We start from the raw sequence: 72,089 nt of genomic DNA, 5'->3' as shown, positions 1-72,089 counted from the left end.
CTTGCTGCTCCTGCCTTCCCTCCTCCTAGCCATCCAATGTCCAAGTCCATGTCCCTGCTCCCTTATTACAGCCCTGTGTGGCCGTTGTTCTGCCACTGGCCTTCCCGCCTTCTCTGAACAGTTAGCTTGCTGCCCCATCCACCTCCTCCCTATCCTCTGTTGTCTGAATCCATGGACTAGCCTCCTCCCTTCTGCCATGCATGGTATGATGTGCTGCCACTGCCCTCCATTTAGCATGATGTACCAGTCCACTCCTCCTGTCCTCCATTGCCCAATTCTATGGCCCATCATTGACCTCCTGCTTAGCCTCTGTGCTTAGCTTGCTGCCCCTATTCTCCTTCCCCCTGCCCTCCGATGACTTTGTGCATGCCCCTGCTCCATCCTTTGTGCCCACCATGTTCCATGGACCTGCCACTCCTATCTACTCTGAGTGTTCTGTTGAGCTGCCACTCCCCTCCCACCTGCCTAGCATTGTCAGATGACCGTAACCTGTCCCTGCCACCTCCACCCTGCCTGTCCACATTCCATGCCCCTGTCCCCTTCCTCCTGTCCTCCATGGTCCATTTTACTGCCACACCCTTCTGCCCTCCCTGGTCTGTTGTGCTACAACTGCTCCTCCTGCCTGCCCCCGCGTGGTCTGTTGTGAGGCCCCTTCCCCTGAACCCTCTGTGCCCAGGTCCTGACCCTCCCTTCTATCCTCCATGGTCTTTTGTGCATCTCCCTGCACCCTCCTTCTTGCCCATCATAGCCATTGTGCTGCCACTAACCCTCCCACTTGCCATGCATGGTCTTCTGTGATGCTACGGCCCCTCCCACCTTCTCTGTGTGGTCAGTTAGCTGCCCCTGACCTCCTCCCACCTTCCCTCCATGGTCTGTGTGTATGCCACCATAGTCTCACTGTTGCTCTCCATGGTGTGTCTTGCTTCTAGTGCCCATCCTGCCTGACCTCCATGGTCATCTTGCTGCTCCTGCCCTGCCCCTTTGCCCTCAGCCCTCTGTTTCCATGTGCAGTCCCCTATTCCCTCCCTCCTGGCTTGTCTGTTCCATCATAATGCCCCTGATCCGTCCCTCCTGCCCTTTATGGTCTGTTATGCTGCAGCTTTCTCTCCTGTCTTTCCATTATGGTCAGCTAGCTACCATAGCCTCTTTCCCCTCTGTTGTTCATGTGCATGGTCCTGTCCCCTCCCTATTGCTTTCTATGGATTGTTGTGCTGCACTCCCATCCTGCATGCCCTGTGTGGTGTATTGTGCTGCCGCAAACCCTGATGCCTGCCCTGTAGGTCAGTTTGGTGAACCTCTCCATGTCCCTCCTGTCCTCTGTTATCTGAGTCCATGTCCCTACCCCAATTCCTCCTGCCTTCCATGATCAAATGTACCATACTTGCGAACATTTTGAACTTGGTAAGAGGGAGATTTTGAAAAAAAACTGGGGTATTGATTTCCCCTTTGAGTTACATTGAAAAAGAGGAGATTGTAGACAGGAGACAGATCAAATAAAGCCCATTTGAGCTTAAAACATTCAGCGTTTCCTGGCTGAATCGGGTATGTTGGCATGTATGGTTGTACTACCACTGCCTCTTCCTTCTGCCCACAATGGTCTATTATATTGCCACAGCCTCTCTTGCCAGTCCTGTATTGTTGGTGTGTTGCCCCTGCCCCCCTTTCCACTGCCCTCCATAGTCTGTTGTGCTGCCACTACCCTTCCTGCCTGCCCAGTGTGGTCAAATTGTTGCCTCTGCACCCTCCTACCTGCCGTCAATTTTCAGAGTCTGTGCCCCTGGCCTCTGTCTCTCAACAGTATCCTAATGAACAACTAGATTGCTAACATTCTATATTTATTACAGAAGTTTGGAACGCCTGACGTCATCTTGATGTAATCAAAACTGTAATACCTAGAACATTTCCTTTAGAAATTACATATATGAGAGGGTCTTATATGTATAAAAATTATGGTTAGTGCTCTAAAAAACTAAAATGAGGACATATTTTCTGAGTTTTCAAATAGCGACAAAGCACTTTTAAATTATTTGTTATCTTTATGTTTTTTTATCCAGTTGACCACTTGATTAAATGTTGCACTTAGGGGAGAGGGTGTGGTGTTACTTCCAGAGCTGCAGACCTTGTAACTTTGGAACCAGTTTGGAGTTTCTGCTTCAGCTCAACATTCTGTGATTGTGGTCAAATCACTTAATCTCCCCATGTCTACAACCAAAATGAATTTGATCTTGTGTGATGTAACCAATGCTCATGTAAAGCGGTCCAATACCTGACAAGTCTGCACTATATAAAACTGCAAATACACAAAAAATAACAGTTTTGCACACTTCTGTCATTGGGCTGCATGTGGGCTACATCTGGGTGATACTTGTGCTGCATTTAGGCTCTTTTGTGTCTGGTGGCCATCTTGGGAGATTTATTTGTTATGAAGTTTCCTAATTTCCTCATTTACTGCAGTCTCCTCAGTAGGAAATGCTTTCAGTTTTTTACTTTGATTCCATCAAGAAGGTATTCAGATATGTCACACATTTGCCATAAATTCTGAATGTTAGCACGCTAGTTGCTCATTAGATCACTGTAGTAAAGCTACTGCTCACCACGGAAGTCTGCTGCTTGTATTAAAAGTGCATGTTTCAGTCTGCATATCAGAATTGTTTAATGAAATAGAAGAGGATTTGAGAAGTCACTCAAAATGTGCCCTAATTTTTCTTTCTTCAGCACTAATCATAATTTCTATTGCAAAATGAACCCCCTCATTGTGTTCCTTTTTAAATTAAATGTTTTAAGTGTTACCAGTTTATTCCAATCAAGATGGCTTCAGGTGTGCCATACTTTTGTCATAAGTAAGACAGTAAGCGCTCTAGTTGTTCTTAAGAACACTCTGTGATATTCTGTCATTAGGCTATACTTGGGCTACATCTGGGTGATATTTGGGCTACATTTGGGCTCTTTTGTCTCTGGTGGCCATCTTGGGAGATTTATTTGTTATGAAGTTTCCTAATTTCCTCATTTACTGCAGTCTCCTCAGTGGGAATACTTTCAGTTTTTTATTTTGGTTCCATCAAGAAGGCATTCAGATGTGTCACACATTTGCCATAAATTCTGAATGTTAGCACTCTAGTTGCTCATTAGATCACTGTAGTAAAACTACTGCTCACCAGGGAAGTCTGCTGCTAGTATTCAAAGTGCATGTTTCAGTCTGCATGTCAGAATTTGTTTATGAAATAGAAGAGGATTTGAGAAGTTAAAATGTGCCCTAATTTTTCTTTCTGCAGAACTAATCATAATTTCTATGGCAAAATGAACCCCCTCATTTTGTTCCTTTGTAAATTAAATGTTTTAAGTGTTACCACTTTATTCCAATCAAGATGGCTTCAGGTGTGCCATACGTTTGTCAAAAGTAGGACTGTTAGCGCTCTAGTTGTTCAAACCAACAATACAGGACTGGCAAGAGAGGCTGTGGCAATATAATAGACCATTGTGGGCAGAAGAAAGAGGCAGTGGTAGAACAACCATCCATGCCAACAGACCCGTTTCAGCCAGGAAACGTCCAATGTTTTTAAGCTCAAATGGGCTTTATTTGATCTGTCTCCTGTCTACAATCTCCTCATTTTCAATGTAACTCAAAGGGGAAAATCAATACCCCTGTTTTTTTTCAAAATCTCCCTCTTACCAAGTTCAAAATGTTCGCAAGTATGGTACATTGAACCATGGTAGGCAGGAGGAATTGGGTAGGGGTGGGCGGAATTTGCGTAATCGCGTTACGCAAATCTCCGCGAAACGGTAAAAAATCTCAGCGAACACGCAGAAATTCCGCGAACACGCGGAATTGCTTGTTCGCGATACTTTTTCCTGTTCGCGATCGCTGTTTGCAAGCTCGGGGTGAAATATCTCGCGAACACGCATATTGAGAACGCGAACAAGCCAAAAATTGTTCAATTTCACGTTCTCCGCGGAACGCGAAATTACCCAAATTCCGCAAATTCCGCGAGCGGAACGGATTTTACCGCCCAGGCCTAGAATTGGGGTAGGGACATGGATTCGGATAACAGAGGACAGGAGGGACATGGAGAGGTGCACCAAACTGACCCTACAGGGCAGGCATCAGGGTTTGCAGCAGCACAATACACCACAAAGCGCATGCGGGACGGGAGTGCAGCACAAAAATCCATAGAAAGCAATAGGAAGGGGACAGGACCATGCACATGGACAACAGAGAACAGATGGGAAAGAGGCAATGGTAGCTAGCTGACCATAATGGACAGACAGGAGAGAAAGCTGCAGCATAACAGACCATAAAGGACAGGAGGGACGGATCAGGGGCATTACAATGGAACAGACAAGCCAGGAGGGAGGGAATAGGGGCTCTGCACATGGAAACAGAGGGCTGGGGGCAAGGTGGCAGGGCAGGAGCAGCAAGATGACCATGGAGGTCAGGCAGGATGGGCACTAGAAACAAGACACACCATGGAGAGCAACAATGAGACTATGGTGGCATACACACAGACCATGGAGGGAAGGTGGGAGGGGGTCAGGGGCAGCTAGCTGACCACACAGGGAAGGCGGGAGGGGCCATGGCAGCACAGAAGACCATGCATGGCAAGCGGGAGGGTTAGTGGTAGCACAATGGCTATGATGGGCAAGAAGGAGGGTGCAGGGGCATGCACAAAGGACCATGGAGTATAGAAGGGAGGGTCAGGACCTGGGCACAGACAAGAGAGTTCAGGGGAAGGGGCCTCACAACAGACCGCGCGGGGCAGGCAGGAGGAGCAGTTACAGCACAACAGATCAGGGAGGGCAGAAGGGTGTGGCAGTAAAATGGACCATGGAGGACAGGAGGAAGGGGATAAGGGCATGGCATGTGGACAGGCAGGGTGGAGGTGGCAGGGACAGGTTACAGTCATCTGACAATGCTAGGCAGGTGGGAGGGGAGTGGCAGCTCAACAGAACACTCAGAGTAGATAGGAGTGGCAGGTCCATGGAACATAGTGGGGAAAAAGGATGGAGCAGGGGCATGCACAAAGACATCGGAGGGCAGGGGGAAGGAGAATAGGGGCAGCAAGCTAAGCACAGAGGCTAAGCAGGAGGTCAATGATGGGCCATAGAATTGGGCAATGGAGGGCAGGAGGAGTGGACTGGTACATCATGCTAAATGGAGGGCAGTGGCAGCACATCAGACCATGCATGGCAGGAGGGAGGAGGCTAGTCCATGGATTCAGACAACAGAGGATAGGGAGGAGGTGGATGGGGCAGCAAGCTAACTGTTCAGAGAAGGTGGGTATTAGGAACTTTATTGTTTTTAAAATGTGTACCTGTGCGAACTACTTAAAATATGAACAAGTATGCAGTATAATCTCACTTTTATTCAGGAAGAAGAGGACGTTTGTGACTGTGACTCCGGGCTCACTTGGCAGAAACACCCTCTGACCCTCCACCCACATCGCAAAATGTAATGCCCGTGAAAAGGGTAGGTGGACGCAGTGTTATATAGAACATAGTCCTGGAGCACGATTGAAAATGAAAACTAGATGTAGTATATGGTATAAACTATGCACCAAAAAGTGTGATATAAGATGAACCGGGGCGTGAAATATAATATGCAATACATTGTGCGCAATGACAGATTCATTGGAGAGCGCGAGATAGCACAGGCACTAGCGCGTGCTATGCGATATGTGCCTTCGAGTGTAATATGCACAGGGCAGTGTTGTGTAACATAACTAGTCTCTAAAGTTGTAATATAAAATATGTGCTGGGGAGTGTAACATTGCATATGCACTGTGACAAAGATATGGATCCCAGATTGTAATATGTATGGCATAGCGCTGTGTGTTATAACATACACTTTGAGGAAGGCACGTTAGATGGGGCAATATAACCCGTGCGAAGGCAAGTGTGGCATGACATATTCACGGGGTGGTGTTACAGTGCACATGGGCTAGAGAGTGTCATAGTATACGCACTAGCTGGTGGAATACAACACAGAGGTGTGAGGCAATCGGCAGGCACTGGTGGGTGTAACACAGCATTGGGCTCAGCCAGGAGCACGCTGTGACTCTTAAGTGAGGTTCGTCTCTTTTCCAGAGAGTAAAATAAAAAGTATTACACATCCGGCAGTGGATGTGTTTTTTGTTAACCGTGAGGGGGGTTTCTTGCATAGTTTGGTCGAATTTTTGTCGAATCCCCTTTGAATGGCTTGGTGTGCATGTATATTAAATGTGCCCGTCAATAGCTACCCATGTTTTTATAAATAAACGACAAGGGTGTCTACTTGGAGAGTACCCACCGGCAGGGGCGCCGGGATTATGCACGGTAGGGCATCAGACACATCAGAGCTTCACTAGCGGTGTAAATACATTCCATGTGGATTCATTCTATGCATAGTCGCCTTTTAATGAATATCACGCAAATCGTCATGGTGATAGGTACATACGGTTTGTCCAGCATGTCCTAGGTTTTTCTATAAATATATTTATAAAAAAAATAATAAAAAACAAAGGCCGGCCCCGGGGGATGGGATCCCCGGGGCCATAAGTGGCCTGAGGAGGGGGGCAACGCAGCCCCCTCCTAAAGAATAGGAAAAAAAAGGCCATGACCTGGGGGTTGGGGTCCCCGGGGCCGATTAAGGCCTTGGGAGGGCCAAATTAATTTTTTTCAACAAAATAAATTAGGGTGCAGGCCCTGGGGGATGGGGTCCCCAGGGCCAGTAAATTAGAAAAAGAAGGGGGGGCCACACAGCCCTCCTTCTTAAAAAAATAAAATAAATAAAAGACCGGCATCGCGCTGGAGGCCACGCCCCCTCCTTGCAGCACTCTGCAAACGCGCCCCCTGGCCAGTTGTAAGTTGGAGAATTAATTCCCCTTCAATACTGAGGGTCTCTGAGGGCCAACTAGCCCAACAGGTATCTCCAGTGTGCGCCAGGGAGCTGCGTTGCAGACCGGTGTTCTGAGGCCACGCCCCTTTTTACACCTCTATGCAACGCAGCTCTGTGACGCTTACTGGAGGTACCTAGTGGGCTAGTTTGACCCTAGGAACCCTTAGGATTCAAGGGGACTTAATCTCTCAACTTAGAACGGCCACAGGGCGCGTTTACACAGTGGTGAAGGGAGAGGACGGGGCCTTAGGTGACGTGTGCAAACACACCCTGTGGCGCGTTTTAAGTTGGGGAAATAATTCCCTTTCAATCCTGAGGGACCCTGGGGGCCAACTAGCCCACCAGGTGTTTCCAGTAAGTGCCACTGCTCTGCGTTGCAGAGAGGTGGAGCAGGCCATGCCCCTTTTTACACCTCTCTGCAATGGCGCTTACTGGACATACCTAGTGGGCTATTTTGCCCCTAGGGATCCCCAGGATTCAAGGGAACTTAATCTCCCAACTTAAAAAACGGCCACAGGGCATGTTTACACAGTGGGGAAGGAAGGGGACGGGGCCTTAGGTGACGTGTGCAAACACACCCTGTGGCGCGTTTTAAGTTGGGGAAATAATTCCCTTTCAATCCTGAGGGCCCCTGGGGGCTAACTAGCCCACCAGGTGCTTCCAGTAAGCGCCACTGAGCTGCGTTGCAGAGAGGTGGTCCAAGCCGTGCCACTTTTTACACCTCTCTGCAAAGCAGCTCTGTGGCGCATACTGGAGGTACCTAGTGGGCTAGTTGGACCCTAGGGACCCTCAAGATTCAAATTAACGTAATCTCCCAACTAAAAACGGCCACAGGGCGTGTTTACACAGTGGTGAAGGTAGGGGACGGGGCCTGAGTTAACGTGTGCAAATAAGCCCTGTGGCGCATTTTAAGTTGGGGAAATAATTCCCCTTCAATCCTGAGGGCCCCCGGGGGATAACTAGCCCACCAGGTGCTTCCAGTAAGAGCCACTGAGCTGCGTTGCAGAGAGGTGGTCCGGGCCGTGCCACTTTTTACAACTCTCTGCAACGCAGCTCTGTGGCACATACTGGAGGTACCTAGTGGGCTAGTTGGACCCTAGGGACCCTCAGGATTCAAATGAACTTAATCTCCAAACTACAAATGGCCACAGGGCGTGTTTACACAGTGGTGAAGGGAGGGGACGGGGCCTGAGTTAACGTGTGCAAACAAGCCCTGTGGCGCGTTTTAAGTTGGGGAAATAATTCCCCTTCAATCCTGAGGGACCCTGGGGGCCAACTAGCCCACCAGGTACTTCCAGTAAGCACCACTCCGCTGCGTTGCAGAGAGGTGGTCTAGGCCGTGCCTCTTTTTACATCTCTCTGCAACGCAGCTCTGTGGCACTTACTGGAGGTACCTAGTGGTCTAGTTGGACCCTAGGGACCCTCAGGATTCAAGGGGACATAATCTCACAACTTAAAACGGCCACAGGGCATGTTTACACAGTGGGGAAGTGAGGAGACGGGGCCTGAGGTGACGTGTGCAAACACTCCCTGTGGCGCGTTTTAAGAGGTAGTTTTAATCCCCTGCCCTATTATATACTGGGGGCTTACAGAGGAGGTCATGCTGATCACAGGGGGACCCCAACGCATAGTGTTCCCTAGTCTATGTAGGTGTTTTCACTGTATCCTGAGTGTCTTTTAACATAGCACTGGCTCTAGGACTGGTTAGTCAGTCTCAGTTACCACCAGTATCCGTCTGAAAAAGTTGAGGGTACAGGATGATTTTGCAACAAGGCTTCTTTCTGCTCTTCTGTTTGTTCTTTCTGCATGTTATCCTTCTTCCTGCACTTTTCTTCGTCTTTGAGGACTTCTGTTGCTTCTTTCTGCATTTCTTTTTTTTCTTTCTGTGCGTTTTTCCTTTTTCTTCACATGTCCTATCTCTGTAGGCATAGTTAGAAATTAGCATTTAAAAAACCTTTGAAATTCACTGAAAAAACCATAGGTTTCAGGCACGTTATAGTTAGGAATTAGCATTTAAAAAACCTTAGAAATTCACTTAAAAAACCATAGGTTTCAGGGGCGTTATAGTTAGCTGGACTTCACTCAAACAAAACCATTGAAATTCCCCCGTTATAGTTAGTTCAGCTAACTATAACTCGCGCACCCGCAATGCACTGCTGATGACGTCACATATTACATCACTCATGACATGGTCAGTGACATCACTCATGACATCACTGATGACATCTCAAATGACATCACGAATGACATCACTGTTGACATCATCCTTGTGATAGAGTGGCAGACCTCCTCTTCCCCTAATATAACCTTTGATACACACATTCAAAAATAGAAACTATAATGTTCAAAACAATGGACATACCAATACCAGTTACAACAACCTATTCAGTAATTCTAAGACCCACATACACATCCACTCATTCACCAACAGTCCTATACAGTAACTCATACATGTACTCACTCATCATATGTACTCACACACCTATACATCCTTTTACACAACGCCATTCATCCATCGAGTTACTCACACACATGGTCACTCATGCTAATAAAGAATCAAACATCCATTTACTTGCATATACAGTTATACACACACCACCACAGTTACTTCTACAGAGACTTACACATACTTAGTCTTTTAAACAATCACTTATAGAAACACATACTTATTCATACAGGAACTCTTTCAATCTCTCACTCTCACATATACTCACTTATATACACCAATAGTCACATATACTAGTTTAAAACATATGTAGTTACTCATAAAGACACTATTGAGACAGTCTATCACTCACTAACACACCCATGCACACACTCATCCACCCATACAATCCTGCACACATGCTGTCTTCAACACATACAAGCAGTGAGTCACTCATTCATGCACCTATGCACTACGTAATACCCCCCACCGAGCCATACAGACAGTCAGACACTCATACTGATACTCAAAAAACCAACTAATAACCTATATAGACACTCATGTAGCTACTCACCAACCCATGCAGCCACTTATACACAAAGTGAGAGACTGATACAGATATTTACACATTTAAACATTACTCACTAAGCCATGTATTCACTAAGATACACTTAATCAGTCAGTTATACAATCAATTTTTCAAAAAGAAATCATCCATTTAGACACTTATATACCCATTTATTCTTCCATCGACCTTGAGATATACATATATAAAACATATGTAATTTTCAGAAAAACACACATTCACTGGATGATGTCATCAGTGATGTCATTTGAGATGTCATCAGTGATGTCATGAGTGATGTCACGGACCATGTCATGACTGATGTAATATGTGACGTCATCAGCAGTGCATTGTGGGTGCGCGAGTTATAGTTAGCTGAACTAACTATAACAGGGGAATTTCAATGGTTTTGTACGAGTGAAAAGTCCAGCTAACTATAACGCCCCTGAAACCTATGGTTTTTTCAGTGAATATATATATATATGTTACCTACTGGCGGTTGCCAGTAGCTAGTTATAGTTAGGACCTTTGTTTCATAGGAAAAGCATTTTTTGTATTCCCAATAACTTTAGCGTCGTTTGACAAATCATCGCGAAATTTACAAAACTACTGGGGCACTCCGGTCAGCTCCTGTCTTGAACGTTTTGGGGTGATTCGCCAAGTGGGTGCCGAGATAAAATATGTTTTCTCCATGTTATTTTCCATAGGAACCTTTAGACACGGCTACAGCCCAAACTGCTAAACAGAATTACACCAAATTTTGCTAAAAGGTAGCTCTTGGTATATATATATATTACCTACTGGCAGTTGCCAGTAGGTAGTTATAGTTAGGACCTATTTTCCATAGGAAATCCACAACATTCTATTCCCAATAAGTCTGGCGCCGGTTGACGAATCTTCGCAAAATTTTCCAAACTTTTGGCAAGCTCCGGTCCGCTCCTATCCTGAAAGTTTCGTGGTGATTCGTCAAGCGGGGGCTGAGAAAAAAGGGCGGTCCCAAAACGCTTTTCCCCCATGCAATTTCCCGTAGGACCTGTTGACGCAGCTACAGCCCAAACTGCTGAACGGAATTACACCAAATTTGGCAGAAAGGTAGACCTTGGTTCAGAGCTGTGCCTTTTGCTTAAATGGTGTAAATCCGTTCAGTAGTTCCTGAGAAAGTCAAAAGTAAAATCACATATATATCTGGGCGGAGCCTAACCACACATCTCATCGTGAGATCTGATTGGCTGTCAGCACTTCATCCAAGAAGTGTTGGCAGCCATCTTGGGACCAATATAAATGATAGCACCTCATTAAAAAGCATTGCAGTTAATAGAAGGTTTTAAGACTTTAGTTACATTATAAATCATTTGTTGATGGTACCATACTCATTTTAGGAATTGTGGTATGTTCTAAGGTGATTTTACCATGTGAAAAAGCCTTCTGGGGGATATCATGAATCATGTTTGAGAGAAAACTATTTTCACATGCTTTTCCCACAGAGGTTTGGAAGGTGATCTATAAGCTAAACTGAGACCATATTTTCTGTAAATTCACATTATCTTTCTTAGTCATGTGAGAATGAATTCTGACATTCTCAGTAAAACATGTACATCCAACAAGGGCAGAGACTGTCAGTTGATTCCTTTGTGTTCTACTGGAGCTTCCCAGAGTGTTCCAAAGAACAACTAGAGCGCTAACACTCCTACTTATGATAAATGTATGGCACACCTGAAGCCAGCTTGATTGGAATAAAGTGGTAACTCTTAAAACGTTTAATTTAAAAAGGAACAAAATAAGGGGGTTCATTTTGCCATAGAATGTATGATTAGTGCTGCAGAAAGAAAAATTAGGGCACATTTTGGGAGACTTCTCAAATCCTCTTCTATTTCATTAAAGAATTCTGACATGCAGACTGAAACTTGCACTTTCAATACCAGCAGCAGACTTCCCTGGTGAGCAGTAGCTTTACTACAGTGATCTAATGAGCAACTAGAGTGCTAACATTCTGAATTTATGGCAAATGTGTGACACATCTGAATGCCTTCTTGATGGAACCAAAGTAAAAAACTGACAGTATGCCTACTGAGGAGACTGTAGTAAATGAGGAAATTAGGAAGCTTCATAACAAGTCTCCCAAGATGGCCACCAAAGACAAAAGAGCCCAAATGTAGCACAAATATCACCGAGATGTAGCCCAAGTATAGCCCAATGACAGAAATCCCAGAGTGTTTTAAAGAACAACTAGAGCGCTAACAGTCTTACTTATGACAAAAGTATGGCACACCTGAAGCCATCTTGATTGGAATAAAGTGGTAACACTTAAAACATTTAATTTGCAAAGGAAGAAAATGAGGGGGTTCATTTTGCCATAGAAATTATGATTAGTGCTGCAGACAGAAAAATTAGGGCACATTTTGACTTCTCAAATCCTCTTCTATTTCATTAAAAAGTTCTGACTTGCAGACTGAAACATGCACTTTGAATACCAGCAGCAGACTTCCCTGGTGATCAGTAGCTTTACTACAGTGATCTAATGAGGAACTAGAGTGCTACCATTCAGAATTTATGGCAAATGTGTCACATCTGAATGCCTTCTTGATGGAACCAAAGTAAACAAGCATTGAAAATGCAATAGGTCTCGCCCTCCTTTAAGTTAAAGCAATTCTGTTTGTAATTAGGTGGCTTTTTAGCTTTGCTTTTATTAGTGTTTTTCAAAATTTCATGTACATAACATGCATATACGTATATGTATGCATGCATTTATATTTGTATTTATATAGATATGCAGATTATATATATGTTTATATAGGTATGTGTATATATATACACATACATATATATAAATGCATATGCATATATGTGCATATGTGTGCGTGTAGAGAGAGGTAGAGAGAGGTAGAGAGGTAGAGGTGTAGAGGTAGAGACGTCGAGGTAGAGAGGTAGAGGTAGAGAGTAGTAGAGAGAGAGGTAGAGAGAGGTAGAGAGGTAGAGAGTAGAGGATGAGTAATAGAGAGTAGAGAGTAGAGAGCGTAGTAGAGAGTAGTAGAGTGAGTAGGGGAAAGTAGTATAGAGTAAGAAGTAGAGAGTAGTAGAGAGTGAGTAGTAGAGAGTAGTAAAGAGTAAGTTGTAGAGTGAGTAGTAGAGAGTAGTAGAGAGTGAGTAGTAGAGAGTAGTAGAGAGTGAGTATTCGAGAGTGAGCAGTAGAGAGTAGTAGAGAGTGAGTAGTGGAAACTGAGTAGCAGAGAGAGAGTTGTAGAGAATGAGTAGTAGAATGAGTAGTAGAGAGTAGTAGAGAGAGAGTAGTAGAGAGTGAGTAGTAGAGAGTAGTAGAGAGTGAGTAGTAGAGAGTAGTAGAGAAAGAGTAGTAAAGAGGGAGTAGTAGAGAGTAGTAGAGAGTGAGTAGTAGAGAATGAGTAGTAGAGAGTGAGTAGTAGAGAGTGAGTTGTAGAGAGTAGTAGAGAGTGAGTAGTAGAGAGTAGTACAGAGTGAGTAGTAGAGAGTAGTGGAGTAGTAGAGAGTGAGTAGTAGAGAGTAGTAGAGAGTGAGTAGTAGAGTGAGTAGTAGGGAGTAGTAGAGAGTGAGTAGTAGAGTGAGTAGTAGAGAGCAAGTAGTAGAGCGTGTGTAGTAGAGAGAGAGTAGTAGAGAGTAGTAGAGAGTAGTAGAGTAGTAGAGAGTGAGTAGTAGAGAGTGAGTAGTAGAGAGTAGTAGAGAGTGAGTAGCAGAGAGAGTAGTAGAGAGTAGTAGAGTAGCAGAGAGTGAGTAGTAGAGTGAGTAGAAGAGAGTAGTAGAGAGCGAGTAGTAGAGAGAGTAGTGGAAAGTGAGTAGTAGAGAGTGAGTAGTAGAGAGTGAGAAATAGAGAGAGAGTAGTAGAGAGTAATAGAGTGAGTAGTAGAGAGTGAGTAGTAGAGAGAGAGTAGTAGAGAGTAGTAGAGAGTGAGTAGTAGAGTAGTAGAGAGTGAGTGGTAGAGAGTAGTAGAGAGTAGTAGAGTGAGTAGTAGAGAGTGAGTAGTAGAGAGTGAGTAGTAGAGAGTGAGTAGTTGAGAGTGAGTAGTGGAGAGTGAGTAGTAGATAGTAGTAGAGAGTAGTAGAGTAGTAGAGAGTGAGTAGTAGAGAGTAGTAGAGAGCAGTAGAGTGAGTAGTAGAGAGTAGTAGAGAGTGAGTAGTAGAGAGTGAGTAGTAGAGAGAAATATTAGAGAGAAGTAGTATAGAGTAGTAGCGAGTGAGTAGTATAGAGTGAGTAGTATAATTTAAAAGGAACACAATGAGGAGGTTCATTTTGCCATAGAAATTATGATTAGTGCGGAAAATAGAAAATTAGGGCACATTTTGAGTGACTTCTCAAATCCTCTTCTATTTCATTAAAAAATTCTGACATGCAGACTGAAACATGCACTTTCAATACCAGCAGCAGACTTCCCTGGTGAGCAGTAGTTTTACTACAGTGATCTAATAAGCAACTAGAGTGCTAACATTCCGAATTAATGGCAAATGTGTCACACATCTCAATGCCTTCTTGATGGAATGAAAGTAAAAAACCTGAAAGTATTTCCTACTGAGGAGACTGTTGTAAATGAGGAAATTAGGAAAATTCAAAACAAATAAGTCTCCCAAGATGGCCACCAGAGACAAAAGAGCCCAACTGTAGCACAAATATCACCGAGATGTAGCCCAATTATAGCCCAATGACAGAATGTCCCAGAGTGTTTTAAAGAACTACTAGAGTCTTATGACAAAAGTATGGCACACCTGATGCCATCTTGATTGGAATAAAGTGGTAACACTTAAAACATTTAATTTGTAAAGGAACAAAATGAGGGGGTTCATTGTGCCATAGAAATTATGATTAGTGCTGCAGAAAGAAAGATTAGGGCACATTTTGACTTCTCAAATCCTCTTCCATTTCATTAAAAAATTCTGACATGCAGACTGAAACATGCACTTTGAAAACCAGCAGCAGACTTCCCTGGTGAGCAGTAGCTTTACTACAGTGATCTAATGAGCAACTAGAGTGCTACCATTCAGAATTCATGGAAAATGTGTGACACATCTGAATGCCTTCTTGATGGAATCAAAGTAAACAAGCATTGGAAATGCAATAGGTCTCGCCCTCGTTTAAGTTAAAGCAATTCTGTTTGTAATTAGGTGGCTTTTTAGCTTTGCTTGTATTAGAGTTTTTCAAACTTTCATGTACATACCATGCATATGTATGCATATATGTATATGTATATGTTTGCATGCATTTATATTTACATAGATATGCAGATTATACTTATATGTTTATATATGTATATATATACACATACATATATATAAATGCATATGCATATATATGCATATATATATGTGCATATGTGTGCATGTACAGAGAGGTAGAGAGGTAGAGGTGTATAGGTAGAGGTGTAGAGGTAGAGAGGTAGAGAGGTAGAGAGTAGTAGAGAGAGAGGTAGAGCGAGGTAGAGAGGTAAAGAGCAGAGAGCGAGTAATAGAGAGTAGAGAGTGAGTAGTAGAGAGTAGTAGAGAGTAGTAGAGAAAGTATCAAATAGTGAGTAGTAGAGAGTAGTAGAGTGAGTAGTAGGGAGTGAGTAGTAGAGAGTGAGTAGTGGAGAGTGAGTAGTAGAGAGCGAGTAGTAGAGAGTGAGTAGTAGAGAGTGAATAGTAGAGAGTGAGTAGTAGAGAGAGAGTAGTAGAGAGTGAGTAGTAGAGAGTAGTAGAGTGAGTAGTAGAGAGTGAGTAGTAGAGAGTAGTAGAGAGAGAGTAGTAGAGAGTGAGTAGTAGAGAGAGAGTAGTAGAGAGTGAGTGGTAGAGAGCAGCAGAGAGTAGTAGAGTGAGTTGGAGAGAGTAGTAGAGAGTGAGTAGTAGAGAGTGAATAGTAGAGAGTAGTAGAGAGAGAGAGTAGTAGAGAGTGTAGTAGAGAGTGAGTACTAGAGAGTAGTAGCGAGTGAGTAGTAGAGAGTAGTAGAGAGTGAGTAGTAGAGTAGTAGAGAGTGAGTGGTAGTGAGTAGTAGAAAGTAGTAGAGTGAGTAGTAGAGAGTAAATAGTAGAGAGTAGTAGAGAGTGAGTAGTAGAGTAGTAGAGAGTGAGTGGTAGTGAGTAGTAGAAAGTAGTAGAGTGAGTAGTAGAGAGTAAATAGTAGAGAGTAGTAGAGAGTGAGTAGTAGAGAGAGTAGTAGTAGACAGTGAGTAGTAGAGAGTAGTAGAATGTGAGTAGTAGAGAGTGAGTAGTAGAGAGGGAGTAGTAGAGAGTGAGTAGTAGAGAGTGAGTAGTAGAGTAGTAGAATGTGAGTAGTTGAGAGTGAGTAGTAGAGAGTGAGTAGTAGAGAGTAGTAGAGTAGTAGAGAGTGAGTAGTAGAGAGTAGTAGAGAGTGAGTAGTAGAGAGTGAGTAGTAGAGAGAGAGTAGTAGAGAGTCAGTAGTAGAGTAGTAGAGATTAGTCAGTCAGTGTCAGTCAGTGTCAGTCAGTCAGTCAGTGTCAGTCAATCAGTGTCAGTTAGTGTCAGTCAATCAGTGTCAGTCAGTCAGTGTCAGTCAATCAGTGTCAGTCAGTGTCAGTCAGTGTCAGTCAGTCAGTCAGTCAGTGTCAGTCAATCAGTGTCAGTCAGTGTCAGTCAATCTGTGTCAGTCAGTGTCAATCAGTCAGTGTCAGTCATTCAGTGTCAGTCAGTGTCAGCTAGAGCAGCTCTGCTGACCTGGTTTTCTGGCTCTAAAGCAGCTCTGCTGACTTGGTTCTCTCTCTCTAAAGCAGCTCTGCTGACCTGGTTTCTCTGGCTCTACAGCAGGTCTGCTGACCTGGTTCTCTGGCTCTGGAGCAGCTCTGCTGACCTAGTTCTTATGCTACAGAGCAGCTCTGCTGATCTAGTTCTCTGGCTCTACAACAGCTCTGCTGACCTGGTTCTCTGGCTCTAAAGCATCTCCGCTGACCCAGTTCTATGGCTCTGAAGCAGTTCTGCTGACATGGTTCTCTGGCTCTAGAGCAGCTCTGCTGACCTGGTTCTCTCTCTCTAAAGCAGCTCTACTGACCTGGTTTCTCTGGCTCTGCAGCAGCTCTGCTGACCTGGTTCTCTGGCTCTAGAGCAGCTCTGTTGACCTGGTTCTCTGGCTCTAAAGCAGCTCTGCTGACCTGGTTCTCTGGCTCTAAAGCAGCTCTGCTGACCTGGTTCTATGGCTCTAAAGCAGCTCTGCTGACCTGGTTCTCTGCCTCTAAAGCAGCTCTGCTAACCTGGTTCTCTGGCTCTAAAGCAGCTCTGCTGGCCTGGATCTCTCCCTCTAAAGCAGCTCTGCTGACCTGGTTTCTCTGGCTCTACAGCAGCTCTGCTGACATGGTTCTCTGTCTCTAGAGCTGCTCTGCTGACCTAGTTCTTAGGCTCTAGGGCAGCTCTGATGACCTGGTTCGCTGGCTCTACGATGCACGCACCCGACTTCGCGAAAATATATTTAAAAATAATATAAGTTTATTATAAGTACAAATATATTATTTTGAGAAATATCTTACATAAGCTCTTGCCTTAATATGTATATTAAAGGCACATACATATCATTTTGGAACATACATTTTTTTTGCGGAAGTCGTGCACCCAGCGCGCCCCAGCATGTATATGATGTCACGCGGGACCCGCAACCGCGCAAACATCTCATACCGTAATGCGCATGTGTCGCAAATGCTCGGGAGCAGGAGTCGCAGACTGGTCGCATACCATTCGCGCATATCACGTGATATTAAATTTATATGATGTAACTGAAAAACACGCAGCCGTCGCACACCATACGCGGATCCTTCATGACTTTTCTAAAATGGCGGCTAGAATGCGCGCACCCACCGTGATGTGTACACTTTGAGTGCGCAACTCCGAAAAAAATGTGAATTTAAAAAAAAAAAATAATAATATAAATATATTAAAATAAAAAATGAAAACAAGAAAATTCATCAATATTTCAGTTTTAATAAAAAAAAAAATGTTGTTGCAATTTTCATAAAAATATATAATGTTATTTAATGAATACAATGTTTATAAATAAACAGTTACAAAACTGTAGAAAATCAGTGCAAAAAAATAGATATAACTGCTATCACACTTAAAAGTTAGAATTTAAAAAACCTTTGAAATTCACAGAAAAAACCATAGGTTTCAGGGGTGTTATAGTTAGCTGCCCATTTCACTCATACAAAACCATAGAAATTCCTCTGTTATAGTTAGTTATGCTAACTATAACTCACGCGCCCGCAATGCATTGCTGATGATGTCACATATTACATCATTCATGACATGGTCAGTGACATCACTGATGACATCACTGTTGACATCTCAAATGACATCACTGATGACATCATCCACTTGACAATCTGATACACCTCATCATACACTAGTAGAACCTTTCATCACTCACTGTAAAATACAGAGTACCATATTTGAAACCATTGACATACCAATACCAGTTACTACATACCCACTCACTGATTCCTAAGACTACACACACAACTACCCATTCAACAACAGAATCATCTATACATGCAGTCATTAATTAATAGAACACTATCAAATGCACTTATACACATAAATCGACATTGACACATCAGCAGTCATCTTAGTCGGTTATGCAGTCATCCTACTCACTCATGAAAAAAATGTATCGCACTTAAATTTACTCACTTACACAATTATCCAACAACACCTCATTTATTCAAACACATAGTAACTCATTGTTAATATGTTAAAAAAGCACCATTACAATTATACACTCATTCATATAGTTACTCTCACAATCACTGACTCTTACACATACTTATTTATATATACCAACTCTCACATACAATGCCTTTTATTTTTTTACTTTGTTGAAGATGTACAACTAAAACATATATTCGCTCACCAACACACAAATAAATACACTCAGTCACCCAAACAACTGTTTCCACATGCACTCTTAAACCCATAATCCTAGTCCATCAAACATTCACACATCTATGCATGGTTACACACACCCCATCCAACCACACACAAACTCAGTGTCCCATACAGACAGCTACTAACTCATCCATCTAGACAGTTATATATCCACTCAATCTTCAATACAGATTTGTATATATATATAATTCACAGAAAAAACCATAGGTTTCAGGGGTGTTATAGTTAGCTGCCCATTTCACTCGTACAAAACCATAGAAATTCCTCCGTTATAGTTAGTTCTGCTAACTATAACTCACGCGCCCTCAATGCACTGCTGATGATGTCACATATTGCATCATTCATGACATGGTCAGTGACATCACTGATGACATCACTGATGACATCTTAAATGACATCACTGATGACATCACTGATGACATCATCCACTGAATGTGGTTTAGTTTGAAATTTAAATATGTATTATATATATACCAATCTGTATTGAAGATTGAGTGGATATATAACTGTCTGGATGGAGGATTTAGTAGCTGTCTGACTGTCTTTTTAAGTGAGTAATTAAAAGAGTCTCACGTAATACATGGGTTAGTAACTAAACTATGTGAATGTGTGCAGCACTGTCTCTGTTGTTGTATAACATGCTGCCTCAGTTGGTCACTAACTGCATGAGTGTGTATATTAGTTATTGATTAGTTGGGTGAGTATTTGTATGGGACACTGAGTTTGTGTGTGGTTGGATGGGGTGTGTGTAACTCTATGCATAGATGTGTGAATGGTTGATTGACTAGGTGTATGGGTTTAAGAGTGCATGTGGAAACAGTTGTTTGGGTGACTGAGTGTATTTATTTGTGTGTTGGTGAGCGAATATATGTTTTAGTTGTACATCTTCAACAAAGTAAAAAATAAAAGGCATTGTATGTGAAAGTTGGTGTATATAAATAAGTTTGTGTAAGAGTCAGTGATTGTGAGAGTAACTATATGAATGAGTGTATAATTGTAATGGTGCTTTTTTAACATATTAACGATGAGTTACTATGTGTTTGAATAAATGAGGTGTCGTTGGATAATTGTGTAAGTGAGTAAATTTAATGGCGATACATTTTTTTTATGAGTGAGTAGGATGACTGCATAACCGACTAAGATGACTGCTGATGTGTCAATGTCTATATATGTGTATAAGTGCATTTGATAGTGTTCTATTAATTAATGACTGCATGTATAAATGATTCTGTTGTTGAATGGGTAGTTGTGTGTGTAGACTTAGGAATCAGTGAGTGGGTATGTAGTAACTGGTATTGGTGTGTCAATGGTTTCAAATATGGTACTCTGTATTTTACAGTGAGTGATGAAAGGTTATACAGTGTATGATGTGGTGTATCGGATTGTGAAGTGGATGATGTCATCAGTGATGTCATTTGAGATGTTATCAGTGATGTCATCAGTGATGTCACTGACCATGTCATGAATGATGCAATATGTGACATCATCAGCAGTGCATTGCGGGCGCGTGAGTTATAGTTAGCAGAACTAACTATAACGGAGGAATTTCTATGGTTTTGTACGAGTGAAATGCGCAGCTAACTATAACACCCCTGAAACCTATGGTTTTTTCTGTGAATTTCTAAGGTTTTTTAAATGCTAATTTCTAACTATAACGTCTCTGAAACCTTTGTTTTTTTCAGTGAATTTCAAAGGTTATTTAAATGCTAACTTTTAAGTGTGATAGTAGTTATATCTATTTTTTGTACTGATTTTCTACAGTTTTTTAACTGTTTATTTATAAATATTTTATTCATTAAAAACCATTATATATTTTGCTGAAAATTGCAAAAAAACATTTTTTAATTAAAACTGAAATATTGTTTTAATTTTTGATTTTAATATATTTATATCATTTTCTTTTTTTTTTTAATTCAATTTTTTTTCGCAGTCGCGCACTCAAAGTGTACACATCACGGTGGGTGCGTGCATTCTAGCCGCCATTTTAGAAAAGTCATGAAGGATCCGCGTATGGTGTGCGACGGCTGCGTGTTTTTCAGTTACATCATATACATTTAATATCACGTGATATGCGCGATTGGTATGCGACCAGTCTGCGACTCCTGCTCCCACACATTTGTGACACATGCGCATTATGGTACGAGATGTTTGCGCGCTTGCGGGTCCCGCGTGACATCATATACGTGCTGGGGCGCGCTGGGTGCGCGACTCCCGCAAAAAAAAATTATGTTCCAAAATGATATGTATGTGTCTTTAATATATATATTAAGGCAAGAGATTATGTAAGATATTCATCAAAATAATATATTTGTGCTTATAAGAAACTTATATTATTTTTAAAGATATTTTCGCGAAGTCGGGTGCGTGCGTCGTGAGTGCAGAAAACCAGGTCAGCAGAGCTGCTGTAGAGCCAGAGAACCAGGTCAGCAGAGCTGCTCTAGAGCCTAAGAACTAGGTCAGCAGAGCTGCTCTAGAGTCAGAGAACCAGGTCAGCAGAGCTGCTGTAGAGCCAGAGAAACCAGGTCAGCAGAGCTGCTTTAGAGCCAGAGAACCAGGCCAGCAGAGCTGCTTTAGAGCCAGAGGACCAGGTTAGCAGAGCTGCATTAGAGCCAGAGAACCAGGTCAGCAGAGCTACTCTAGAGCCAGAGAACCAAATCAGCAGAGCTGCTTTAGAGCCATAGAACCAGGTCAGCAGAGCTGCTTTAGAGCCAGAGAACCAGGCCAGTAGAGCTGCTCTAGTGTCTAAGAACCAGGTCAGCAGAGCTGCTCTAGAGCCAGAGAACCAGGTCAGCAGAGCTTCTGCAGAGCCAGAGAAACCAGGTCAGCAGAGCTGCATTAGAGGGAGAGAACCAGGTCAGCAGAGCTTCTATAGAGCCAGAGAACCATGTCAGCAGAACTGCTTCAGAGCCATAGAACTGGGTCAACGGAGCTGCTTTAGAGCCAGAGAACCAGGTCTGCAGAGCTGTTGTAGAGTCAGAGAACTAGATCAGCAGAGCTGCTCTGTAGCATAAGAACTAGGTCAGCAGAGCTGCTCTAGAGCCAGAGAACCAGGTCAGCAGACCTGCTGTAGAGCCAGAGAAACCAGGTCAGTAGAGCTGCTTTATAGAGAGAGAACCAGGTCAGCAGAGCTGCTTTAGAGCCAGAGAACCAGGTCAGCAGAGCTGCTCTGGCTGACACTGACTGACTGACACTGACTGACTGACACTGACTGACACTGATTGACACTGACTGACACTGATTGACTGACACTGACTGACTGACACTGATTGACTGACACTGACTGACACTGATTGACTGGCACTGACAGACTGACTGACACTGACTGACTGACATTGACTGACACTGACTGACACTGACTGACTACTCTCTACTACTCTACTACTGACTCTCTACTACTCTCTACTACTCTCTCTCTCCTACTCACTCTCTACTACTCACTCTCTACTACTATCTACTACTCACTCTCTACTACTCTACTACTCTCTACTACTCACTCTCTACTAGTCACTCTCAACTACTCCCTCTCTACTACTCTACTACTCACTCTCTACTACTCACTCGCTACTACTCTCTAATACTCACTCTCTACTACTCACTCTCTAGTACTCACGCTCTACTACTCTCTACTACTCACTCTCTACTACTCTCTACTATTAACTCTCTACTACTCACTCTCTACTACTCACTCTCTACTACTATCTACTACTCACTCTCTACTACTCTCTACTACTCTCTCTCTCCTACTCACTCTCTACTACTCACTCTCTACTACTATCTACTACTCACTCTCTACTACTCTACTACTCTCTACTACTCACTCTCTACTAGTCACTCTCAACTACTCCCTCTCTACTACTCTACTACTCACTCTCTACTACTCACTCGCTACTACTCTCTAATACTCACTCTCTACTACTCACTCTCTAGTACTCACGCTCTACTACTCTCTACTACTCACTCTCTACTACTCTCTACTATTAACTCTCTACTACTCACTCTCTACTACTCACTCTACTACTTTCTACTACTCTCTACCACTCACTCTCTACTACTCTACTACTCACTCTCTACTACTCTCTACTACTCACTCACTACTACTCTCTACTACTCACTCTCTACTACACTCTCTACTACTCTCTCTATCTACTATTCTCTACTACTACTCTCTACTATTCACTCTCTACTACTCACTCTCTACTACTCTCTACTACTCACTCTACTACTCTCTGCTGCTCTCTAGCACTCACTCTCTACTACTCTACTACTCTCTCTCTACTACTCACTTTCTACTACTCTCTCTCTACTACTCTCTACTACTCACTCTCTACTACTCACTCTACTACTCTCTACTACTCACTCTCTACTACTCTCTCTCTACTACTCACTCTCTACTATTCACTCTCTACTATATACATATATAAACATATAAATATAATCTGCATATCTATATAAATATAAATTCATGCAAACATATACATATACATATATGCATACATATGCATGGTATGTACATGAAAGTTTGAAAAACTCTAATAAAAGCAAAGCTAAAAAGCCACCTAATTACAAACAGAATTGCTTTAACTTAAACGAGGGCGAGACCTATTGCATTTTCAATGCTTGTTTACTTTGGTTCTTTGCTGCTGCTGGTATTCAAAGTGCATGTTTCAGTCTGCATGTCAGAACTTTTTAATGAAATAGAAGAGGATTTGAGAAGTCAAAATGTGCCCTAAGTTTTCTTTCTGCAGCACTAATCATAATTTCTATGGCAAAATGAACCCCCTCATTTTGTTCCTTTGCAAATTCAATGTTTTAAATGTTACCACTTTTTTCCAATCAAGATGGCTTCAGGTGTGCCATACCTTTGTCATAAGTAAGACTGTTAGCGCTCTAGTTGTTCTTTAAAACACTCTGGGATTTCTGTCATTGGGCTATACGTGGGCTACATCTCGGTGATATTTGTGCTACATTTGGGCTCTTTTGTCTCTGGTGGCCATCTTGGGAGACTTGTTATGAAGTTTCCTAATTTCCTCATTTACTGCAGTCTCCTCAGTAGGCATACTGTCAGTTTTTTACTTTGATTCAATGAAGAAGGCATTCAGATGTGTCACACATTTGCCATAAATTCAGAATGTTAGCACTCTAGTTGCTCATTAGATCACTGTAGTAAAGCTACTGCTCACCAGGGAAGTCTGCTGCTGGTATTGAAAGTGCATGTTTCAGTCTGCATGTCAGAATTCTTTAATGAAATAGAAGAGGATTTGAGAAGTCACTCAAAATGTGCCCTAATTTTTCTTTCTGCAGCACTAATCATACATTATATGGCAAAATGAACCCTCTCATTTTGTTCCTTTTTAAATTAAATGTTTTAAATGTTACCACTTTATTCCAATCAAGATGGCTTCAGGTGTGCCATACCTTTGTCATAAGTAAGACTGTTAGCGCTCTAGTTGTTCTTTGGAACACTCTGGGAAGCTGCAGTAGAACACAAAGGAATCAACTGACAGTCGCTGCCCTTGTTGGATGTACATGTTTTACTGAGAATGTCAGACTTCATTCTCACATGACTGAGAAAGATAATGTGAATTTACAGAAAATATGCTCTCAGTTTAGCTTATAGATCACCTTCCAAACCTCTGTGGGAAAAGTATGTGAAAATAGTTTTCTCTTAAACATGATTCATGATATCCCAGCAGAAGGCTTTTTCACATGGTAAAATCACCTTAGAACATACCACAATTCCTAAAATGAGTATGGTACCATCAACAAACGATTTATAATGTAAAAAAAGTCTTAAAACCTTCTATTAACTGCAATGCTTTTTAATGAGGTGCTATCATGTATATTGGTCCCAAGATGGCTGCCAACACTTCTTGGATGAAGTGCTGACAGCCAATCAGATCTCAGGATGAGATGTGTGGTTAGGCTCCGCCCAGATATATATGTGATTTTACTTTTGATTTTCTCAGGAACTACTGAACGGATTTAAACCATATATGCAAAAGGCACATGCCTGACCTGAGGACAACCTCTTTGCCAAATTTCAAGTAATTCTGTTCAGCCGCTCGGGCTGTACCTTCGACTAAAGGTTCTATGGGAAAATGCATGGGCAAAACGCGTTTTGGGACCCCCCTTTTTTCTCAGCCCCCGCTTGAAGAATCACCCCGAGACTTTCAGGGTAGGAGCTGAGCGGAGCGCCCCATTAGTTTTGAAAATTTCACGAAGATAAGTCAACCGGCGCCAAAGTTATTCAAAATAGAATTTTCAGATTTCCTATGGGAACTCGGTTCTAACTATAACTATCTACTGGCGACCGCCAGTAGATAATACATATTTAAATTTCAAACTAAACCACATTCAGTGGATGATGTCATCAGTGATATCACTTATTTTCATTTTAAACTTTTGGCATAGGCGTACCCGCTGACGCTACTTCATGGACCACAATTCTTTGGGGTAACACGCTGGTAGGACTAGCAGAGTGTGGCCAATCGGATTTTTGTTTACATTCAGGCTCCCTTGAGCCGGTGGGGCTGACGAGCCCATGGCTACGCACCTGCACGCCTTGAGTGGTACTTTACCTGAGAATATTTTTTGGCAGCCTACGCAGCAACCCTACACACATACCTACTCCCTGCTGACGAGAGGCAACTACCTCGAAACACGTGTCCAGGGATGGCTAACGCGACACTTATTTTCATTTTAAACTTTTGGCATAGGCGTACCCGCCGACGCTACTTCATGGACCACAATTCTGTGGGGTAACACGCTGGTAGGACTAGCAGAGTGCGGCTAATCGGTTTTTTGTTTACATTCAGGCTCCCTTGAGCCGGTGGGGCTGACGAGCCCATGGCTACGCACCTGCACACCTTGAGTGGTACTTTACCTGAGAATATTTTTTGTCAGCCTACGCAGCAACCCTACACACATACCTACTCCCTGCTGACGAGAGGCAACTACCTCGAAACACGAGTCCCGGGATGGCTAACGCGACACTTATTTTCATTTTAAACTTTTGGCATAGGCGTACCCGCCGACGCTACTTCATGGACCACAATTCTTTGGGGTAACACGCTGGTAGGACTAGCAGAGTGCGGCTAATCGGATTTTTGTTTACATTCAGGCTCCCTTGAGCCGGTGGGGCTGACGAGCCCATGGCTACGCACCTGCACACCTTGAGTGGTACTTTACCTGAGAATATTTTTTGTCAGCCTACGCAGCAACCCTACACACATACCTACTCCCTGCTGACGAGAGGCAACTACCTCGAAACACGAGTCCCGGGATGGCTAACGCGACACTTATTTTCATTTTAAACTTTTGGCATAGGCGTACCCGCCGACGCTACTTCATGGACCACAATTCTTTGGGGTAACACGCTGGTAGGACTAGCAGAGTGCGGCCAATCGGATTTTTGTTTACATTCAGGCTCCCTTGAGCCGGTGGGGCTGACGAGCCCATGGCTACGCACCTGCACGCCTTGAGTGGTAATTTACCTGAGAATATTTTTTGGCAGCCTACGCAGCAACCCTACACACATACCTACTCCCTGCTGACGAGAGGCAACTACCTCGAAACACGTGTCCAGGGATGGCTAACGCGACACTTATTTTCATTTTAAACTTTTGGCATAGGCGTACCCGCCGACGCTACTTCATGGACCACAATTCTTTGGGGTAACACGCTGGTAGGACTAGCAGAGTGCGGCCAATCGGATTTTTGTTTACATTCAGGCTCCCTTGAGCCGGTGGGGCTGACGAGCCCATGGCTACGCACCTGCACGACTTGAGTGGTACTTTACCTGAGAATATTTTTTGGCAGCCTACGCAGCAACCCTACACACATACCTACTCCCTGCTGACGAGAGGCAACTACCTCGAAACACGTGTCCAGGGATGGCTAACGCGACACTTATTTTCATTTTGAACTTTTGGCATAGGTGTACCCGCCGACGCCACTTCATGGACCACAATTCTTTGGGGTAACACGCTGGTAGGACTAGCAGAGTGCGGCCAATCGGATTTTTGTTTACATTCAGGCTCCCTTGAGCCGGTGGGGCTGACGAGCCCATGGCTACGCACCTGCACGCCTTGAGTAGTACTTTACTTGAGAATATTTTTTGGCAGCCTACGCAGCAACCCTACACATATACCTACTCCCTGCTGACGAGAGGCAACTACCTCGAAAAACATGTCCAGGGATGGCTAACGCGACACTTATTTTAATTTAAAAATTTTTGGCATAGGCGTACCCGCCGACGCTACTTCATGGACCACAATTCTTTGGGGTAACACGCTGGTAGGACTAGCAGAGTGCGGCCAATCGGATTTTTGTTTACATTCAGGCTCCCTTGAGCCGGTGGGGCTGACGAGCCCATGGCTACGCACCTGCACGCCTTGAGTGGTACTTTACCTGAGAATATTTTTTGGCAGCCTACGCAGCAACCCTACACACATACCTATTCCCTGCTGACGAGAGGCAACTACCTCGAAACACGTGTCCAGGGATGGCTAACGCGACACTTATTTTCATTTTAAACTTTTGGCATAGTCGTACCCGCCGACGCTACTTCATGGACCACAATTCTTTGGGGTAACACGCTGGTAGGTCTAGCAGAGTGCGGCCAATCGGATTTTTGTTTACATTCAGGCTCCCTTGAGCCGGTTGGGCTGACGAGCCCATGGCTACGCACCTGCACGCCTTGAGTGGTACTTTACCCGAGAATATTTTTGGGCAGCCTACGCAGCAACCCTACACACATACCTTACTCCCTGCTGACGAGAGGCAACTACCTCGAAACACGTGTCCAGGGATTGCTAACGCGACACTTATTTTCATTGTAAACTTATGGCATAGGCGTACCCGCCGACGCTACTTCATGGACCACAATTCTTTGGGGTAACACGCTGGTAGGACTAGCAGAGTGCAGCCAATCAGATTTTCGTTTACATTCAGGCTCCCTTGAGCCGGTGGGGCTGACGAGCCCATGGCTACGCACCCGCTGGCCTTGAGTGGTACTTTACCTGAGAATATTTTTTGGCAGCCTACACAGCAACCCTACACACATACCTACTCCCTGCTGACGAGAGGCAACTACCTCGAAACACGTGTCCTGGGATGGCTAACGCGACACTTATTTTCATTTTAAACTTTTGGCATAGGCGTACCCGCTGACGCTACTTCATGGACCACAATTCTTTGGGGTAACACGCTGGTAGGACTAGCAGAGTGCGGCCAATCGGATTTTTGTTTACATTCAGGCTCCCTTGAGCCGGTGGGGCTGACGAGCCCATGGCTACGCACCTGCACGCCTTGAGTGGTACTTTACCTGAGAATATCTTTTGGCAGCCTACGCAGCAACCCTACACACATACCTACTCCCTGCTGACAAGAGGCAACTACCTCGAAACACGTGTCCTGGGATGGCTAACGCGACACTTATTTTCATTGTAAACTTTTGGCATAGGCGTACCCGCCGACGCTACTTCATGGACCACAATTCTTTGGGGTAACACGCTGGTAGGACTAGCAGAGTGCGGCCAATCGGATTTTCGTTTACATTCAGGCTCCCTTGAGCCGGTGGGGCTGACGAGCCCATGGCTACGCACCTGCACGCCTTGAGTGGTACTTTACCTGAGAATATTTTTTGGCAGCCTACGCAGCAACCCTACACACATACCTACTCCCTGCTGATGAGAGGCAACTACCTCGAAACACGTGTCCAGGGATGGCTAACGCGACACTTATTTTCATTTTAAACTTTTTGCATAGGCGTACCCGCCGACGCTACTTCATGGACCACAATTCTTTGGGGTAACACGCTGGTAGGACTAGCAGACTGCGGCCAATCGGATTTTTGTTTACATTCAGGCTCCCTTGAGCCGGTGGGGCTGACGAGCCCATGGCTACGCACCTGCACGCCTTGAGTGGTACTTTACCTGAGAATATTTTTGGGCAGCCTACGCAGCAACCCTACACACATACCCACTCCCTGCTGACGAGAGGCTACTACCTCGAAACACATGTCCAGGGATGGCTAACGCGACACTTATTTTCATTTTAAACTTTTGGCATAGGCGTACCCGCCGCCGCTACTTCATGGACCACAATTCTTTGGGGTAACACGCTGGTAGGACTAGCAGAGTGCGGCCAATCTGATTTTTGTTTACATTCAGGCTCCCTTGAGCCGGTGGGGCTGACGAGCCCATGGCTACGCACCTGCATGCCTTGAGTGGTACTTTACCTGAGAATATTTTTTGGCAGCCTACGCAGCAACCCTACACACATACCTACTCCCTGCTGACGAGAGGCAACTACCTCGAAACACGTGTCCAGGGATGGCTAACGCGACACTTATTTTCTTTTTAAACTTTTGGCATAGGCGTACCCGCCGACGCTACTTCATGGACCACAATTCTTTGGGGTAACACGCTGGTAGGACTAGCAGAGTGAGGCCAATCGGATTTTTGTTTACATTCAGGCTCCCTTGAGCCGGTGGGGCTGATGAGCCCATGGCTACGCACCTGTACGCCTTGAGTGATACTTTACCTGAGAATATCTTTTGGCAGCCTACGCAGCAACCCTACACACATACCTACTCCCTGCTGACAAGAGGCAACTACCTCGAAACACGTGTCCAGGGATGGCTAACGCGACACTTATTTTCATTGTAAACTTTTGGCATAGGCGTACCCGCCGACGCTAGTTCATGGACCACAATTCTTTGGGGTAACACGCTGGTAGGACTAGCAGAGTGCGGCCAATTGGATTTTCGTTTACATTCAGGCTCCCTTGAGCCGGTGGGGCTGACGAGCCCATGGCTACGCACCTGCACGCCTTGAGTGGTACTTTACCTGAGAACATTTTTTGGCAGCCTACGCAGCAACCCTACACACATACCTACTCCCTGCTGACGAGAGGCAACTACCTCGAAACACGTGTCCAGGGATGGCTAACGCAACACTTATTTTCATTTTAAACTTTTGGCATAGGCGTACCCGCCGACGCTACTTCATGGACCACAATTCTTTGGGGTAACACGCTGGTAGGACTAGCAGAGTGCGGCCAATCGGATTTTTGTTTACATTCAGGCTCCCTTGAGCCAGTGGGGCTGACGAGCCCATGGCTACGCACCTGCACGCCTTGAGTGGTACTTTACCTGAGAATATTTTTTGGCAGCCTACGCAGCAACCCTACACACATACCTACTCCCTGCTGACGAGAGGCAACTACCTCGAAACACGTGTCCAGGGATGGCTAACGCGACACTTATTTTCATTTTAAACTTTTGGCATAGGCGTACCCGCCGACGCTACTTCATGGACCACAATTCTTTGGGGTAGCACGCTGGTAGGACTAGCAGAGTGCGGCCAATCGGATTTTAGTTTACATTCAGGCTCCCTTGAGCCGGTTGGGCTTACGAGCCCATGGCTACGCACCTGCACGCCTTGAGTGGTACTTTAACTGAGAATATTTTTTGGCAGCCTACGCAGCAACCCTACACACATACCCACTCACTGCTGACGAGAGGCAACTACTTCGAAACACATGTCCAGGGATGGCTAACGTGACACTTATTTTCATTTTATAATTTTGGCATAGGCGTACCCGCCGACGCTACTGCATGGACCACAATTCTTAGAGGTAACACGCTGGTAGGACTAGCAGAGTGCGGCCAATCGGATTTTTGTTTACATTCAGGCTCCCTTGAGCCGGTGGGGCTGACGAGCCCATGGCTACGCACCTGCATGCCTTGAGTGGTACTTTACCTGAGAATATTTTTTGGCAGCCTACGCAGCAACTCTACACACATACCTACTCCCTGCTGACGAGAGGCAACTACCTCGAAACACGTGTCCAGGGACGGCTAACGCGACACTTATTTTCTTTTTAAACTTTTGGCATAGGCGTACCCGCCGATGCTACTTCATGGACCACAATTCTTTGGGGTAACACGCTGGTAGGACTAGCAGAGTGCGGCCAATCGAATTTTTGTTTACATTCAGGCTCCCTTGAGCCGGTGGGGCTGACGAGCCCATGGCTACGCACCTGCACGCCTTGAGTGGTACTTTACCTGAGAATTTTTTTTGGCAAAAACCAAAGGAAATGATGGACGGAGTGTTGAACATTGCAAGCACTCACCCCCAGTCAACTGATCTGGGTTTAATCCATCACCGTTCTTTAGCCCACTCTGCCACCCCAGTTCAGACATGGCCATATGCAAATCAGTCTGACCCTGTGCCTCATGGGAACAGTCCAGCCCGAACTGCCAAGCCATGTCTTCCCTGGACCGGAAACAAGCTTCCTAGGACCGGTTTCTGGCATGTCAGCCGTCTTCAGCCAGGCTTGCTTGAATCCAGTGGCAAAGTGAGCAAGGGACTCACGTCTGAGCATTCCCTGCCAACTTATGGCTAACAAAGCAAAAACCAAAGGAAATGATGGACCGAGTGTTGAACATTGCAAGCACTCACCCCCAGTCAACTGATCTGGGTTTAATCCATCACCGTTCTTTAGCCCACTCTGCCACCCCAGTTCAGACATTGGCCATATGCAAATCAGTCTGACCCTGTGCCTCATGGGAACAGTCCAGCCCGAACTGCCAAGCCATGTCTTCCCTGGACCAGAAAAAAGCTTCCTAGGACCGGTTTCTGGCATGTCAGCCGTCTTCAGCCAGGCTTGCTTGAATCCAGTGGCAAAGTGAGCAAGGGACTCACGTCTGAGCATACCCTGCCAACTTATGGCTAACAAAGCAAAAACCAAAGGAAATGATGGACGGAGTGTTGAACATTGCAAGCACTCACCCCCAGTCAACTGATCTGGGTTTAATCCATCACCGTTCTTTAGCCCACTCTGCCACCCCAGTTCAGACATGGCCATATGCAAATCAGACTGACCCTGTGCCTCATGGGAACAGTCCAGCCCGAACTGCCAAGCCATGTCTTCCCTGGACCGGAAACAAGCTTTGTAGGACTGGTTTCTGGCATGTCAGCCGTCTTCAGCCAGGCTTGCTTGAATCCAGTGGCAAAGTGAGCAAGGGACTCACGTCTGAGCATACCCTGCCAACTTATGGCTAACAAAGCAAAAACCAAAGGAAATGATGGACGGAGTGTTGAACATTGCAAGCACTCACCCCCAGTCAACTGATCTGGGTTTAATCCATCACCGTTCTTTAGCCCACTCTGCCACCCCAGTTCAGACATGGCCATATGCAAATCAGTCTGACCCTGTGCCTCATGGGAACAGTCCCACCCGAACTGCCAAGCCATGTCTTCCCTGGACCGGAAACAAGCTTCCTAGGACCGGTTTCTGGCATGTCAGCCGTCTTCAGCCAGGCTTGCTTGAATCCAGTGGCAAAGTGAGCAAGGGACTCACGTCTGAGCATACCCTGCCAACTTATGGCTAACAAAGCAAAAACCAAAGGAAATGATGGCCGGAGTGTTGAACATTGCAAGCACTCACCCCCAGTCAACTGATCTGGGTTTAATCCATCACCGTTCTTTAGCCCACTCTGCCACCCCAGTTCAGACATGGCCATATGCAAATCAGTCTGACCCTGTGCCTCATGGGAACAGTCCAGCCCGAACTGCCAAGCCATGTCTTCCCTGGACCGGAAACAAGCTTCCTAGGACCGGTTTCTGGCATGTCAGCCGTCTTCAGCCAGGCTTGCTTGAATCCAGTGGCAAAGTGAGCAAGGGACTCACGTCTGAGCATACCCTGCCAACTTATGGCTAACAAAGCAAAAACCAAAGGAAATGATGGACGGAGTGTTGAACATTGCAAGCACTCACCCCCAGTCAACTGATCTGGGTTTAATCCATCACCGTTCTTTAGCCCACTCTGCCACCCCAGTTCAGACATGGCCATATGCAAATCAGTCTGACCCTGTGCCTCATGGGAACAGCCAACCCGAACTGCCAAGCCATGTCTTCCCTGGACAGGAAACAAGCTTCCTAGGACAGGTTTCTGGCATGTCAGCCGTCTTCAGCCAGGCTTGCTTGAATCCAGTGGCAAAGTGAGCAAGGGACTCACGTCTGAGCATACCCTGCCAACTTATGGCTAACAAAGCAAAAACCAAAGGAAATGATGGACGGATTGTTGAACATTGCAAGCACTCACCCCCTGTCAACTGATCTGGGTTTAATCCATCACCGTTCTTTAGCCCACTCTGCCACCCCAGTTCAGACATGGCCATATGCAAATCAGTCTGACCCTGTGCCTCATGGGAACAGTCCAGCCCGAACTGCCAAGCCATGTCTTCCCTGGACCGGAAACAAGCTTCCTAGGACCGGTTTCTGGCATGTCAGCCGTTTTCAGCCAGGCTTGCTTGAATCCAGTGGCAAAGTGAGCAAGGGACTCACGTCTGAGCATACCCTGCCAACTTATGGCTAACAAAGCAAAAACCAAAGGAAATGATGGACGGAGTGTTGAACATTGCAAGCACTCACCCCCAGTCAACTGATCTGGTTTTAATCCATCACCGTTCTTTAGCCCACTCTGCCACCCCAGTTCAGACATGGCCATATGCAAATCAGTCTGACCCTGTGCCTCATGGGAACAGTCCAGCCCAAACTGCCAAGCCATGTCTTCCCTGGACCGGAAACAAGCTTTGTAGGACTGGTTTCTGGCATGTCAGCCGTCTTCAGCCAGGCTGGCTTGAATCCAGTGGCAAAGTGAGCAAGGGACTCACGTCTGAGCATACCCTGCCAACTTATGGCTAACAAAGCAAAAACCAAAGGAAATGATGGACGGAGTGTTGAACATTGCAAGCACTCACCCCCAGTCAACTGATCTGGGTTTAATCCATCACCGTTCTTTAGCCCACTCTGCCACCCCAGTTCAGACATGGCCATATGCAAATCAGTCTGACCCTGTGCCTCATGGGAACAGTCCAGCCCGAACTGCCAAGCCATGTCTTCCCTGGACCGGAAACAAGCTTTGTAGGACCGGTTTCTGGCATGTCAGCCGTCTTCAGCCAGGCTTGCTTGAATCCAGTGGCAAAGTGAGCAAGGGACTCATGTCTGAGCATACCCTGCCAACTTATGGCTAACAAAGCAAAAACCAAAGGAAATGATGGACGGAGTGTTGAACATTGCAAGCACTCACCCCCAGTCAACTGATCTAGGTTTAATCCATCACCGTTCTTTAGCCCACTCTGCCACCCCAGTTCAGACATGGCCATATGCAAATCAGTCTGACCCTGTGCCTCATGGGAACAGTCCAGCCCGAACTGCCAAGCCATGTCTTCCCTGGACCGGAAACAAGCTTCCTAGGACCGGTTTCTGGCATGTCAGCCGTCTTCAGCCAGGCTTGCTTGAATCCAGTGGCAAAGTGAGCAAGGGACTCACGTCTCAGCATACCCTGCCAACTTATGGCTAACAAAGCAAAAACCAAAGGAAATGATGGACGGAGTGTTGTACATTGCAAGCACTCACCCCCAGTCAACTGATCTGGGTTTAATCCATCACCGTTCTTTAGCCCACTCTGCCACCCCAGTTCAGACATGGCCATATGCAAATCAGTCTGACCCTGTGCCTCATGGGAACAGTCCAGCCCGAACTGCCAAGCCATGTCTTCCCTGGACCGCAAACAAGCTTCCTAGGACAGGTTTCTAGCATGTCAGCCGTTTTCAGCCAGGCTTGCTTGAATCCAGTGGCAAAGTGAGCAAGGGACTCACGTCTGAGCATACCCTGCCAACTTATGGCTAACAAAGCAAAAACCAAAGGAAATGATGGACGGAGTGTTGAACATTGCAAGCACTCACCCCCAGTCAACTGATCTGGGTTTAATCCATCACCGTTCTTTAGCCCACTCTGCCACCCCAGTTCAGACATGGCCATATGCAAATCAGTCTGACCCTGTGCCTCATGGGAATAGTCCAGCCCGAACTGCCAAGCCATCTCTTCCCTGGACCGCAAACAAGCTTCCTAGGACAGGTTTCTAGCATGTCAGCCGTTTTCAGCCAGGCTTGCTTGAATCCAGTGGCAAAGTGAGCAAGGGACTCACGTCTGAGCATACCCTGCCAACTTATGGCTAACAAAGCAAAAACCAAAGGAAATGATGGACGGAGTGTTGAACATTGCAAGCACTCACCCCCAGTCAACTGATCTGGGTTTAATCCATCACCGTTCTTTAGCCCACTCTGCCACCCCAGTTCAGACATGGCCATATGCAAATCAGTCTGACCCTGTGCCTCATGGGAACAGTCCAGCCCGAACTGGCAAGCCATGTCTTCCCTGGACCGGAAACAAGCTTCCTAGGACCGGTTTCTGGCATGTCAGCCGTCTTCAGCCAGGCTTGCTTGAATCCAGTGGCAAAGTGAGCAAGGGACTCAAGTCTGAGCATACCCTGCCAACTTATGGCTAACAAAGCAAAAACCAAAGGCAATGATGGACGGAGTGTTGAACATTGCAAGCACTCACCCCCAGTCAACTGATCTGGGTTTAATCCATCACCGTACTTTAGCCCACTCTGCCACCCAGGTTCAGACATGGCCATATGCAAATCAGTCTGACCCTGTGCCTCATGGGAACAGTCCAGCCCGAACTGCCAAGCCATGTCTTCCCATGACTGGAAACAAGCTTCCTAGGACCGGTTTCTGGCATGTCAGCCGTCTTCAGCCAGGCTTGCTTGAATCCAGTGGCAAAGTGAGCAAGGGACTCACGTCTGAGCATACCCTGCTAACTTATGGCTAACAAAGCAAAAACCAAAGGAATGATGGACCGAGTGTTGAACATTGCAAGCACTCACCCCCAGTCAACTGATCTGGGTTTAATCCATCACCGTTCTTTAGCCCACTCTGCCACCCCAGTTCAGACATGGCCATATGCAAATCAGTCTGACCCTGTGCCTCATGGGAGCAGTCCAGCCCGAACTGCCAACCCATGTCTTCCCTGGACCGGAAACAAGCTTCCTAGGACCGGTTTCTGGCATGTCAGCCGTCTTCAGCCAGGCTTGCTTGAATCCAGTGGCAAAGTGAGCAAGGGACTCACGTCTGAGCATACCCTGCCAACTTATGGCTAACAAAGCAAAAACCAAAGGAAATGATGGACGGATTGTTGAACATTGCAAGCACTCACCCCCAGTCAACTGATCTGGGTTTAATCCATCACCGTTCATTAGCCCTCTCTGCCACCCCAGTTCAGACATGGCCATATGCAAATCAGTCTGACCCTGTGCCTCATGGGAACAGTCCAGCCCGAACTGCCAAGCCATGTCTTCCCTGGACCGGAAACAAGCTTCCTAGGACCGGTTTCTGGCATGTCAGCCGTCTTCAGCCAGGCTTGCTTGAATCCAGTGGCAAAGTGAGCAAGGGACTCACGTCTGAGCATACCCTGCCAACTTATGGCTAACAAAGCAAAAACCAAAGGAAATGATGGACGGAGTGTTGAACATTGCAAGCACTCACCCCCAGTCAACTGATCTGGGTTTAATCCATCACCGTTCTTTAGCCCACTCTGCCACCCCAGTTCAGACATGGCCATATGCAAATCAGTCTGACCCTGTGCCTCATGGGAACAGTCCAGCCCGAACTGCCAAGCCATGTCTTCCCTGGACCGGAAACAAGCTTCCTAGGACCAGTTTCTGGCATGTCAGCCGTCTTCAGACAGGCTTGCTTGAATCCAGTGGCAAAGTGAGCAAGGGACTCACGTCTGAGCATACCCTGCCAACTTATGGCTAACAAAGAAAAAACCAAAGGAAATGATGGACGGAGTGTTGAACATTGCAAGCACTCACCCCCAGTCAACTGATCTGGGTTTAATCCATCACCGTTCTTTAGCCCACTCTGCCTCCCCAGTTCAGACATGGCCATATGCAAATCAGTCTGACCCTGTGCCTCATGGGAACAGTCCAGCCCGGACTGCCAAGCCATGTCTTCCCTGGACCGGAAACAAGCTTCCTAGGACCGGTTTCTGGCATGTCAGCCGTCTTCAGCCAGGCTTGCTTGAATCCAGTGGCAAAGTGAGCAAGGGACTCACGTCTGAGCATACCCTGCCAACTTATGGCTAACAAAGCAAAAGCCAAAGGAAATGATGGACGGAGTGTTGAACATTGCAAGCACTCACCCCCAGTCAACTGATCTGGGTTTAATACATCACCGTTCTTTAGCCCACTCTGCCACCCCAGTTCACCGTGCGCGCACAGTGAGCACGCGGTGCGCTTCGCGCACCGCGCGCCCACTTTACGCAGTTAGTGCCGTGGATGGGCCATGTACGCACGATGCGCTTCGCGCACCGTGCGCACATGGAGGACATATTATGCGCTTCGCTGTGAAAGGTAAGCTTTTGCATTTTCTAAAATACCGTAAGCTGGCTCAGATATATATATTGATTTAAATGCTATTTTCTCAGGAACTACTGAACAGATTTACACCAGACCTACAAAAGGCACTTCCTTGACCTGAGGACTACCTCTCTGCCAAATCTCAAGTAACTCTGTTCAGCCGTTCGGGCTGTAGCTGTGTCTAAAGGTCCTATGGAAAAATGCATGGGAAAAACGCGTTTTGAGACCCCCCTTTTTTCTCAGCCCCCGCTTGACGAATCCCCCCGAGACTTTCAGGGTAGGAGCGGAGCATAGCGCCCCATTAGTTTTGAAAATTTCGCGAGGATTCGTCGACCGGCGCCAAAGTTATTCCAAATAGAATGTTGCGGATTTCCTATGGAAACGTGATCCTAACTATAACTATCTACTGGCGACCGCCAGTAGATAATATATACACACATACATATACACACACATATATATATATTATATATATATATTTATTGACTACATATATATATTTGTTGACTATATGTGTATATATTTATATATTTATTTATTTCAAATAATACATTTATTATTTTAATATAAAACAAATACCCTATTTTAGAAATACAATTTTTAAATTACAGATAAAAACATGAAACGTATTTTAAGCTCAACACATTTTAATCTAAAACACTTCTCTCACTACTAACCTAAGCCATGCCTCAATTAAAATTACTAAGAATAAATAATAATAATATATTTATAAAAAATTAAAATGTTAAATAGAGACTTAATTATAAAAAAATAATCACATATAAAACAATTAAAAGTAATAAATTAATTGACACAATATCATTATTAAATAAACTGATCAAACAAGTACCAATCAGTTTAAAAATGAACAATGTTAAATATTTAGCAATTAAAAACATTAAATTAGATAAAAAACATAAAAAATTAAGAACAATCAGTTATAATTTAAAATTCTTCCCTCAAGATCCCCCTGCAAACCCAACAACCTGCTACTAAATTAACATTTCCTAATTAAATGAAAAAAAAAATTCATATTCAAACCTACAAATAATACTAACACATATTAAACACAAAAATACTAATAACCCATGATACAAAAATAAACTAATATTTATCAAACAAATTGAAAACAATATTTTATAGAACTATATTAAAGAAATAATATTCTGGCCATGATACCTGTACCCCATGATATTTTGAAGTAGATATTTTTGTAACACACCTACACCTTTGGTGCTTATCCTCTTGTATTAATTTATTTCAAGGCCCTTGAGCTCCAAGGTTGTGGGCATCCTTCAACACAGCAAAACGTTTACCACAATTGCTGTTTTTTGTGTTATGGAACTCTTATGTTTCTCCAGCTCTGAAAACCTTATGCTTGAGTAACATTGTGCTTTCACCTTTCACTGTTAGTGCCTAAGAAATTCCAGTATAAGGACTCTAGGGTACAAATGTAGTCCTCTTCGTACTCACGCTTGATGCCCTTGGATCCCCTGTGACACTCTAATTGTGAGAATCAGTGCTGTTGTGTGACCGGAATCTTTGGCTCAGTGTTATAGTTTGTCTGTGTACGAGGAACATTATGACTCATGCAAACAGTATAGGAGCTGAAGACATATCTGCTGAGACTGTGGAATGATGGATGCCCCCTCCCCATTTGAACATAATGTCTGTCTCATAGAAACAGCCAATCTGTCTGTGACCATGACTGGCCAGTGTAATTGTGAGAATCACCTGTAGAGGACCCAAGCACAGCATGAACATATGAAGGTTGCAATGTGAAATACATAGATCATGAACACCATCAATGAGCATTTCCCTATGGTATTTTATAAAGCTAACAGAATAGGTTGGTGTTCCCTTTCTTCACAAACACCATGAAAAACACCACAGGAGGGTGTCCTCCTTTCAAATCTCCCTCAAAGGATAATAGGAAGGTGTTTGCATTGTATTACTCCTCTGAAAAATACAGTAGGTGGGGCTGACACACAGGGTAAACCTGAAAAGCACAGTATGCAGAAGTTGAGGCATGGTGTGAATCCTTTTATGAATGCAGTAGGAAAGGGGTTTCACATTGCATACATTACCTTCAACTGTGAGCGTTTTCATCGTTCAAGGGCCTCAAGTCTCATGGAGGCCTCTTTGGCTACAGCCTTACACCAATGAAGAATTCCGAGCTAGTTACTAAGTGCGCGAAATCAGACCGATTGGAGGGCGAGTGTGTGCCCTTGCTCACCTGCTTCCTGCCCCTGCTCCTTGCTCCCAGTACTTTTTATCGACGCCGTGAGGGGAACGGCTACAGAACTACATCTCCCAGCACCACCAGGGCCCGGCGCATCGCTCGACGTCATCGGAGCGAGCCGGGGCCCCACAAAAGCCCACAGGAGCCTCCGCAGCGCGGGACGCGCGAAATCAGACCGATTGGAAGGCGAGTGTGTGCCCTTGCTCACCTGCTTCCTGCCCCTGCTCCTTGCTCCCGGTACTTTTTATCGACGCCCTGAGGGGAACAGCTACAGAACTACATCTCCCAGCACCACCAGGGCCCGGCGCTTCGCTCGACGTCATTGGAGCGAGCCGGGGCCCCACAAAAGCCCACAGGAGCCTCCGCAGCGCGGGACGCGCGCGGGCGGCGCCCGGGCGAAGCCCGGGCCAAGCGCGGGCCCGTTTGTGCCCGTTGGAGACCGTGTAAGGCCGGGCCGGGCCCTCCCTCGTCGAACTTCATCACAAGGTCTGTTACTGCTAGATATTTGCAAGGTGTTTGCTGATACTTTCCTTGAATATAGCGGGCTTAGCCCCCCCAATGTACTATACTAATTTATAAAAACTGATTTGGTGCACAGAGTACTTGTTGGCCAATTGTGACTGTATGCAAGGAGTTAATTAACCCCCCTGAATGATGACCACCGCTCCAGTAACAGGTCGGAAGTCCCTTGTCGGTACACTTGACCAATTTTTGGTAAGAGCTTCCTCCATTTTGGAAAGGGAGATTGATGTCACTGAGAAGCGATTGTCGCTGGGTTCTTTTAATAACAAACGCTCCTCGCTGGGCTATTTGTCACAAATACGTTCCCCTGTTCGTAATATGGAACCGGGAACTGATACCGGCGACGTATGCCTTGTGTTGGATGCCCCTGGAACTAACTCCCCCTGTCACGATTCACCAGTGTACTGTATCCCAGATTCTGAGGGAGCTAACCTCAATACCAGATCAAAAAAGGGCTCCTCAAATCTACCTCAAACCATTGGTGTGTCGGAAAGTGTAAAGACTAGGTCTGCCATGAACTTAAAGGCTAAAGCACCCATTTCAATAAGCAAAGAAGGCCCGAAAACCCTGAAACCCAAGAGAAAGCGGAATGAACCGCTAAATGCCGGACACATAGCGAAGTCCAGAAGAATCAGCCTTGGGGTCACACATGTGAACATTCCTGATCCCAAAGGAGTAACTTCAGCCAGTGGGTAGGAGAGTGTCCCAACGTTGCCTTCTCTGACCCCGCCTAAGGACCTGCAAAACCCGGGTGAAGATTTTTGGGGGAAATTGGAGACAATTTTTTATAAAACTTGCCATCCAATTTATGATAGGTTGGATAGTATAGAAAATAGACTGACTTGTTTGGAGCTGATGTGTTCTTCATCGCAGTCCGTGCAGAAATATGTCACCAACTGCCGGGGGCGCGAAACACCTACCGAGAAACCTCCAAACAAAAATGTCCCAATTACTGATACTGCACCCATTATTAACCCAACTATTGCTAAAATTAACCCGTCTGAAAAGGTAACTGGGAACACAATGCACACCCCCTATGTAGGTAACCCGGAGAGCGGGGGGAATCCACAAGCGATAACTATTAGTAGCCAGGTGACAAAAGAAGTAGAAAGGGAAGCTCATAGCCTCGTAGCAACAAGGAAACACCCAAACATACACCTCCCCCCTGAGTCAAGCCCCTATGTGATAATATTGGCAGGGGTCAAGCCCTTGGGTCTACACACTAGGGAAGACCATAGGGATCTGAAGAATAAGTGTGTGTATTGGTTAAATCGCAATCGCCCCTTACCTCAGAATGTATCAACAGAAATCCTCTTTGTACGCCGAGTCAACTGGGTGGGCACAAAAAAGAAAAATATAGAAGGAGATTGTGTAATTATCAACTTTAGAGATCTAAGGGCAGTTGAGCATATTTGCCACTGGCCGAACTCAAACCTCTGTTCTCCTATTCTCTCTCTGCATTTGTCCTTCTTTTATGGCAACCATCAACAGCCCAACATAGTAGATTCTGGCGACAGAGATATTGGTACATGGTCTAGGAATAACAGATGCCCAAATGCACAGTCCGATGGTATTAGGTCCTCTAGCCTGGAAGACTGTGATTGACAACCAAACTCTTCTAGGCCAAGGAAACACCCATGCAACGTAGATGTAACTTTTGTAGAAAAATGGGCAGCTAGTCTTATCTCAACTGAGGACGATAATGCTGGCACAGACATTATTAATCAAACATTACCGTTCCTGTGCCAGCTGGGGGAACCATACCGGTCACCACCCGGGATCGGACTTATAGCCCCATTGAGTTCTGTTACAGCGGCAGTTGGTACAACTGGTAATGTCGTGGTCGATATTTCTACTAATGTGAGTACTAGTAGTACTAACAAATTGATTCCTCTAGCAAAGGAAAGCTCTAGCCAATCACAAGGGATCCCAAGACCTTATAAGGATGGACTGCCAGCAAATGGACAATTGTTAATAATGTCCTGGAACATAGCAGGCCTAGGCCAAAAAATAGTAGATCCTGAATGGCTGGGCTTTATATCAAAATTTGATATGTGTCTCTTTCAAGAGACTTGGCTGACAGATCCCCTGTTATGCAGTGGTTTTCTCAATTATTATATCCCAGCCTTAAAAAGAGGTAGAGGTCGCCCATCAGGAGGACTAACTATATGGATCAAACAAAACCTAGGATGTCGAGTCACCCAAAGTTCTATTATTAGCGAAGACATCTTATCTGTAAAGATTGCTTCAAAGGGCGGGGTAAACCTCGAAATTTTTAAGGTTTACGCACGAGGTCAGCCGGGGGGGAAAAAGTCCCCAGTAGTACAACTACTGAAAGAATTAATAGACTCTTTGCCTTCAAACTACTTACCTATCATAGCAGGCGACTTTAATGCCTCGTTTGAGCCCCTGGACCATGACATATCCCAGCTTACTGCTGAAGAGGACGCAAGCTGGGGAATTCCACCCCTCGAGATTGCCCCGGTAAAAAGGTGGTCCGGGGCAGCAATTCAGCTAAGCGGATTATGTCTAGGGAGCCATCTGAGAGCAGTCAATGGCAGGAGCCCGTCTGACAAATGTGGCTCAAATACCTTTGATAACGGTCGTAGGGCAAGCAGAATTGATTATCTATTGATTCACGCCAAACTCTGGCCCTATTTTATAGACATGGAGGTAGTTCATAGAATCGAGAGTGACCATCACCAGCTAGTCTCATCATTTAACTCATCTTTACTTGGCACTATTGAAAAGCTACAAACTATATACGAGCCAGAGCACCACCTGTCTAACGATATGCGCCACCTAAAATGGGAACGGGTTGCTGACGACCCAGAGGTTGTACTAGCGATAAAAGAAGAGGTCACTATTGCACTAGAAGAACCGGGTTTATTGGACGAGGGTCAGGACTCCCACCAACGTATAGTGGAAATTCACGTAAGGCTTTTTGCGGGCCTGCGGCAATATTTCCTCAAACCTGCCCCTACAAGGAGTTCCATGCCCCAAAGAAAAGTGGGCTGGTATAATAATAAGTGTAGGAAAGCCCGGGATGAACCAGGTAGTGCGCTAAAACAGAAAGACCCAACATCTGTAAGACTCGCCAGATCCATCTATGGGAAATCTCTCTAAGAGGCAAAGGTAACATGGGAAAACGAACTTTGGAAGGATCTCCTTGAGGCCTCAAAAAGCAAGAATAGCAAAGTTTTCTGGGACACATATAAATGGGATAGGGGTGGTATAGCAGAGCGTCCACAAAATAGTGTGCCACAGAACGCCTGGTTAGAGCACTTTAAACCCCAATATGCCGCGCCCACCCAAAATACCCCTGCTGACACCTTTCCCTATGTATTTTACAAAAAGGCCATATTTACACTTAAGGATGTGAATAGAGCACTAGACGGAGTTGTCCGGGGAAAGGCCCCCGGAATGGATGGCATCCCTGCTGACGTGTTTACTGATGACAGAAGCCTCTGGTCCATCTATATCATGCGACTTGCCAACGCAATTGCCCAGGGAGCAGAAATTCCGCCCTCATGGAAGGGCGCTGAAATTGTCCCTGTATTCAAAAAAGGAGACAAATCAATCCCAAGTAACTACAGACCAATCAGTTTGATTGATTCGGTCCAAAAGATCGTAGGCCATATGCTTCTCTACATAATTCAAACCTGGATGGATGACCATGACATCTTAAGTCCAATCCAGGCAGGGTTCCGTTCCCGGACAAGTACAATCGACCAAGTCTTCCGTTTTGTTAATCTACACTGGAAGACGGTGGTCTTGGGGAAAGGCGCCCTCTATGCGGTCTTTGTGGACCTAAAAGCTGCATTTGATTTGGTCCCAAGAAGCAAGCTTTGGCAGGTCCTGAAGGAATTGGGAATTGCACCCGAACTTCTCACCGTGATTATCCGCTTGCATGAGGGAAACGTTGCCAGGGTGCGCTGGGGTGGTCCGGGGGAGGTGACTGCCGACTTCCCGGTTGACAGGGGAGTGAGGCAGGGGTGCGTTCTGGCGCCAACCCTGTTCTCGCTCTTCGTCAATGGGGTGGCCGGTTGGCTCTCGCGGACCCCCACCGATGCGCCGATTTTGGCAGGAGTGCGTATCCCTATCCTCATGTTTGCGGATGACACGCTGATAATCTCTAAGACCCCTAGCGGTTTGCAGAAGGCTGTTGGGTGTTTTGAAGAATTTTGCATTGAGAGGGGCCTGGAGGTAAATACGGGGAAGACGAAGTTCATGTCTTTTAACGGATCAAAAACCTTTAGAGGGAAAATATACATGAACAAGCTGCCCTTGGAGGAAGTGTCATCAATCACTTATCTAGGGATAACATTGCAAAAAGACATGCGATGGGGTTGTCAATTAGATCGTGCTGGCTTACAACATAAACAAAAAGCAGGGGCATTGCTGGCTAGATTTAAAACCTCACTTACCAAGCCAATCTCCCCAATTTTAGAAATCTATGGAACTAAGGTCCTGGGCTCATGCCTCTATGTGGCTGAGCTCTGGGGCTTTAACAACCTGAATAGCCTGAAAGCTCTAGAAAATGCCTTTTTGCGTAAAGTCACAAACCTTCCTTCCAGTACACCACTGCGGCCGCTATTATTGGACTTGGGCAAGAAACCCCTGGAGCACCTGGTGAGGTTACGTCCAATACTATACTGGCGTCGTCTCTGGTGTACTGATGAATTAACTCATTATAGGAGTGGCTTTATGGACATCATAGAATCTGACAGGTCCCAAAAAATACCATGGCTGTTAGGAATAAAATCTATTCTGGGAAGCTTAGGCCTGTTAGATCTTTGGAAAAACCCTGCAAACACTGTTTTCCCATCTAAAGAAAACCTGAAAAATATGTATTGGGAATGGGTTTACAAGTTGGAATTCACCCAAGGCCTTTCTACCCATTTAACAGCCCGTTTTCTTGATCTAAAAGTTCTTCCCCACTTAGAGGATTATTGGGATATTATTGAAAAAACTTCTGATCGTAAGTTATATTTCCAGTTACGGGTGGGCACATTACCCATAGCAGAATTCACCTCTAGATGGGGGAGGCAAGGCAGTAAAAATGATAAGTGTTACAGATGTGCTGAATTATGTGAATAAATCGGACATGTTCTATTTTTCTGTCCTATGTATGCGGTACCTCGTAAAAGATGGATACAACCAATCTGCAAGCTTTTGGGTACCAGAAGATATGCCATAGCTCTTCGCATTCTGTGCACCGATCCTACTCCCCCAACATGTATAGCAGTGGCCAAATTCCTAGGGTGGGCCTGGAGTATAACATCAAAAGCCCTGAGGTTACCTGCCAGCTCCTTTCTTTTGAACTAGCATTGATCTTGCAAATTTCCCATGGAGAAATACCTTGATGTCGAGAGCTGGAGAGTTGGGGTGTGAATGTAACGTCTAGCTACTTTCTGTATATTACAATTCGACATGTCTACCTTTTTTTAACTTTTATATTTTATAATCCAAGCTCGTCGGCCATTTATAAATTTAATTGCAATTTTAACTTTTTAGGTAATTTATGTGTATTTATATGTAATGTCTGTAAATGTGCTTTTATGACTTAATTGCCGAATAAAGCTAATTGATTGATTGACTAAGTGCAAAATCTTGACAGGACTGTAGGAAGGTAGGATCTTACGGCATAGTTACCCCCACTTTTTGCCTGGTGCTGTGCTGGATCTTGACTAGTCCGACTGGGATCCTATTAATCAGGACCCCAGTCTATCTGCTTTCTCCCTAAATTGGTTATGTTATGTACTTAGGCACACTCCAGATTGAATACTGGAGTACCCTTGTCAGTCCCTCGTATATGGTACCCATGTACCCAGGGCATAGGTACCCCAGAGGCCTCCCATAGGCTGAAGCATGTCTTATCCAACCCATGAGAGGCCATGCAAAATGGATCTACAGGCCTGCCATTGCAGCATGTGTAAGTTGGTGTATGCACCACTTACTTAAGATATAGCTTAACAATATCTAAGGTCCCTACGCTTAAAACCTATAAGTCACCCCTATAGCAGGCCTTCACAATCCTGAAGGTAGTGTGCCTGGTTCTAAGTGATAGGGTGCTACTGCATGAGCAGGACACACCTGCAGCCTACGGAGTCCATTCTCCCGGGTTGGTAGTGCTGCAGCCATTTACGACATATAGAGTGGCATTATTCGACCGCGTGATGACCAACTCTAAAGTGGCTGAAAGTAACCCTATCGTGTTTGCGATCAAACATTGTGGAATCATACCCCCACACCGGTAACCGGTGTGGAAGGTATGATTCCACCCCTCAGAAACGAGCTTTGTGAGGTCCCTGGTGTTCCCGGTACCAGACAAATAGTCCCGGGCAGCCCAAAATGGTTGCTGTCGACCTAAGACAGATTTCTGCCCTCCTACTGCTGAGCCAAGCTCAAGCAGGGAAACGCAGAACAATAGGCAACCTTTCACAGGGAGGTGTGACCACCTCCCAGACAGGATTTAGTGTAGTAGGCCTGGGTGGGTGCACTTGCCAGTGACCGAAAGTCTGCATAAGGGGCACATTTGGTGTCCCTGTGCATAGTGCAGTTCAAACCTGTCCTAAGGACCGTTTGCATCTGCTCTGGCATAAAAATGGCCACAGGACATGGGAGTAACCTACTATCAGATGATCACGTGGATGATGTCATCAGTGAAGTCATTTGAGATGTCATCAGTGATGTCATCAGTGATGTCACAGACCATGTCATGAGTGATGTAATAGTTCAGTTCAGTTCATAAACTTTATTCGGGTAACTTAATACCCATAAAAGCACAACATCATAACAAAAAATAAATAGCAAAATGGAGGATGACAGTACACAATAATCAAACTTTTGTAATAATATAACTATAACATTTGATAAGTTTTTATGACAAATTAAAAAAGAACTTCATTGGTAATGAATAAATAATTTGCTGTTAATAAAACATTATATCAGCTAGCAATTACACAGAGATAGTCAATCGGGTAAAAACTCAGGGATCAGCCATAGTCTTACGTTTTCTGGTGGCAATTCTCAAAAAGGTGCTTATGCGAAGGATCAGCTCTTCATCAGCCAGGGAAACTAAACATGTGTAAGCATTATCCAAACTAATAGGTCTTCTCTTTTTGAAAAATGGATTTAAAAACCACTTAGTATATTTTGTGTAATACTTACAAAAAATGTAAAATTGATTGGCCGCTTACCCCGTCACAAGGGCATGGTACATGATCAAGATTATGGTGATAGCCGAGAGGAAAACACAATGCAAATCTGACAGTTCCTGCTCTAAGGCGGAATAATAGACTCCTTTCCCAGTAGCTCATGCGCAGGGTGAGATATATAGGAAGAGAATGATAATGCTGTTCTATTGACATGTAACTAAGAACGGAAGATTTCTTGGATTCCAGGCCAATCCTTTCTGTGTTATATAAAAAGTAAAGGGCATCTCTAAGCTCCTTTTTTGGCACGGTGTCAACTATATTTGGATTTTGGAAGATACTTTCTTTATTAACACTACACAGGCTTTGATGTACTCCCCTCAGCCAAGGAATTTCCATCCCTTTCTCACACATAAGGCAGTCATTAATAATCTCTCTAGTGAGGGAGGCAGCCTGGTTCTTCCATACCGATAGCCAAAAAAGGGCAGGACGGGCGCGTATGAAATCCGATATAAAATTAAGAATGAGTTCTCTGTGGCAAATGTATTGTGGGGTAGAGATTGGGATGCCCAACAGTTTCCTGCAGAATCTATTTTCTTCCTGCTGGATGCAGGAACAATTTGCAATGCCCCAAATCTCAGCCCCGTAGGTGGCCACAGGGACGCACTGTAATTTAAAAATGTTTAAAATGGCCGGTATAGCACCAGTGGTCTTTGGACGGGGAAGACTAAGGATTGAGTTGGTGGCCGTTGAGAACTTGCTCCTGGAGTGAGCAAGATGCTCAGTCCAGGAGCCGTTCGCAGCAAAGACCAAACCAAGATAGAGAAATGTACGTGTACTTGTCAATTTCTGGCTACCCACTACAATAGAACTTAACTGTCGCTTCCCAGGACCACAAGACATTACAAATGACTTATTAAAATTGACACATAGGTCCAGGCTATCCATATATTCAACAAAAGTCCGAACTAAATTACGCAGAGAGTTCGGCGCGCGGCCTATAAGGACTGCATCATCTGCGTATAATAGAATCATGGGGACGTGATGGGTTGAGGTTTTAAGCAGATTGTTCAGCCCATTAATGTAAATAATAAAAAGGAGGGGGGCCAAGACACAACCCTGTCTGACCCCCCTTCCTACCTTGATGGCTACCGAGACCTGCCACCCGTGCCGATCCGCACCTGCGCCTGAAGGTCTTTATGGAGGTACGCTAGGAAATGTACCAGAGGTTCGTCCAAACCAAATGCCAAAAGAATTGCCCAGAGCTTCGACCTATTAACAAGGTCGAACGCTGAGGACAAGTCCATAAATGCCATATAGACCGGGGACTTCCATGCAATGGTGTATTTCCCAATGACCAAATTGAGATTGAGACATTGCTCGTTGGTGCCCACCTTGCTACGGAAGCCTAGCTGACAGTGCTCTAAGATACTATTTTCCTCTGTCCAGGTTGAAATTTTATTGTACAGGACTCTTCTCAATATTTTTAAGGTATTGTCAATTAGTGAGATCGGCCTATAGTTTCTAGGCTGTGACCGATCTCCTTTTTTTAAAATTGGGACTATAATACTCTTCGCCCATGTATCTGGTAACATAGTGTGAGTTAAACTATTAAAGACATTTAAGAGTAGTGGGGCCTGAAATCTGGTTTCCATTTTATTAGATCAATTGGCAAACCATCTGGGCCAGGTGCTTTGTTCCCAATGCTCTGTTGGATAGCCTCTTCTACTTCAAAAATAGTTAACTCAATGGTAGTAAAGGGGCCATAATCGTATTGGTCAAGCTCTGGTTTCGAGGTAGCATTTTGAGAAATGATTTTCCCAGGTCTCGCTTGAAATATTGCAACTAATGGGAGTTATTAACTGACTAGGCCTGGGCTAAATTTCCGTTCCGCTCGCGGAAATTGCGATAATTTGACTTTTTCGCGTTCCGCGGAGAGCGTGAAAATGTCAAAATTTCCGCATTCCGCAGTTTAGCGATAATTTGTTTCTTGCTCGCGCTGTAAAATAATACATTCTCGCGGGATCGCCTTACCTGAATTCCCACAGTCGCCGACAAGTTTTCCCGATCCGGTCGCGTTCTCTACGAGATGTTGGATTGTTAGTAGCCATTTGCGCTGTCTCGCGACAGTTCGCGCCCGCAGTAATGTCATTGGTCGCGCGATCACGTCTTTCTTCTCGCGATCATGCACCGCGAGAAGAGTGAAAACCTGATGGCTGCGCCCGCGAGCAACCGCATGGGTAAGTTGGCGAGCCGCGACCACGCAGAAAATACCGCGAACGGGCGGGAAAAAAACTTCTGCATCTTCGCGATATTTCCGCGTGTTTGCGGAGATTTTTAACATTTTCGCGATAATTTGTGAAAGTCACATTGGCAAATTCCGCCCACCCCTATAACTGACCGATCGATCGAAGCTCCCTTACTGCGGACCAAAAAATGTTGCCCTTTTTTGTGCTTGCGGCCTGGGATAAAGTTTCCCAGCGTTCATTTAAGAGGATTCCCTTCCTTTTCCGGATTGCTATGTTATATTCCATCCTTGCCGATTGTACGTCTGTGGCACATCTCGGGTTAAGTGACAGTGCCCTACGAAGATTCCTATTGGCCAATGTGCATTCACGGTCGAACAATCTAGGATTGTTTCCTGCCAAATAGGCAAGTTTCGACAGGAGTGTTTTAATAGCTAGGCACAGTTTAGAGAAATCCTGAACTACCTCAATGTGTGCAGTCTGTAGTGACAAGCAGGAATTAATAAGGTGCATATTGCCTCTAACTAACGTTTTAAAAAGTTTGCCACTGTCAACGCCCTTCCAAACTAATCTCAAATTATCAGTTGAGGGCATGAGATTTTTTGCCCCGCATTCGAAGGAAAACGCAGGCCTGGATGCAGAGCTCAACACTATTTTAATGGGGTTATGATCCCCATAATCCGTTGCAATTACTTCAGCGGCCAATAGTTGATCTTCAAGGCAGGGAGAAATAAAAATAAAATCAATGGTTGACGAGCAACACCTTCCCCTAAATGTTGGTTATTTTTTATTAGGGCTGCTCACCAAATCCATAACGTTAGTCAGGTTGTTTGATTTTAAAAACAATGTAAACTCTACTCCCCTACGAGACGAGGGCCCACTATTGCTTATTCCTTCGCCATGCGCCACGCCATTGATTGTAGCATTAAAATCTCCTCCCAAGAGAATCCCAGTAGAACCCTCCATGTTTCGCTGACTATCTAAGTTAGAAATGAAATCAAAAAAGTGATGTAATATGTGACGTCATCAGCAGTGCATTACTTTAACCCAAAAAGCTGGCAGCCATATTGGCCTGGTCACGATGTCAAAATTCAGGAATTGATACAATAAAGTAAAGAAAACAAGTGTTAATATGCACACAATGTCATTTCAGCATATCTTGCCCCATGACCACCATACCTGTATGTTTGTCAATGTGACTTATTCATAATAAACATACTTAGAATTGCAAACATCAACATAAATAATGGACTACACATTACTTTAAAGTGAAAGTCTATAGGCCATATTAATCTGGGCACGTTGCGTATTATAATGGTTCTTAAACGAAAGAAAAGGAAAAAAAGGTGTGTTAATATACACACACTATCCCTAAATAAGTTCTAGCGATTATAGTTCCATTCCATTCACAGCTCATTTGAGATGTCATGAGTGATGTCATGAGTGATGTAACTGACCATGTCATGAATGATGTAATGTCTCAGGTCATTAGCAGTACATTGTGGGGGCATAAGTTATAGTTAGCTCAGGTAACTATAAACTGCAGAATTTCACTGGCTGTGTATGAGTGAAATCTGAGTCTTACTATACCGTCCCTGTAATCTTTGTTTTTTTCAGCAAATTTCTAGTTTTGTTTTTAACGTTTAAGTAAGATGCATATCACAATGGATGGTGGGGGGTTGGAAGCAGGGCCTGGCATTGTGCTGCCCCCACCCAAGCTTGCTGCTCCTGCCTTCCCTCTTCCTAGCCATCCATTGTCCAAGTCCATGTCCCTGCTCCCTTATTACAGCCCTGTGTGGCCGTTGTTCTGCCACTGGCCTTCCATCCCTCTCTGAACAGTTAGCTTGCTGCCCCATCCACCTCCTCCCTATCCTCTGTTGTCTGAATCCATGGACTAGCCTCCTCCCTCCTGCCATGCATGGTCTGATGTGCTGCCACTGCCCTCCATTTAGCATGATGTACCAGTCCGCTCCTCCTGCCCTCCATATATATATACACACACACATATGTATATATATATATATATATATATATTATATATATATTTATTGACCACATATATATATTTATTGACTATATGTGTATATATTTATATATTTATTTATTTCAAATAATACATTTATTATTTTAATATAAAACAAATACACTATTTTAGAAATACATTTTTTAAATTACAGATAAAACATAAAAAGTATTTTAAGCTCAACATATTTTAAACGAAAACACTTCTCTCACTACTAACCTAAGCCATGCATCAATTAAAATTACTAAAAATAAATAATAATAATATATTTATAAAAAATTTAAATGTTAAATAGAGACTTAATGATAAACAAAATAATCGCATATAAAACAATTAAAAGTAATAAATTAAACAAGTACCAGTACATCATAATATTGTGGCCATGATACCTGTACCCCATGATATTTTGAAGTAGATATTTTTGTAACACACCTACACCTTTGGTGCTTATCCTCTTGTATTACTTTATTTCAAGGCCCTTGAGCTCCAAGGTTGTGGGCATCTTTCAACACAGCAAAATGTTTACCACAATTGCTGTTTTTTGTGTTATGGAACTCTTATGTTTCTCCAGCTCTGAAAACCTTATGCTTGAGTAACAGTGTGCTTTCACCTTTCACTGTTGGTGCCTAAGAAATTCCAGTATAAGGACTCTAGGGTACAAATGTAGTCCTCTTCACACTCACGTGTGATGCCCTTGGAACCCCTGTGACACTCTAATTGTGAGGATCAGTGCTGTTTTGTGACTGGAATCTTTGGCTCAGTGTAATAGCTGGTCTGTGTCCAAGGAACATTATGACTCATGCAAACACTATAGGAGCTGAAGACATATCTGCTGAGACTGTGGAATGATGGATGCCCCTTCCCCATTTGAACATAATGTCTGTCTCATAGAGGCATCCAATCTGTCCGTGACCATGACTGGCCAGTGCAATTGTGAGAATCATTTGTAGAGGACCCAAGCACAACATGAACATATGAAGGTTGCAATGTGAACTACATAGATCATGAACACCATCAATGAGCATTTCCCTATGGTATTTTATAGAGCTAACAGTATAGGTAGGTGTTCCCTTTCTTCACAAACACCATGAAAAACACTACAGGAGGGTGTCCTACTTTCAAAACTCCCTCAAAGGATGATAGGAAGGTGTTTGCATTGTATTACTCCTCTGAAAAATACAGTAGGTGGGGCTGATACACAGGGTAAACCTGAAAAGCACAGTATGCAGAAGTTGAGGCATGGTGTGAATCCGTTTATGAATGCAGTAGGAAAGGAGTTTCACATTGCATACATTACCTTCAACTTTGAGCGTTTTCATCGTCCAAGGACCTCAAGTCTCATGGAGGCCTCTTTGGCTACAGCCTTGAACCAATGAAGAATTCTGAGCTAGTGACTACGTGCAAACAGAGAAATCTTGACAGGACTGTAGGAAGGTAGGATCTTACTGCATAGTAACCCCCATTTTTTGCCTGGTGCTGTGCTGGATCTTGACTAGTCCGACTGGGATCCTGCTATTCAGGACCGCACTTGCCTCTTTGTGCTACTTTCATCTTCTTACTGTACCTCTCTTGCCTCTTTCTCTACCTCTCTTACCTCTTTTTGCGCCTTTCTTCCTCTTTCAATACCTATTCTGCTTCTCTCTTTACCTTCGTTCTGCTTTCTGCAACTCTCTTAGCGCTTTCTGTACCTATCTTACCTCTTCCTGCACCTCTGTTGCCTCTTTCTGCATCTCACACTATTCTGTCTGTACCTCTCTTGCATCTTCCTGTACCTTTCTTCCTCTTTCTGCACCTTTCTTCCTGATTCTGCAGTTCTTACTTTTTTCTGCACTTGGCTTGCCTCTTACTTCTCTAGGTCCCTTCTGCACTTTCCCTACCTTTTTCTGTACCTCTCTTGCTTCTTTCTGCACCTCTCTTGCTTCTTTTTGCTCCTCCCTTCCTCTTTCTGCAGCTGTCTTGCCTCCTGCTTTACATCTGCTTCATTCTGTGCCTTTCGTCCTCTGCACCTCTCTTGCCGCTTTCTGTATCTTTCTTCCTTTTTCTGCAACTCTCTTGTCTCTTTCTGCACCTATCTTGCCTCCTTCTGTACCTCTGTAGCCTCCTGCTTCACCTCACTTGCCTCTTTATGCACCTTTCTTTCTCTTTCTGCACCTCTCTTTTCTCTTTCTGCACCTCTCTTCCCTTTTTTTTCACTTATCTGGCTTCTTTCTGTACCTCGCTTCCTCTGTCTGCACCTCTCTTGCCTATTATGCACCTTCTTTCCTATTTATGCACCTCTCTTGCCTCTTTCTGAACCTCTCTTGCCTCTTTCTGCACCTCTCGTCCCTTTTTCCACACTTATCTGGCTTCTTTCTGTACCTCGCTTCCTCTGTCTGCACCTCTCTTGCCTATTTATGCACCTTTCTTCCTATTTATGCACCTCTCTTGCCTCTTTCTGAACCTCTCTTGCCTCTTTCTGCACCTCTCTTGCCACTTTCTTCACCTCTCTTGCCTCTTTCTGCATCTCTCTTGCCTATGTCTGCACTTCTCTGGCTTCATTCGGTGCCTTTCTTCCTCTTTCTGCACCTCTCTTGCCTATTTCTGTTCCTTTTGTCTTCTTTCTGCAAGTCTCTTGCCTCTTTCTGTACATCTCTTGCCTCTTTCTTCACCTAACTTGCCTCTTTCTATGCCTTTTTTTTTCTCTTTGCACCTCTATTTCCTCTTTCACTACCTCTCTTACCTCTTTCTGCACCTCGCTTGCCTATTTCTGTTCCTTTCGTCTTCTTTCTGCACCGCTCTTTCCTCTTTCTGCACTTCTATTGCCTATTTCTGTACCTCACTCTATTATTTCTACACCTCTCTTGCTTCTTTATGTACCGATTTTGTTTCCTTCTGCACTTCACTTGCTTTGTTCTGCACTTCTCTTGTTTCTTTCTGTGCCATTTTTCCTCTTTCTGCACCTTTCTTCATCTTTCTGCAGTTCTCTTGCTTCTTTCTACACTTCTCTTGCATCTTTATGCACCTCTCCTGCTTCTTTCTGTACTTCTCTTGCTTCTTTATGCACTTCCCTTGCCTCTTTCTCCACCGCTCTTCCTTCTTATAGCACTTCTCTTACTTCTTTCTGCACCTCTCTTGCTTCTTTCTCCACCTCTCTTTCCTCTTTCTGCACTTCTCTTGCCTATTTCTGTACCTCTCTTTCTTCTCTGTGTACCTCTCTTGCGTCTTTCTGCAAGTCTCTTGCCTCTTTCTGCAGCTGTCTTGCCTCTGGCAGTGCCTCCCTCACCTCTTTCTGTGCCTTTCTTCCTCTTTCTTTGCCTCTCTTGCTTCTTTCTGCACCTCTCTTTCTTCTTTTGCTCCTCCCTTCCTCTTTCTACACCTGTCTTGCCTCCCTCTATACATCTGCTTCTTTCTGTGCCTTTCGTCCTCTTTCTGCACCTCTCTTGCCTCTTTCTTAATCTTTCTTCCTTTTTCTCCAACTCTCTTGCCTCTTTCTGAACCTATCTTGCCTGCTTCTGTATCTCTCTAGCCTCCTACTTCACCTCACTTGCCTCTTTCTGCACCTCTCTTTCCTCTTTCTGCACCTCAAGTATTGAGGTCAGCAGTCGAGTGTTGACGCTGACGCCAACGCGCACGCCCAGATATAAAAGGGGCTTATGACGCAACCGCGCTGAGGCGCTGTTTGTTTGAATAAGTGATTTCACGCTGAGACGCTGTTTGTTTGAATAGTGATTCCAAGACTGCATGTTAGCCGTGTTGAACAGTAATTTATGTGCTGAACCGGGGGGGGCTTTTATTAAGAAAATTGCACATTGCACTTTAATATTTTAACTTGTAGGAGCTGGTTTAAAGCTCCGGTGCCACTTTTTTAAAAAGACACATATAAACCTATAAGCCACTCCTATGGCAGGCCTTGACAATCCTGAAGGCAGAGTGCTTGGTTTTATGTGAGAGGGTTCCCAAGCATGAGCTGAGCCTCTCTGCAGCTTTCGGAAATACTTCCTTATGGCTGTTCTGTGATACAGCCATACCATATACTCTTAAGTGCATTATAACCTCGCGGTAAATGCTAACTTTGGGATGGCTGTATCAAAACATGTCGTGTTTGGTGTCAAACGCTTTGGAATACTACCCCCCTGTGAGAAGTTGGCCTGACATATGCTGGTCACTAGTTAAAGTGGCCACCTTGCACCAGTCCAATTCGACTCTTATGGTAGATAGGTTTAAGACGACCTTTTAAAGAAAGCTATCCTAGTGGTAGCTGTGGAGAGCAGCCTTCAGGCTAAGTCTCTGAGGAATGTAAAGCAGCTTGTTTTACCTTATAATCTCCTGAATCACTAAATGAAAGGACACCACACAGGTATATATATATAAAATATATATGTATTTATTTCTAACACACTCTACTAACCTCTTTATGAGATTAGAATTCAGGAACATATGCACAAATCAACGTTTCACAACAAATTAAGCACTTATATGGCTGGGGCCCTAGGGCCGTACCAGACCATATGCTTAAAAATAGGTATAAGAAGAATGACTTGTGAAGAGAGAAGGCCTAAGGTCTTCAGAAGCGCTGGGGCCTCACTAATCCACCCAAGGCAGGTAAGTTGAGGACCCACAAGAGAGGCATGCAGTGTGAGAACACAGCCGTGGATCCCAATAGACTTCAATAGAGCAAATCGCGGTTGGAATTTTAAAGTTTTAGGATACTTCGGGAGAGTCTACAAGCAAGTCACTTACAGGGTAAGTAGTTCTAGAGCCAACACACACAGGAGCACCGGAGTGCACGAGTTACCTCACCCAGGGAAGCTGGGTGTATAGGTGTCTTTTGGTGTCGGGTCGCGGCGTCGTTTTCAATGGGAGCCAAAGAAGACTTGCTGCTTGCGAAGATAGGAGAAGTGTCGGGTGGAATCCAAGTATGGATTCAAAAGAAAGAAGACCTGGAAGCAGAGGAGACAGTGTTCAAAGTCACTTGCCAGTGATCGGGGCCCAGGAAGATGGATGCCCACAGTCGTCGGGTGATTTCAGGTGATCACGGGTGTCTTGACTCTTCATTCACAAGGTTCACGAGGCGTCAATGACAACCAGGAGCTGGATTCGGTGTGTCCCATGAAGTCTGCAGCTTACTAGAGAAGTGTGGCTCAATGGTTAGAGCGGCAGACCCTGATGCAGAGGTCTGGCCCGAGACCAGGGTTCAATTCCCGCCTCGGTGGGTTTTGGGCTCAATTTCCTCGGACCTGTTAATTCTCACCTCGGTGCCTATTCTAATCATGGGTCCCACTCTACAACTCTGGGCAATAGCTTGCTTAATCTCCACAGCGGCCCCAACAGCGCTGGGATACCTGGCTTCACCTTGGGGGTGCCCAGGAGTGGACATTTTACAGGGAAAAGCCAGGAAGGGTTCCACAGCGGTATGAGTACAGCGCCATGAGACCCTATTTGGGTAGCAGTGCGCTTTACAAGTGCAAACACATTTACATTTACTAAGGTGTCGGCATCCGGATTGGAGACAACAAGCCTTGGCAACAGCAAGTCTTGTGGAAAGTGAAGAAAGTCAGCGGTGCAGACCAGCAAGGTCTGAGGGACTCACCCAGCAAGGGTAATTCAGGGTGGGCCTGGAGCAACCAGGTGAGCCCTGTTGTTCTGTAGAAAAGTCTTCAGGGGACACACAAGCCAGCTGGCAAGGGATTGCGAAGACACCTTGGGAGGATTCACTTCACGGGAGCCCACAGTCACTCAGGACAGGGTAGGCCTCTGATCATCAGTGGAAATCCTGCTGGAGGCTTGGACCACACGTGGTCCAATGCACAAGGTTGTAGAACGTCGTGAAGGGATTGCACTCGAAAATAGTGCATGGTACCCGGGTATAGCTGTTCCTCGTCACTCGTGGGATCCAGTCATCTCAGCTTCACTGGGGACTCACGATGGCCGGCGAGAAGTCAGGAAATCTACTTCCAGGGCTGCAGGGACTTCGGATTCCGGCAGGAGTAGGAAAGTTTACAACCATTGATGTAAAGTTTTGGTGCCTACCAAGCAGGGGAGTCACTCCTTGACTCCAAGGGAGATTCTTCAGTCTTCCAGAGGTAGTGGAGCATCGAAGGTCCAGGATTCTTCTTCAAAGCGTCATCCGGGGATATCTAGTTTGCAATGGCAAGGGTTCCCTATCTTATACTAAAAGAAAGGGAGGGACTAGCTCTATGACCACTCCTATGGCAGGGTCAGGGGAGTGGGTGGTTACACCCACTTCCCTTTGTCCAGTTTCATGCCAGAGCAGGGGCAGGTAGCCCCTGAACCGGTTTGAGCTGGCATATGCACAGAGGAGCCTACTTCCCCCCAGTGCAGTACTTTAAAGCACTCTAGGAGTGCACCCACCCGGCCCCAATACACTAAATCCTGTCTGGAAGGTGGTGACACCTCCCTGTGACAGGATGCCTATTTTTGGGCCTCCTCCATTGTAAGTCTCGGACAGCAGCAGGAGGGCAGCCCAGTGTCTGTGCTGGTGGCATCCATTTTGTGATGCCAGGGCTCTTTCAGGATTCTAGTGTTTCCACAGTAGGCACATGTCTATCTCTCTACAAGGGTGGGATCATACTCCCACACCAGTTACTGGTGTGGGGGTATGATTCCAAAGCGTTTGACACCAAACACAATATGTTTTGATGCAGCCATCCCCGAGTTAACATTTACCGCAATGTTATAATGCACTTAAGAGTATATGGTTTAGCCGCATCCACAAACAGCTACAGAGAATAGACTCTGACAGCTGCAGAGGGGCCCTGCTCAGGCAGAGGCACCCCCTCACATGGAAATCAAGAACCCTGCCCTCAGGATTGATAGGGCCTGCCTTAGGGGTGACTGATAGGTTTATATGTGTGTGTAAGGTGAGATGTAGGGAACCTATATCTCAGTGAGGAGTGCTAACACTACCTAACCCAGGCTGCAGTAGCAGGCCTGTGGTGTCAGATTTAGTCTGCTTCCCAGGGGTGGCATAATACATGCTTCAACCCCTGGTAGGCATGTGAAGTACCTTGGTACCTAAGGCACTATATACTAGGGGCTCATAAGGTACCACAGTATCCAATCACTAGTGCATCTAATATGCACTCCAAGTTGTTTAGAGAGAACAGAGAGGCTGGGGCCCTGATTAGCAGGGACCCAGCCAGACTAAAGCCAGAAACCCGTGTATACATGAGAAAAAAGGTGAGGGCAACATAAGTGCAGATCCTACTCTCCTACACCCCCCACCAGTTCTGGTGGCGGGGGCAGAATTCCACCCTTCTAGAGGGAGTGACATGTTCACACTGGCTAAACCCGGTAAGACTTTCCTGAGCCCTGGCATCGCAAAATGGATGCCTCTGCCACAGACACGGGTCTGGCCTCCTGCTGCTGACCGAAACTCCAGCAGGCGAGGCCTGGACAATAGGTTTCCTGTTGAGGGGAGGTGTCCCCACCTCCCCAGACAGGCTGATGTGTATTGGGGCTGGGCGGGAGCACTCTCTGGTGCTTTGAAGTCCTGCACTGGGGGCACACTTAGTTTCCCTGTGCATACTCTAGTTCAAACCGGATGCAGGGGCTACCTGCCCCTGCTCTGGTGCGAAACTGGACAAAGGAAATGGGTGTAACCAACCCTCTTTCCTGGCCCACCCATAGGTGGGGCCTTAGATTTAGTCCATCCCCTAAACCTAGTATAAGTATAGGAATCCAGTCCCTAGGACTTTAGATTACCCTGGACAAAACTCTGCAATGTACATCCTGGACCTTCGACATTCTGTCCTGACTAGAAGACTGAAGAGATCTCCCTTGAGGTCAAGGGGTGACTCCCCTGCTTGGCAGGCACCAAAGAAGCAACTGACCGGTCTGCAATTCTGAAGCTCCCGCCAGACGCTGAAATCTCTGCATCCCCAGAGGTGTACTTCCAGACTTCCCCGAGGCTACCCTGAGTCCACAGCAAAGCTGAGGCCCGTGGCTATTGTGGGTGACGTGGAACCGTGACCCCTGGACACCGTGAACTTTTACTTTACTCCAAGTAGCCCCAGCCTTGAGCACCTCCTGCAATTAATATTGTTGGCCTCCACTCCACAAGTGACCAATGGGCCAGCTTCAAGTGCGATCACTCGAGGCTCCTTCGCGATCACTAGCCTGTTGGCTAGCAGGTACCCACGAAGGCAACTCCTTTTCTGATTGGGCTTACCTGGTTGCTCCAGACGTGCCCTGACTTACCCTTGCTGGGTGAGTTCCTCAGACCTTGCTGGTCTGCACCGCAGTCCTTTCTCTGCATTCCTGTGACTTGCCGTTGCCAAGGCTTGTTGGGTCCATTATTATTATTATTAGTCCGATTTATAACGCGCATGGCTGCCCCAGCAACGGGGCGTCCCAGCGCGACCCCAACCAAGACCAACGTCCCGGAGACAGAAGCAAGATAAGAGCTAGACATATAGAGATTTAGCCGTGCCAGAGAAGAGCCAGGTTTTTATTGCTTTGCGAAAGGCCAAGTGCTTCTGAATAACTCTGATAGAGACAGGTAATGAGTTCCAGAGTTTGGCGGCTAAGTTCCGAACGGAGCGGCCGCCTGCTCTGTTTTTGAAAACGCGAGGGGTACAGACCAGGGCGCAGCCAGCCGATCTTAATAGGTGTTGTGGGGTGTATGGCTTGAGTAAGTTGGACAAGCCTACAGGGGCCTGACCAGACAGGATTTTATGCGCCACACATAAAGCCTTAAACTGGATGCGTTTTTCTACAGGCAGCCAGTGTAGCTTAGGGAGCAAAGCGGCCACTGAGCTAGACTTGGGTAGTGCTACCAGCAGCCGCGCAGCAGCATTCTGGACCCTCTGCAAACGCTTGATACTGGCCTTATTATGGTCGCCGATACCGCAGCACTCGACAGACTTTGTGGGACAGCTCGAATCCGGCTCATGGACTTTGTCGACACCTCCTGGACCTCGTGGCTGAAGAGTCAAGACACCCATCAACTCACCTGAAGCACCCGACATCTGTGGGCATTGGTCCATCCTGCCCTAGGTCACTGGCAAGTGACCCAGACTCTGTCCCCTCTGCTTTCAGGTTCCTTACCTTCCAGATTCAGGCTTGGATCTCTCCGGACACTTCTCCTCTTCACGGCAGCAGCAGTTCTTTGCAGGCTTCCATTGAAAGCGACGACGCGACCCAACACCAAAAGACATCTATGCACCCGGCTTCCCTGGGTGAGGTAACTCGAGTACTCCAGTGCTCTCATTGGTGCTAGCACTAGAACTTCTTAAGTCCAAGAGGGTTTGGTCCTGACTCGATTAGAAGTGTCCCTAATCTTTAAATTTCCAACCGCAACATTTCCCATAGAAGATAATAGGAACCCGCGGTTGTGTTTTCACACTGCACAGCTCCCGTGGGTCCCCTGTGTCACTACCTTGGGTGGCTGCTTGGGGTCCCAGCGATTCTAGAGGCAATAGGCCTAGTGCCTATTCCAGTCGTGGTTCTTATACCACTTTTTTGGTATATGGTTTGGTATGCCCCTAGGGCCCAAACGTGTATTTGTGCTTTTACTGATGCTTGATCACTTGTAACTTAAGTACTTCGAATTCCAGTCTCATAAAGAGACTAGAGGGGTGTGTATTAACCTAAATACATATATTTTAAATATATACCTGGTGTGGTTGTCCTTTCATTTGATCATTTAAGAGATTGTAGACTGGTAAAACAAGCTGCTTTACATTCCTTCAAGACTAAGCTTGAAGGCTGCTCTCTACCACTAGGATAGCTTTCATATAAGGTTGCCTTTAACCATTCACCATAAGGGGTTGTTTGGACTGATACAAGGTGCCCACTAGAACTAGTGGACAGCATATATCAGGCCACCTTCTCACATTGGTGTGCAGCGTGTGGGATTCCAGCTTGCTATTGTTTTACCAGATAATCTCAATTGAATTGATCAACTGAAACCCACTAAAGGTACCTGAGGTACATATAATATCAAGTTTAGCTACAGTAAGTTCTACTGAACTTAGAGTTGTGTGTTAAGGGATAGCACACCCTTTCTACAACTCAAGAGAGTTTAGTTGGCCACACTAGTGTAGGTAGTGCAATACACCATACCACATTAGTAATGTCTAACCAGCCAGGAACCACTGGGTCCCTACCTGGAACCAGTGAGCTCCTTCCCTATAAATATGAGGATCTCTCCTTTGCTCAGCTTAGGGCCTTATGTACCATTAGGCAGCTGAAGACAGGCAAAAGTCCATCCACCCAGCATCTCATAAAGATACTGAAACTGGATGATATCACAGGGCCTAGTGGGCCTGACGATGTAGACAGTGTGGGAGGGGCAGCACCTGAGGGTGGGTCCAGGGGTGGAAACTCCCCTGACCCTAACTCTAATGCTGACCAGACTGGTGAAAATGACAAGACTCTGGTGAACACAGACCATCACGATGAGGGTGAGGAGGATGCCAATAATGCCACTTCCTTTATTCCTCCTGGTATGCCTGACAACAGGGCTAGAAGGGATAGATCTCTGTCAAGGGGATCCATCCAGTTTAACTCCTCTATTAGAACCTCTGTTTCTTCTCCCAGAGGGAGGGGAACTTCCCAGGAGAGGAGAGAGAGACTGCTGAAGTATGAGCAAGACAAGTTCAACCTCAGAAAGCAGCAGATGGCCTTAGATAGGGAAGCCATGGAGCTCTACAGAGCTAGTAAAAAGGAGGGACTAAAGTCCCTTGGTGGGAGCAAATTCCCTAGAGATAGGGAGAGGTCTTATGACCATAGAAACCTAAGTAAATTGTCCCTCCCTACCAGAGTGGGGATGACATCCACAAATGGATAACTGCCTTGGAGAGGGCCTGTAAAGTTCTGAAGGTCCCTCAAGGGCAGTGGGCAGCAATCTTATGGCTCTCCTTTGCAGACAAAGGTAGAGACAAGTTCCTCACTGTAAGAGAAGAGGATGCTGATGACTACAAAGTCTTGCAAAGTGCTATGATAGATGGGTTTGTCCTAACAACTGAACAATACAGGTTAAAGTTCAGAGACACCCAAAAGGCACAAAATCAGGACTGGGTTGACTTTGTTGACTGTGCTGCTAAGGCTCTGGAAGGTTGGTTATTGGGCAGTAAAGGTTGTGACTCCATAGGATTGTACAATCTGATAATGAGGGAGCAGATTCTTAATAACTGTCAAAATCAGCTGTTGCACCAGTACCTGGTAGACTCTGATCTGACCTCTCCCCAAGAATTGGGAAAGAAGGCAGACAAATGGGTCAGAACCAGGGTGAGGCAGAAAGTACAGAACCAAGGTGGTGACCCTAAGAAGCAAGATTCCAAAAACTCTGATAAGGGTGGGGACAAGGGTAAAGACCAGAAGTCTTCACAAGGGGCCCCAAAAATCTTCTTCGGGTGGGTATTCAGAGGCTAACAAAGGGAAAGGCCAAAAGAATCTCTGGTGCAAAATCTGTAAGCAGAAAACTCACTGGACTAGTGACTGCACCAAGGCCAAAGAAAATACTCCAAACAACACCAATGGCCCTAAGGCACCTGTTCCCCCTAGTACAGTTACAATTGGTGGTGGAAATACACAGAATAAGGGTGTAATAGGGTTAACCCTGGGTTCTGAGATGGACTCTGGCCTAGTCAGAGTACCAACTCAGGCTGTGCTTGTCAGTGATGGGGGCAAGGATATGTCCCCCTTTGTGAGCCCCAGTAACCTGGGCAAATACAGACAGCAGCCTTTACTTAATGGAGTAGAAGCTTGGGCATTCAGGGACACAGGAGCAAGTGTCACAATGGTGACAAAAGATCTTGTGGATCCTGGGCAGATTATACTTGGTGAAATGTACCAAATGACCAATGCTAGCAATGTCAGAACAGACCATTCTCTGGCAGTTGTTAACTTCTCCTGGGGAGGGGTAACTGGCCTTAAGAAGGTTGTGGTAAGTGCGGACCTATCAGTATAGTGCTTGCTTGGCAATGATCTGGAAACTTCAGCTTGGGCTGAAGTGGAGCTCAGGACACATGCAGAAATGTTAGGGATCCCTGCACATATATTTGCTGTGACCAGGTCACAGGCACAAATGTCAAAAGCTGAACAGGCCCCAGATTCTGGAATAATGGACCAGGTGCCTCACAAGAGGAGGAGCAGTAGGGTTAAGGCAGAGCCTTCCCACCTGACTCAGTCTCCTCAGGGAGATGATCTTGAGCCTGAAGAAGGAACTGTCCCAGAGGAGCTTGAACCTGACCAGGTTGAGTTCTTGGGGACAGGGGGCCCTTCCAGGTCTGATCTGAGCCAGGAGCAGAAAACCTGCCCCTCTCTTGAAACCCTCAGACAACAAGCTGCTGATGAGGCTGTTGGTAATGCTAGTGGCACCCATAAAGTTTATTGGGATGATGGACTCCTATACTCAGAGAGTAGAGACCCCAAGCCTGGTGCATCCAGGGGGTTGGTTATACCTCTGAAGTTTAGGGGTTTCCTATTGACACTAGCCCATGATATTTCCCTATTAGGACACTTGGGCCAAAACAAGACCTGGGATAGGCTTGTTCCACATTTTCATTGGCCACATATGTCAGAGGATACAAGGGAGTTTTGTCGCTCCTGTGTCACTTGCCAAGCCAGTGGCAAGTCAGGTGGCAAAACAAAGGCCCCCATGATACCACTACCTGTGTTTGGGGTTCCCTTTGAAAGGGTAGAGATTGACATTGTTGGTCCCCTTAACCCTCCAACAGCATCTGGGCACAGGTTTATCCTGGTGGTAGTGGATCATGCCACCAGGTACCCAGAAGCAATTTCCCTGAGGACCACCACAGCCCCTGTGGTGGCAAGAGCCCTCATTTGAATTTTCTCCATAGTGGGTTTACCAAAGGAGGTTATATCTGACAGAGGTACCAACTTCATGTCAGGGTATCTCAAAGCAATGTGGAAGGAGTGTGGTGTAAACTACAAATTCACTACTCCCTATCACCCACAATGCAATGGGTTAGTTGAAAGGTTCAACAAAACCCTAAAGGGAATGATTAAAGGCCTCCCAGAAAAGCTTAGGCGAAAATGGGACGTTTTACTTCCCTGCCTTCTGTTTGCATACAGGGAGGTCCCACAGAAGGAGGTTGGCTACAGCCCTTTTGAACTTATGTTTTGGCATCTTGTAAGAGGTCAATTATGTTTGGTGAAGGAGGGCTGGGAGTTACCTCTCAAACCTCCCAAACAGGATGTGATGGATTATGTACTTGGTCTCTGCTCCAGGATGGCTGAATACATGAAGAAGGCAACCAAAAACCTGGAGGCCAGCCAAGAACTACAAAAAACCTGGCATGACCAAAAGGCTGTGCTGACTGTATATCAACCAGGACAGAAAGTGTGGGTGTTAGAGCCTGTGGCCCCAGCAGCTCTCCAAGACAAATGGAGTGGCCCCCATGCAATTGTTGAGCAAAAGGGAGAAGTCACCTACTTGGTGAATCTTGGAACTCCCAGGAGCCCCCTTAGGGTGCTCCATGTCAACAGATTGAAACCATATGTTGACAGGGCTGACATGGGTTTGCTGATGGCAACTGATGAGGAACAGGAGGAGGAGAGTGACCCTCTCCCTGACCCTCTCTCACAGAACCCTGATGATGGGTCAGTAAATGGTGTTGCTTTGGCAAGCAGCCTCACTGATCATCAGCAAACTGAATGCAGACAAGTTCTGCAACAGTTTAGACATATGTTTAGCCTGACCCCTAGTCAGACTTCCTGGTGCACCCATGAGGTGGACACTGGAGACAGTCTGCCAGCCAAGAGTAAAATCTACAGGCAACATGACCATGTCAGGGACTGTATCAGGACTGAAGTCCAGAAAATGTTGGAGTTAGGTGTAATTGATCCTTCAGATAGCCCTTGGGCTAGTCCAGTAGTCCTAGTGCCCAAAATACATTCCCAGGGTGGTAAGAAAGAAATGAGGTGTTGTGTAGACTACAGAGGCCTCAATGCAGTCACCAGGACTGATGCCTATCCCATACCAAGAGTAGATGAGCTAATTGATACTTTGGACTCAGCCAAGTATCTTCGTACATTTGACCTAACAGCTGGCTACTGGCAAATCAAGTTAGCTGAGGATGCCAAAGCAAAAACAGCATTTTCAACCCCTGGTGGGCACTATCACTTTGTGGTAATTCCCTTTGGTTTGAAGAATGCACCTGCCACTTTCCAAAGGTTGGTGAATACTGTTGTCACAGGCCTGGAAGCCTTTATTGCAGCATATCTAGATGATATCGCTGTGTTTAGCTCCACCTGGGAGGATCACCTGGTCCACCTAAGGAATGTTTTGGAGGCCCTGCAAAAAGCAGGCCTAACTATCAAGGCTACTAAGTGCCAGATAGGGCAGAGTCAGGTTGTATACCTGGGCCACCTTGTAGGTGGAGGCCAGGTTCAACCATTGCAGAGCAAAATCCAGACAATAATGGAATGGACTGCTCCAACTACCCAGATTCAGGTGAGAGCCTTCTTATGCCTGCCTGGGTACTATATAGGCCTGGGCAAAAATTTCGTTCCGTTCGCGGAAATTGCGATAATTTGACATTTTTGCGTTCCGCGGAGAGCGCGAAAATGTCAAAAATTCCGGTTTCCGCAGCTTGGCGATAATTTGTTTCTTGCTCGCGCTGTAAAATGATACATTCTCGCGCGCGCGCGATCGCCTTACCTGAATCCCTGCGTTCGCCGACAAGTTTTCTTGATCCGGTCGCGTTCTCCATGAGATGTTGTATTGTTTTTAGCCATTTGCGCTGTCTCGCGACAGTTCGCGCCCGCAGTGACGTCATGCGTCGCGCGATCACGTCTTTCTTCTCGCGATCATGCACCGCGAGAACAACTCAAAACAAGATGGCCGCGCCCGCAAGCAACCACATGGGTAAGTTGGCGACCCGCAACCATGCAGAAAATCTCGCGAACATGCCGGAAAAAAACTTCCGCATCTTTGCGATATTTCTGCTTGTTTGCGATAATTTTAAACATTCTCGCGATAATTTGCGAAGGTTAATTCCGCAAATTCCGCCCACCCCTAGTACTATAGGAGATTTGTCAAAGGGTATGGATCAATAGTGACACCCTTGAATGACTTAACTTCTAAGAAAATGCCCAAAAAGGTTCAGTGGACAGCTAGCTGTCAAAAGGCATTTGATGACCTGAAGCAAGCCATGTGTACTGCTCCCATTCTGCAGAGTCCTGACTACACCAAAAAGTTCATTGTTCAAACTGATGCTTCTGAGGTGGGTGTGGGAGCTGTACTTTCTCAACTGAATGATGAAGGTCAAGACCAGCCAGTAGCTTTTATAAGTAGAAGGCTGACCCCTAGAGAGAAACGTTAGTCAGCTATAGAGAGGGAGGCCTTTGCTGTGGTGTGGGCCCTGAAGAAGTGAGGCCATACTTGTTTGGCACTCACTTCATAGTTCAGCCTGACCACAAGCCCCTCCTATGGCTAAAACAGATGAAAGGTGAAAACCCAAAACTTTTAAGGTGGTCCATTTCCCTACAGGGGATGGACTATACAGTGGAACATAGACCTGGGACCCAACATGCCAATGCAGATGGACTCTCAAGGTATTTCCACTTAGAACACGAAGACTCAACTGGTCAAGGTTAGTTTAGTGTCCCTGCATTTGGGGGGGGTTGTGTAGGAGAGTAGGATCTGTACGTATGTTTCCCCCACTTTTTTTCTGATGTTAACACTGGTTTCTGGCTATAGTCTGGCTGGGTCCCTGCTAATCAGGGCCCACGTCTCTCTGTTCCCTCTAAACAACTTGGAGTGTATATTAGATGCACTAGTGATTGGATACTGTAGTACCTAATGAGCCCCTAGTATATGGTACCTTAGGTACCAAGGGCATAGGTACTTCACAGGCCTACCAGGGGCTGAAGCATGTATTATGCCACCCCTGGAGAGCAGACTAAATCTGACACCACAGGCCTGCTACTGCAGCCTGGGTGAGGTAGTGTTAGCACTCCTCACTGAGATATATGTTCCCTATATCTCACCTTACACACACATATAAGCCTATCAGTCACCCCGAAGGCAGGCCCTATCAATCCTGAGGGCAGGGTGCTTGGTTTACATGTGAGGGGGTGCCTCTGCATGAGCAGGGCCCCTCTGCAGCTAGCAGAGTCTATTCTCTGTGGCTGTTTGTGAATGCGGTTAAACCATATACTCTTAAGTGCATTATAACCTAGCGGTAAATGCTAACTTTGGGATGGCTGCATCAAAACATGTCGTGTTTGGTGTCAAATGCCTTGGAATCATACCCCCACACCAGTAACTGGTGTGGGAGTATAATCCCACCCTTCTAGAGGAATAGACATGTACCTACTGTGGAAACACGGTAGAAATCAGAAAGAGCCTGGCATCACAAAATGGATGCCACCAGCCCAGACACTGGGCTGCCCTCCTGCTGCTGACCGAAACTCACAGTGGAAGAGACCCAACAATATGCATCCTGTCACAGAGAGGTGTCACCAACTATCAGACAGGATTTAGTGTATTGGGGCTGGGTGGGTGCACTCCTAGAGTGCTTTGAAGTCCTGCACTGTGGGGGCAGTAGGCTCCTCTGTGCATATGCCAGCTCAAATCGGTTCAGGGGCTACCTGCCCCTGCTCTGGTGCGAAACTGGACAAAGGGAAGTGGGTGTAACCACTCACTCCCCTGGCCTGACTCATAGGAGTGGTCATAGAGCTAGTCCCTCCCTTTCCTTTAGTATAAGATAGGGAACCCTTGCCATTGCAAGCTAGATATCCCTGGACAACGCTCTACAAGAAGAATCCTGGACTTTCGACGTTCCACTACCTTTGGAAGACTGAAGAATCTCCCTTGGAGTCAAGGAGTGACTCCCCTGCTTGCAGGCACCAAAACTTTGAATCAACGGCCGCAAACTTTCCCACTCCCGCCGGAGTCCAAAGTCCCCGCAGCCCCAGAAGTAGATTTCCTGACTTTTCGATGTCCATTTTGAGTCCCCAGCAAAGCTGAGGTGAGTGGACCCCACGAGTGATGAGGACCAGCAATACCTGGGTACCGTGCACTATTTTCGAGTGCAATCCCTTCACAATGCTCTACGAACTTGTACATTGGATTACATGTGGTCCAAGTCTCTAGCAGGATTTCCACTGAAGATCAGAGGCCTACCTTGTCCCGAGTGACCGTGGGCTCCTGTAAAGTAAATTGTCATGAGGCGTCCTCATGATCACTTGCCCATTGGCTTGTGGGTCCCCTGAAGACTTTCTCATCAAACCAAAGGGCTTCCCTGGTTGATCCAGGCCTGCCCTGACTTACCCTTGCTGGGTGTGTCCCTCAGACCTTGCTGGCCTGCACCACTGACTTTCTTCACTTTCCATAAGATTTGCTGTTGCCAAGGCTTGTTGGCTCCAATCTGGTTGCCGACACCTCAGTAAGCTGCAGACATTGTGTGACCCTCCTAATCCAGCTCCTGGTTGTCGTCGACACCTCCTGGACCTCGTGGCTGAAGAGTCAAGACACACGTGATCACCTGAAATTACCTGACGACTGTGGGCATCCATCTTCCTGGGCCCGGGTCACTGGCAAGTGCCTTTGAACACTGTCTCCTCTGCTTTCAGGTCTTCTTTCTTTCGAATCCATCCTTGGATTCACCCGGACACTTCTCCAGTCTTCATAAGCAGCAAGTCTTCTTTGGCTCCCATTGAAAACGACGCCGCGACCCGACACCAAAAGACACCTATGCACCCGGCTTCCCTGGGTAAGGTAACCCGTGCACTCCGGTACTCCTGTGTGTGTTGGCCCTCGAACTACTTACCTTGTAAGTGACTTGCTTGTAGACTCTCCCGAAGTACCCTAGAACTTTAAAATTCCAAGAGCGACTTGCTCCATTAAAGTCAATAAGGGAACCTGCGGCTGTGTTCTCACACTGCACTCGTCTCCCGTGGGTCCTTTACTTACCTGCCTTGGGTGAATTAGTGAGGCCCCAGCGATTCTGAAGGCCCTAGGCCTTGTCCCCTTGCAAGTCGATATTCCTAAACCTCTTTTTTAGTATATGGTCTGGTACGCCCCTAGGGCCCCAGCCATATTTGTGCTTAATTTGTTGTGAAACGTTGATGTTTGCATATGTTCCTGACTTCTAATCTCATATAGAGATTAGTAGAGTGTGTCTAGTAATAAATACATATACATTTTATATATATACCTGTGTGGTGTCCTTTCAATTGGTAATTCAAGAGATTATAAGGTAAAAGAAGCTGCTTTACATTCCTCAGAGAATTAGCCTGAAGGCTGCTCTCCACAGCTACCACTAGGATAGCTTTCTTTTAAAGGTTGTCTTAAACCTATCTACCATAAGAGTCGAATTGGACTGGTGCAAGCTGGCCACTTTAAGTAGTGACCAGCATATGCCGGGCCAACTTCTCACAATCAGCCAGTAGCTTTCATAAGAAGAAGGCTGACCCCTAGAGAGAAACGTTGGTCAGCTATTGAGAGGGAGGCCTTTGCTGTGGTTTGGGCTCTGAAGAAGTTGAGGCCATACTTGTTTGGTACTCACTTCCTTGTTCAGACAGACCCTAAGCCCCACTTAAGGCTAAAACAAATGAAGGGTGAAAACCCCAAACTGCTTATGTGGTCCATTTCCCTACAGGGGATGGACTTTACAGTGGAACATAGACCTGGGAGTAACCATGCCAATGCAGATGGACTCTATATGTATTTCCACTTAGAACATGAAGACTCAACTGGTCAAGGTTAGTTTAATATTCCTGCGTTTGGGGGGGTTGTGTAGGAGAGTAGGATCTGCTTCACATGGGTACCCCCGCTTTTTGCTGGTGTTTCACTGTTTTTCGACCTTAGTCTGTCTGTGGCCCTGCTAATCAGGACCACAGCCTATCTGCTTCTTCTCTAAAATGGTTTCCATGTACATTAGGTACATATCTAATTGGATTCTGGAGTGCCTTATAAGAACCTTGTATATGGTATACTATGTACCTAGGGCATGTACCTCAGAGGCCTACCAGGGGCGGCAGCATATATTATGCCACCCCTGGGAAGCACTGCAAAATGACACCATAGGTCTGCTACTGCAACCTGGGTAAAGATGTGCTTGTACCCCTTACTGTGGTATAGGCTACCTATATCACTACCCTATACAGACACATATAAACCTACAAGCCACTCCTATGGCAGGCCTTGACAATCCTGAAGGCATAGTGCTTGGTTTCTGTGAGAGGGTGCCCAAGCATGAGCTGAGCCCCTCTGCAGCTTTCGGAAATACTTCCTTATGGCTGTTCTGTGATACAGCAATACCATATACTCTTAAGTGCATTATAACCACGCGGTAAATGCTAACTTTGGGATGGCTGCATCAAAACATGCAGTGTTTGGTGTCAAACGCTTTGGAATACTACCCCAACGCCAGTTCTGCCGGCGGGAGTAGCATTCCACCCTTCTAGAGGGAGAGACATGTTCACACTGGCTAAACCCTGTAGGACTTTCCTGAACCCTGGCATCGCAAAATGGATGCCTCTGCCACAGACACGGGTCTGGCCTCCTGCTGCTGACCGAAACTCCGGCAGGGGAGGCCTGGACAATAGGTTTCCTGTTGAGGGGAGGTGTCCCCACCTCCCCAGACAAGCTGATGTGTATTGGGGCTGGGCGGGAGCACTCTCTGGTGCTTTGAAGTCCTGCACTGGAGGCACACTTGGTGTCCCTGTGCATACTCCAGTTCAAACCGGTTGCAGGGGCTACCTGCCCCTGCTCTGGTATAAACTGGACAAAGGAAATGAGTGTAACCACCCCTCTTTCCTGGCCCACACATAGGTGGGGCCATAGAGTTAGTCCATCCCCTAAACTTAGTATAAGTATAGGAATCCAGTCCCTGGGACTTTAGATTACCCTGGGCGAAACTCTGCAATGTACATACAGGACCGTCGAAATTCTATCCTGACTAGAAGACTGAAGAGATCTCCCTTGGGGTCAAGGAGTGACTCCCCTGCTTGGAGGCACCAAAGAAGCAACTGACCCGTCTGCAATTCTGAAGCTCCCGCCAGATGCCGAAGTCTCTGCATCCCCAAAGGTGGACTTCCAGACTTCCCTGAGGCTACCCTGAGTCCACAGCGAAGCTGAGGCCTGTGGCTATTGTGAGTGATGTGGAACCGTGACCCCTGGATACTGTGAACTTTTGCAGCAATGCTATCTTCCTGGTCCTCCTTGAAGTTGTGCTTTGGGCTCCGTGTAGCCCCAGCCTTGAGCACCTCCTGCACCGAAGATTGTTGGCCTCCACTCCACGAGTGACCCGTGGGCCAGCTTCAAGTGTGAACGCGCGAGGCTCCTTCGCGATCACTAGCCTGTTGGCTAGCAGGTCCCCACGAAGGCAACTCCTTTTCTGATTGGGCTTACCTGGTTGCTCCAGACATTTTCTTGCCTTTCTCTGTACCTCTCTTGCTTCTTTCTGCACCTCTCTTGTTTCCTTCTTCACCTCCCACTATTCTTTCTGCACCTCTCTTGCTTCTTTTTGTACCTTTCTTCCTCTTTCTGCACATTTATTCCTGATTCTGCAGTCCTCTTATTTTTTTCTGCAGTTGGCTTGCCTCTTACTTCCCCTCTCATTTTTCTTTCTGCACTTCTCTTGGTTCCTTCAGCACTTTTCTTGCCTGTCTCTGTACCTCTCGCTTCTTTCTGCACCTCTCTTGCTTCTTTTTGCTCGTCCCTTCCTCCTTTTGCACCTCTCTTGTGTTGTTCTGCACTTCTTAGTTCCTTTTGCACATCCCTAGCCTCCTTTTGAATCTCTCTTGCCTCTTTCTGCACCTATAGTCCTCATTCAGCACCTCTCTAGCCTCTTTCTGTGCCCTTCTTTCTCTTTCTGTATCTTTCTGTCTCTTTCTGCAATTCTCATGCTTCTTTCTGCACTTCTCTTGCTTGTTTCATTACCTCTCTTGCTTCCTTCTGC

This window comes from Triturus cristatus, chromosome 7 (genome assembly GCF_964204655.1).
Source record: "Triturus cristatus chromosome 7, aTriCri1.1, whole genome shotgun sequence".
NCBI classification, from domain to species: Eukaryota; Metazoa; Chordata; class Amphibia; order Caudata; family Salamandridae; genus Triturus; species Triturus cristatus.
This window is presented reverse-complemented; position numbering follows the sequence as displayed.